The sequence below is a fragment of the Ipomoea nil genome, unplaced genomic scaffold, assembly GCF_001879475.1.
Source record: "Ipomoea nil cultivar Tokyo-kokei standard unplaced genomic scaffold, Asagao_1.1 scaffold3238, whole genome shotgun sequence".
NCBI classification, from domain to species: Eukaryota; Viridiplantae; Streptophyta; class Magnoliopsida; order Solanales; family Convolvulaceae; genus Ipomoea; species Ipomoea nil.
The window spans coordinates 641,357-704,942 of NW_017619666.1; the positions used below are offsets into that span (position 1 = coordinate 641,357).

The window sequence follows — 63,586 nt, forward strand, 5'->3', positions numbered from 1 at the left end:
TGTTTCATATGTCTAGAACTATATGGTAGGTATCCATGTATGACTTTGGTGTCTTGAATCGTGCTAAGTGTTCAACATTGTATTTCGTTGAACCGTGATGTGTCTTGTGTGTTCCTCGGAACTACCTTTGGTTTATCCGTTTGATAAACATGCTAGTTTGGTGTCTAAATGCTAGCATGTGTGTTGTTTGTACCTTCTGATTGGTTGATGATAACTTGTGTTATTCATCGTTGTTGTTGTTGGGTTGTGACCCATTCTTTGATTGAGTGTGTTTCATACCTTCATTGCAATTCGTTGATTGATTCTTGTTGAGGTGTGGTGTGTGTGGCTTTACCTGGATTGCACGATTAGTGGTATGGGACACTAGTCACCAAGGTATTGCAGCGATCCTCGTGGTGGCCGTGACGTGATTATGGAGTTGTGACCTGTGTGTCAGGTTCATGTGTTTTGGAGAGGCGTGTGTCGCCGTGTGTGTGAACGGTACCTTGTGTACTATGAAATTGGTGGTTTTGTTGGTGGTTTGTTGGTGGGGGACGACGGTCTCAGGAGGGAAAATGTTGGACTAAGAAGTACAGGGGGTCCTGGGGGTAATGGTTGGAAAGAAGAACAAGGTTGGAGGTAGCTATAAGGTTGGAACAGGGAATAAGGCAAGCATACCAACTCGTGATGGGTGATGTCACGAGGGCTATTGTAGCCGGTGTTGTGTGTTCTTCTTTTGTGACGTGTGTAGTCACAAAGGCATGTGTGGCCTTGGCATGTGTTGCCGGTTGTGTAAGTCTTATTCTTTTGCGTTGTACTTGTCGGGTTTTGATCTATTGAGTGATGATAGATCATGCCTTGACTCTTTTGTGAGTCGTGTTGTTTTTGTGATCTTGGGATGTGTTCCCGGGTTGTTTGTTGAGAGTGTTGAGTCTTATGTTTGCTTTGACTCTTGGTTTTACACTTATATTTATGTATTCCGTTTCGAAAATAGTTTTACAGTTTATACCTTACTTATGTATGTTATTTCACATGTATTGGTGGGTTACCAGCATTATTCGCTGACCGGGCGTCGTCCCATGTTTATCTTTGTGTTCTTACAGGTGATGTCTAGTCGAGCGCGATGTCTAGTGCCCAATAGTGTAGTACCTTTCCCTTGTTGTACGGCCTGTGAGCCGATTTGGTTTTTAGACTTATGAGTTTTTGGATAGATGTAAACCATGCAGATTTGGCCGTAGCGTTTATCATGTGTATAAGCGTGGCATAACACCCCGTTTGAATTTTATGTTATCCAGTTATCTTTTTTCTTCCGCTGTGCTAGTGTTTTGTTATGTTATCTGCATGCGTTAAGGCTTTTATTATAGCTTGTTGGGGGGGGGGGGCGGGGGGGGGTGTGTTAACAAAATAACCCTCACAAAAATTAAAGTTAACTTCCTATGAGATTTAAACTTCAAATTAAACATGAAACTCCAATATCTTTCAAATTAGCTAAGATCTCATCGACTTGTATAGAGCCTATAAAATGAATAGTTTCCAGACTTTGACTCTTGATTCTCTTCCTTGTCTTCCCCAAACAAAAGCTTTGCAAGAAACACAATAAGTTTCCCTTCCTTCATTCATCAGCTTCCTTCCATTTCTTAGCTTTCATCTCAGAGATTCTAGTCCTTAAGGTTGTTGTGTGGTTTATTTGAGGTGTCTAGGAGGTGAAGGAGGTTGTAGCTGACTTGGGAAGAAGGAGGAATCCCAACAAGAAGAGGAAACAACAAAGGTATAACCCCATGGACTCCCAGCTTAGTTTTGGCTCTGTGAAGTCAATGTTTTATAGCTAGAAATGAGTAGAAATGTTAGAATATTGTGTGTTTGAGCTAATAGATGACTTGTTGATGTTGTATGATGTATTGTTGATGTTTTGGAAGTGAAAAATTGCCTGGTTTTGCATTACAGGTGAAGAAGGAGCCACTGGTGCACCTCTCAGAGTGTACCAGTGGAAGTCACCGACCTACCCAACGGTCCACGAGGGGAGTCATTGGCTAGAGCCGTGGCTAGACGTATCCTATAGCATCTTATTGCATTCGAGTATAGTATTGCACGAGATTGCATAATGAGAATGTTTGCACGAGATTGCATAACGAGAATGTGTGCACGAGATTGCATAAGGAGAATTTTTGCACTAGATTGCATATTGAGAATGATTACCCGAGATTGTATTTTGAGTATGATTGCCTTAGTTGCATATTGATGTCTTATATCTCTAAGTTTGCTTGATGAGAACTTGAAAGCATGTGAATAATTTCAAATTTCTTGATAGCATGAGATAGTTATGGAGTTGTTCTATAGAGTTGAGTTTTTCTATGTTGATTATGTGTTAGTATGATTATGTTGATAAGTTGTTTATTGATGAAGCATGCCTGTTGATATTATAGGTTGCGAGCATATAGAAAGCTTGTAGTTTATCTTAAAGTTTGTCTAATTGATTGAGATTGCTTGAATTGGAATGTGAGCAAATGTTTTCCCAAAAGTATATACTGTAGTATTTTACAGGGTTGAGTGTGGTTATACTTAGCTTTGTGCTAACGGGTGTTTTCTACTTGTCTACTTGTTGTTTTGCAAAACCCCTTTCAGGTGGGCCCAGCTCTTGAGAGCGCTCGAGTTAGACTAGTGTAGTTAGTTGCTATGTAGTCTAAACTCTTTGATCTTTTATCGTTATTTTTTGAGATTATGGATGTAGACACCTTATGTTTTGTTGGTGATAGACACCGGGGTACTTTTCTCCAAATTACTTTAACGTAGTAAATTTCGGATGTTAGTTTGACTTGATGTTTAATTTTACCCTTAGCCTGTGCAATTATCGAGGGAAGGTGGTTGTGGCGGTGACATTCCCACTAAGTTTGTTGATTAAGTTTGATTTTCCGCTGCTTAGTTATCTTAATTTGGTTTTAGAACTTTAATTAAATTTAAGAAAAGTGGGGTGTTACACAAACCCACGCACGTTAAGCACAAAACTCAAGCAACTTAAGCACAAGACCCATGCACCTTAAGCACAAAACTCACGCACATTAAGCACAAAACTCATGCACATTGAAGTTTCAACAACAACTCACATTTAGTATACACTCACGCACATTAAGCACAAACCTCACGCACCTTAAGCACAAGACTCACCCACCATAAGTACAAAACTCGCGCACATTAAGCACAAAACTCAGTACACACTCACGCACATTAAGCACAAACCTCACGTACCTTAAGCACAAGACTCACGCACCTTAAGTACAAAACTCACGCACATTAATCACCCGCACAACCGCATGAGAGACACTTACCCGCACTGGAACTTTATATATATATATATATATATATATATATATATATATAAATAAGGGTTGAAGATATTTTGATATAAGGGGATGGGCTTGGGCATTCATAAGATACAATATATATATTACTAGTTGGGCTATAAATTTCAAGTCCTTAATATACATATGAAGTAAATGCAATCAGTATGAACCATATTTTGTTTATGGTAAAATAACGTACATTTAGTACAAAATAATGTACATTAAGTTTAAAAATAATGTACTTTGTATTTAGGGGATGTACATTATTTTTATTTTGAGTGTACATTATATTGTATAATGTATATTCAATACGAAAATAATATACATTTAGTATATTAAAAATGTATTTTTTGTTATGGTCCACATAACATTGTGTGGACCATTTGCCAACTAAATGTATGCCCATGCGGATACAACTCTTCTATTCATTGTGTGAGTGATAATAGTTGTCAAAATGTTTATTTGGTTGATCAAACTTTTAGATGTAATTTTAAAATAGTGAGATATATGAACGATAAACGCGGTACATGATAATCTCAATATTTAGGAAATTATCCATGCTAACCGGTGTGGCAAATTTTACTGTGGAAGAGGGTCCGCATAGCATTGTGAATCAGGGTTCACATAGTATTGTGGATCAGAGTCCAAAATGGTACCGTTTATTTTAATGAAAAGAAACACCTATTTCGCGTAATTAGTTATTTTTGTATAAAATATTGAATTTCATTTTATTTACATTGTAGTTCATTTCAACACAACTACAGTTTTATTTTGTTTTTTCATTTGACATTGTATATACAATAGTCATATACATTACAGTGAGACATGTTATTGAATTTCATTTTATACACGTTGTAGTCTTATTACAATACCACTAAATTATAATTCTAATTCAACTACGATTTGATTGGGCAATATATACCCTCAAATATGTGAAACTGTTATTCAATTTCATTTTATATACATTGTAGTTTCATTACAACACAACTACAGTATCATTTCGATATAACTACAATTTCATATTACAATATACACTCAATATGTGAGAAATGTTATTCAATTTCTTTTTATACATACTATAGTTTCATTTAAGCAAAACTAAAATACAATTTCTATTCAACTATAATTCTATTTGACAATATATATTTAATATCTGAGACATGTTATTCACTTTCTTTTTATACATACTGTAGTTTCATTTAAGCAAAACTAAAATATCATTTCTATTCAACTACAGTTCTATTTCACAATATACTATATGCTCAATACGTGAGACATGTTATTCAGTTTCATTTTATACATACTGCAGTTTCATTTCAACACAACTAAAGTATCATTTCAATTTAATTATAGTTTCATTTCATAATATAAACACAATATGCGAGACATTTCATTTTAAATACACTGTAGTTTCATTTTGTTTTGAACACACAAAAAATATGAGATTTGTTAAAATGTACGACTGTCGTTTCTTTACTTAAAGAAACGGCGCCGTTTTCAGAACATGGTCCACAAAACTCTGTGGACCATGGTCCACAAAACTCTGTGGACCATGGTCCACAGTATAACAACCGAGCAGGGGTGGAGGTACGTGGGTGGGTAGGGGTATAAGAATAAAACTTCTCTTTTGGTCCCCTCAATTTTTTTGTTTAATATTTTATTATGTATCTAATCTAAAATATAATAAGTCTCAATTCATGTTATATTTATGATTTATATCCCTTTTTTCGTTAATAATATATTTTCTTTTTTTATACATTATGCTATAAGAGTAGTAATATACAAATTTTTAGACTAAAACATTCCTACCGTTATAATTTCTGTTATCTTTTCCCATTATTATTACCATGCACATACATAATATCTTTTCTTATATTCTTTAATGATTTGATTAGTTAATATATAATTTAGTCCTTGACTATAGTAATTTTTCTCTATTGAATAAAATCATCAAAATCGAAGACCTAATTAAATACAAAAAGTCGTTCTTAGTATGCTTATATTATTATTAGTTTGCTAGTTGAAAATATTAGCTTTGAAATTAGTTTTCTAATATTTGAATTAGCAAATCTAATCTTTTGAATTAGAAAACTAATCTAAATGAAATCATACTTATTTCTTATACTAGTATTTTTTTATGCGCGATGTGTAAAAAATAAGTGTCCAATATTAGTACTTTGTATTAAAATTTTAAATGTATTTAGATTTTAGATATTTAAATTATTGTAAATAATAATAATAATAATAATTTAAAATATTTTTATAAATTTGATATTTATATTTTAGGAAATATATAATGTGTATATATTATTATTATTTAAGAAGATAAGAAAATATATGGTGGATGCATGTGCATAGTAACAATAGTGGAAAAGATAACGGAAGTTATAACAGTAGGGGTATGTTTGTCTAAAATATTGTATAGTACAACTTTTATAGCATAATATATCAAAAAAAATTTAATGGAAAAAAAGAACATAAATGAAGGGTATAACCTTTATTCACACTTATTATGTTCTTAGATTATTTCAATATGATAATTCAAAAGATTAGTTTTGAAATTGAAAAGACTAATGTTAATATTGGTTCTTTAATTCATGATTTTGAGTTTCACCGTCATCCCTACAAATTTTGGAATATTAAGTTAATTTGTAAAATGAATATCAGTTAATTATGTAAAAAAATGTTTCCAACAAATAATTGACAGCTTTTATTTGATAAAAGGGTGACAAACAATATTATTATTGTAGATATTTTGTGTTATGTGAAAAATTATAAAGTATCGATTGACATTGATGCTAATCGAGTAATCGTTACATCAAGTATCATTAAAAAATTATTATCGATAATACAAAGTGTAAATGTTAATTATATATGATCATGGTTGCAGTAGGCGCTAGGCGCTAGTCGGGCGGCCGGGCAGCGCCTAGCGCCTAGGCGGATTCTAGGCGGCGCTAGGCGGGCACCAAAAAAATTAAAAAAAAAATAGTAACAGACTTGTAGTTCGACAATTTTAATGAGGTTGTTTTCAACGTTCACTCAAATAACACATCTAAATAAATGAAATAATGATAATTTATAAGTCATAATGTCATAATAATATTAAAATCAATAATTAATGAAAGACGACATCGGTCAAAATCGAACAAAATCGGTCAAAATCGGTCGACTCGGCCGAGTTGGCCGAGTTTGGCCGCCTAGGCGGCCGGCCGAGTTTTGGCCAAAACTCCAAGGCTCGGGGCCGCCTAGCGCCTAGGCGGCCGAGTTTTGCAACCTTGTATATGATATATATAATGATATCAAGTACCAATAATGAACCAAGACTATGTGGTCTAATGGTACTTGGGTTGAATTTCTATTTAGAAGATTGTGAGTTCAAATCTCAGTGGAGGTGTTTCAGTAGATTGAGAAAGTATTGTAATAGATGTAAATTTTTACTATAATTCTGGCCTCCTCTGACATGAATTTCTTGGCTCCGCCCCTACATGCTAATGTGATTGGTAGAACAATAGCATAACTATCAAAAAAAAATTTTTTCTTGTTTTTCCCCAAAGAGCACATTTGAGGTGTCAGTATAAAATCTCGAATTATTTAATTGAATGTATATAATACCTCATCAATTATTTATTCAAGTAAAATTTAATTCTAATTTTAATGTTTTAATCTAATTGTGATTTCATCCCTGATGAAAGTTCAATGCTATTTAACTGTTAAGGTATCAAATGCTTTGCATTTAAAATATCCGACCATTTCTAATGATAAATAATAGCACACAGGTTAGGTAAGTGAAAGTACACAATGCTACTCAAAGGTGCGTTTTTGAGTAAAATTCATGTTATGATTTTAATTTGTAAAGGGTCATAAAGAAGCAAACCAATCCTAATAAACTCCTCCAATAAAAAGTCGAATTTAGAATTTTGTAATTATCACACCAACTGCTCGACCAATTCAATGCATAATTAAATGGATTTATCACTTGAGATCCTTAAGTTGCTATTTCAATGCATAATTAAAGGGGGGTGTATTCAATATGAATTTGTGAACTTTTAATTTTTTTAAGACTTTTAAATTTTAATTATGCATCGATGCATAATTAATTTTTGGAGAAAATGGTGCATGTGATGACTGAAATGGTCCCTTGACTATAGCAAAATTATTAATTTGGTCTTAAGATAATTGATGTCTAACGGTTAGGACCATTTTGGAAAAAAAAAAATAGTCGGGAACTAAATTGAGGAATTTTGAAAGTCGAGGACCAGATTGGTGAAATTCTCATAGTCGAGCGACCAAATCGATAATTAACTCTTTAATTTTTTATCCCTGAATACTGAACAAAGAAAACTTTTCATCTATTTTATTTTTATTTTTATTTTTATTTATTTTTTTTTAAAGAAGGAACTCTTATTAAAAACCAAAACAACGTCTTGCCAAGGCCCAAAAGTGACCAAGGCTACAAAGAGATAAAAGAATAAAGCAAAGAGGTCTAAGGCTAACTAATAAAGGAAAGAAACTCTAAACCACCAAGTGGGCCCAACACCCATTCTACAAACCACCTGTACCACATGCAAAGCTGGACAATTCCTGGGCGTCATGCCCTACACAAAGGGTGGGAACGGTGCTCCAAAGCCAAAGAAGGACTAGTTTCACCCTCAAGCGTCAGGTCGATCCCCCGCGGTACAGAGCTCTGCATTTTTATCCGAGGGGACCTATGTGACCATCCACAGAAGCAATGAAACCAGCCTCCCGAAACCCTACCACCCTCATGCGTTGGACAGATCCCCTTCGGTACAGATCTCTGCATTTTAATCCGGGGGGACCGTAAATAGTCCGCCACATGAGCAATGGTTCTCACCTCCACCCACCCTTGGAACCAAGGCCACCCTCGTACGTACAGAGCTCTGCTTTTTATCGCAAAGGGCTTCAACGGCCCAAGGTCCCAAGCGATGGCTCCCTAACCACTGATGCCAATATATATACCACCCTTAAGCGTTAGACCAGCTCCCTCGGTACAGCGTACTGTATTTTAGCCCGGGGAACCTATACGGCCATCCACAGAAGCAATAGTATATATGCTAAGCACCAGAAGCCCACCTCACACCCACCCAACCCTTTATATAACAACCACCCTTTTCTTCCAATCGCCATCTCAAGCAAGATAATTAAAACAGACTAAGAGAGCACTCCCACCTCAGAGTGTATGCTATGCATGAAACACAGGAATCAAATCCCGCGAAACACACAGCCACAGATAGAAGCAGGACAGGTGTAACACCCCGAAATTTTGAAACTTTTAAAACTTATATAATAAAGGTAATTCCTCATTAAATCCCAAAATCAAGCATAAGAGTATGGGGTGCTATGCCACACCTGAGCTAGAGAACTCGGGTGCATAGGCTAACTAACTAAAATCCTCAAATAATGTCAATACATAATCATGGCACGGAGGCCAAAAAAGGAAAACTATCTATCTATTCCAAGTTCTTCTAGCGCGCTCTGGGATCTACTCATCTGTGCCTGAAAGCCAAATATATCTGTTCAGCGAGAGATGCTGGTAACCCACTCCAATGCGTTGAAATACAATATAGATAGATATATATAGATATACGAAAATCATTTTGAAGCAGGAAGATATATACTTAAGAGACACTAGTTTTAAAACCGGAAATAGACTCAGCAAGTAGGGACAAGCACATCAAACAATGATAAACGGTTAAGTAGAGATAGAATTATAAGGAATATGCATCTAAGGTCACAGAACACTTTTTGATTAAAACACATCACCATTCAATCATCATTCATATCACATAATCGTTGATGGCGCCACGGGACCAATCGCATGCCCCGAACATGAGGGTTAATGATTATAGCATTAACACGGCCCCGCAGCACCCTACCTCAGTACCGTGGTATGAGGGGAGTTGATCACAACCAGCCCTTTGAGAACCGCTGACGAACTCAACGTCAGACCACGATCCGACACACCGCTGACGCGCACAGTCGGTGGACCGCGATCCCTTTTACAAGGGGGGACTTACGACCCTACACACTGTTGATGCGTACAGTCGGTGGACCGTAGCGGATCAAGCCCGACACACCACTGAGCTAGACTCAGTCGGTGGGCGAAGATCCTCGGAGACTACGACCCTACACACCGCTGTCCCATCACTCGGTGGATCGCAGCCAGCCGTAGCCCTACACACCGCCTGATTACTCAGGTCGGTGGACTACAGCCTTCATCGGCTTATTGGCCCTACACACCGCCTGGCGCGTCCAGGTCGGTGGGTCATAGCACCGAGGCCCATGTGGACCGCAGCCCAAGAAGTGAATCAATTCGGCCTTTAGCTAACTTTTGAGCCTTAGCTCAGGAACAACCCATTTGGCCTTCAGCCACTTCCGAACCTTTAGTCCGGGAACAATCCATTCGGCCTTCAGCTGACTTCCGAACCTCAGTCCGGGAATCGCCCAATTAATCTGTAACCAAAATGGGGGATCATGTAACACATAACACATAGGAGCACATACTAACATATTGGGAGGGGAAAACATATAAATAAACTTACGTGTGGTCATTCACATACTAAGAATAGTCCTAAGGGTTCATACAACTTCCGCCTAGGTCTACGGGTTACCAATTCCACTAGCATGCAATTCCTAAGACTCATTTAACCTACGAATGGTACCCAAAATATCAAACTAGACTCAAGCACGACGAACGGGGTCCGTTGGGACACCATGGGGGAGCGGGGAACATCAAACGGGGAAGCCAAAGACCCGGGGTGGGGTACGGACCAGCGGGTAGCCGGTGGGTGGGGGTCACTCGCCGGCTGCCCGCCGGAGGGCACTGTTCCGGGCAGCGGGTTGCCGGCGGGCAGGCGGCTGCCCGCTGCCGGGCAGTGTCCTTCGGGCAGCGGGTAGGTGGCGAGTTCCCCTATCCCCACCTACCCCCCACTGACTCTTTTCTCATATATTCGTCCCGGAAACCTTTGTGGAACCCGAAACCATGCTTAGACACTTTTAAACGCGAATAACGACACCACGTAGGCAATTAACGGATCAAAAGCAAGAATCACGTAGGACTCATCCTGTTACGACTTCTAAATATAAACAACACCCGAACATGCGAATTCCCACCCAATATATGTCAAGAACATCCCAACACAAATTCCCAATCCAACCTAGGGCTCTAATCCCACCCAAATCATCAAGATCATATTTTATCTTTAACATCAAGAAATATCAAGATTCGTCAAGAATTATCACATCAATATCAAGAACTTCTTTCCAACATCAAGATCATCAAGATTACCAAGAATGCACATAAATCACCTTATCAATCATCAAGAACATATCACAATTAACATAGAAGAATTTATCAAGACACAAGAATATAGAGGGAGGCCAAAGAAGGAGATTATAGCGAAGAAAATAGGTTTTGTTGAGACCTGGGTTACCTCTTAGCCTTAATTAATTTCCTTGGCTATGAAGGGTCTTTCTTTAAGATTTCTTCTTTCTTGATTTCTCCTAAGGGAATTCTTGGAACTTCTTGTGTGGTGAGAGATTATTGTGGTGTAAGATCTAGGTGCCTCCTATGTCCCTATTTATATATTTAAGAGTCCTAATTAGGGTCTAAGTGGTATGGGTTTTCTAATTCTATTTCCTATAGGACTAGGGGATTGGTTTTAGGGATAAGGGCCCATGGACCATGGTGGACCACTCTTTAGATAATTAATGGATTTTAATTCCATTTTTAGGGTGGGTGACAATTTAATTAATTTCAATTTAGGGGCCGTAACACGGGGTGTTACAACAGGCACAGAGAGCACAGAGCAGAAAGAGAAAACCCCCAGTATTGGAAAGCCCCCTACGAAAAACTTTTCATCTATCAGCATCAAATTTTACCACATATTGCATAATATTCGTATAAATACTTGTATATTTTAATTTTTTTTTTCTTTCTCCGAACTTTTTCTTCCTAAATACCTTTAAAAAGCAAAATTTTCATCTAAAATCGTCAAATTTTACTATATGTTTCATAATATTCATATGAATAGTTTTATATTTTGATTATTATTCTGTTTACGAACTTTTTATGCTAAGGCTGGTTTGAATGGTCACGATCACCTTCATGCCGTGAAGGTTATCGTGACCCTTCGCTATCTGAGAGGCACTGGGCTTGGTCATGATGGAGTTCATAGCGTGACGTCTATCGTGACCATGCATTCTGAAGGTGGTTATTTTGGCACGGTTCCCAAAGTATAAATAGTTAGAGCCGTTATTTTTAGTTTATCTTTGAATTTTCAGTTCCTCGTCTATATTTCTCTCCACAAAAACCATCCTAGAACTCATATCCATTGTAATCCATCATCTATTGGAAGATTTAGAGGAAGATTACCGTATGTAATTACAAATTCAACTTCAATTTTAGATTTACTTTGTCAAATTCAATAAAGTTAAGTTGTCTATTTCGTATTCTTGTATCTTACACATCTTGTAGTGTTGAATTCAATTTGTATTACTTCAATTGCTTTGTAGTTTGTCAATTCAATTATGAGTAGTTAAACACATCTAGGGATTTAGATTGAATTTCTTTGTCTGGATGCTAATATGAATTGATATGCCAAATCTAGGTCTTGCAATGTCTTTAGGATGAATTTGATTGCGAGATTGGTGAATTATTGTATTGACTCTTGTTTGGTTAGGACCCAACTTTGCAAGAGGTTATTAGATTTGGTGCCTCACCTATGTGAATAGCGTTTCACCATAGCCAAACCTATCATGCACATTTCTAGCTTACTTTTGAGAAAAGAGAGTTGGAATGGAATGAGTACATCAAGTGTTTGATTAATTGCCTCACCTAGTCTAGTTACTATGAGAATGGGATTAGAAATTGGGTGATAGTCCAATGTCCATGAGAATGGCGTTAGCACTTACTTAAGTCCCTCACTTTCATTATTAAGCATTGCTTGACTTAGAATCTTAGAACACTCAAAAGCATCTAAGCAAGGTTATTTGATCTAAATCTCATTTTTTAACATTTTCTTTTACTTAATCAATTGCTCTCTTTTATATTTTGTTTCTCAATGTAATCACTTATTTCTTTTCAGTTAGCTTTCAAACACTCAATGATCTTGTGTTTAACACCTCTCAACTCAAGTCCTTTCTAACCACTCCTTGAGGACGATACTCACTTTACACTGTCACTAAAAACCAACTTTCAAATGGCGCCGTTGTCGGAGAGTGGCATCGGTTTTGAGTAGTGAGCCCATTTGGGTTAACATGGGAAATCATTTAAGTTATAGAGTCTAACCACCATCATTTACTTGTTGTTTTTGAAATTTACTTTGTTCATTTTTATTTTATCTTTTTTTTTGAGTATTTAAATTGTTACTACTCTCACTAGCAACTATTTTTAGTTACAAGGAACTCTTGTTGTCTTTGTACTTGTAGGTGAATAGCTAGTTGTATGAAAACTCATTCTAAAGGTGTGCAAGGCTTGCTAGCAATTGACCACGAAATCAATGCAATAGTGAGAAGATGAAACAAGGCACCTGAGTTGCATAGTATGGCACATGGTTAACACACTTGCTTGATGATATGAGGGATTTCATCCCCTCTGTTTTCTTGCACATTCTTCTTGATTGACCATTTGATTGATTAAGTTTTCCTTGGATGTATCTTTGGCACATATTTATTCTTAATTTAGTTAAGAACTTGCTCGAGGACAAGCAAGAGTTAAAGTGTAGAAACTTGTGATAAATGCCAAAGACACTCATTTATTAGGGTCTTTATGGGGATGTTTGGTGCTTAATTGTAATCCTTTGTGGTTGATTTATGGTCAAATATGCATAAATGTGCTAATGTGTTGCAAATCTCTACTATATCTTGCACTTTAGTGTTTATAAAGAGACATGAGCTTAAAGGAAGGCATATGGGTATGAATCGGAGCAACCGGAGAAGAGAGCAAAGTGGAACACCTAAAAAGGGCATGACCACGATCGTGGATAGAAAATAGTGAGGTCCAGGACACGAACCACAATCGTGGTGAACTTGTGGTCTGAGAATAGTAGGGTCCACGAGCGGGATCCACGCTCGTGGAGAAGAGCACCCGGATGGTTTAAGTGCGCGAACCACGAACGTGGCATGCTCGTGGATTTGTCCTAGCGCGAATTTGAAGATCATTTTGGAGGCCAAAGCTATATATGGGCTAGATTTAGATATTGTAGCAACTTACTCTTAGTTCTTAGATTTTGAGTTCTTAGTTTTGAAATATTTAGGTTTTTCACCTCTCTAGCCTCTCAAGAACATTGGATTGAAGATCTTCTAGAGTGAAGGAATCTTGACACAATTCCTTGATCCTAGGAGGAACTTGTAGATTGAATCTTCATTTGGAATCAAGTTTGGTACGGTAATTCTTTTGCTTTCTTACTTTAATTGCATTTTTTATTGATCCTTGATCCTATGATGATTCATCAAGCTACAATGAGTGACTAGATCTCTTTTAGGAATTGAATTGTGATTCTATTGTATGACGCTAGTGTGAAATGTAATGCTTAATTAGATTCTGCATTGCAATTATGATTGAGTTCTTGTTACAATTGGTGGACTGATTGCATCTTCTGAGTTAAGGCCAAGCTCCCTTGATTATTCTAGGCAAGAGATTGCTAGATCAAGTGGAGCCCCAAGCCATTTGTATTTCCCTTCTTAAAGTTCCGAGAGGACTAAGATTTGAACAAGGTGAAGACAAGGTGTTCGATGAAATGTTTCTTAGGAACATAGTTATTTAAAGGTGTTTTATACCAAGAAAAGACCTAGTAGACAAAGAGGTGAAAGGCATTGGTAAATCCTTGCTCGAATCACACAAATTGCAATGTCACAACCTTGGCCTAGACACTAGAATCATCATGTGATAATTGGGCAATTCTATTCCTTGTTTTTCTCTATTGAATTCATTTACTTATTGTACTCTTTGCCTTCTACAACCTCAAACCTATGCAAACCAAGCTTTTGTGAACCATGTATGTGATGAGAATGAAGTTTATTCTCTAGCTCAAATCAATTTAGCACTTCCAATTTGTCATCCGTTGAGTACGATAAAAACTCGGGAAGTGATTCCTATCTTTTGACCTCATCTTGTCAATCCTCTGGTTCAGCAAGTGTTTAAACAATTGAGATCGACTACTAAGGGAAAGGATCCTGTTTCTGCTCCTCCTCCACCTCCCAAAGAAAATAAGCCAAAGACAGCGAGAAAGAGACGTGTCACTCCTGAGATTTCTGATGTTGTAGATACATTAGAGTATATTCCTGTAATGGTAAATGGTGAAGCCAATGAGAAATAACCATCTATGCTTAAGCGTGAGCTAATCATTCAGAGGAATGATGATGTCAATCAGATGAATTCTGTGTGTGGTATAATCCCTCTTCTTCAGGATGTACGTTTAATGAGCATGTGAATTCTACTGCTATTTGACTGACACAATCAATGATCCCACTAGTCAGAAATGCTACAAAAATTTTCATTCGAGAAAATGATACAAATTTAATCCTGAGGTGATTAATAGCTTTTATGGGTTTGATCCTAATGAGGAAGAATAGATCACAAATTGGGACTTTGTTGCCAAAACCCTTACTGGTGGAGTATCTACACAATGGCCATCGACAGAGACAGATGTTCCTTATAGTGTAGATTTGAGTTCTAAATTTGTCATTCTCCATCGCATTTCAACCTACTGCTGGCTTCCATCTGCTCACCATTACACAGTCACAAAAGACCTTGCTGCCTTTCTTTTCAGAATTGGAACGAAGAAAAATTTCAACCTTGGCCGCAACATATTTGAGCATGTCCTTACATTCATCCATCCAAGGGAACAAAAGGTGAAGCTGCCCTATCCTAATATGATTTATGGTATTTTGATAGCTCAAGGCTTGAGTTCTCTTGGACATGAGATTATTCGTTCCTCCCGGGTTTACAAAGTCAATGAAAGCCTCCAGGGAAAAAAACATGTGAAGGGTGTTAAACTAGTCAACCCATCTACTGACTCTTCTATACCTGATGTGAATGAAGAGAAGGTTACTCTGTTTGTCAGAGATTTAAGGTTTTCTAGCAGTTGAATATACAAGTGGCTGAACTTGAAACTAACAGTCGAATTGTGAACCATCAACTCGACGTTGCTCGAACTGAGCTTGCCACTATCCTACTAAGAATGAGCCTATTTGAAGCTGAAGCTGCCCCCATGACCGAGAGTGGAGGAGATACTCATGCGATATAATCTTCTTTGTTTATTAATTTGCACAAAGGGGGATTACTTGAGACTTAAGGTGAGTAAAATTTATTTTGGTTTTCTTATGTGCATGTGGTCTCTTGGGTCTGTATTATGTTTGAACATATGTCCTTTGGAAATGACTTATTATCTTTTGTTTAGTGACTGCTTATTTTACTTGGTTTTATTTGGTTATTCTGTATAATTCGTCTTTATCGAGTTGTTTTGCCAAATAATAGTCAAAGGGGGAGTTTGTTAGTGTTTTAAGTCTAAACCCCAACTTGTAATTAGCTGAATTATTATGGCAAAATTAGATAGGTTTTAGTTTAGGTGTCTGTCAGTATTCAGAATGAAGACCTATTCAAGCAGACATTACGCTAGAGCGTTTTGAATCTATCCGTTGGACTTCACTGACTTATCCACGTTGATCTAGCAGAACAGTTACTACTCTTGAGGCGTCTTTACAAGAATGCCCTTACACTTTGTTATACCTCAGAGGGTAATACAATAATCTGCTACATGGACATTCACCTTGTTTACCTAGTTGGTTAGAGTAGTATATACATATAGGAGATGATTCAAGATTAACAAGTAACACTACTTCGAAGTATTCCGGACTTGAATCACTGACATTCTCTCCCCATATTCTAAAAGATATACTCTGATTCATCTTCTTCTCGAGACACATGTTCTGAAACTTTATGAAGAAGAACTTGAGAAGAAAACACTAATGCCTAATCTGTGGACATGAAGACCATGCAGCTGTGGGACAGTGTAGAGTGAGTCAGGAAATCGGTTAGATCAATTGGTTAGGGTTCTTATGATATCAACAACGAATTGTTTAAGTTAGAAAGTCAATCAGTCAATCGAGATTATCAAAATACATAAAATCACAATAACGATTACATGGTAAGTGCAACGGCCTCCTAATAACTACAACGACTAGTCCCTGGCTCCTTAGTAATTGAGGCACTCTCCTCCATAAATGTGTTGGCCCTTAATCACTCTTGCTCATTGATGAGGCGATGCTTTTAATGAGTGCGTGGGCTCTTGCAATGTTCCACCAGCTCTGCTCCTGTTGTTACTGTTTAACTATCTTTATTGGTTTGACGGGTTAGACTAAGAGCGTCGGGTCGGGTACTTGACTAATTATCCTATCACCAACCCCCAACTCCCGAGCTGCGAGTGTAGCGGAGTCAGCTAGGGAGTAATGAAAGTGCAAACTCATCGGATATCTCTATCACTTGCCCTCCTACTTGCAAGTGTAAAGAAGTGGCTAGGAACTAAAAAAATATTATTTTTATTTTAACAATACATTATCATTTTTTAATAAACATATCTTTCTTTTTTATTATTTTATTAATTTTTTCATCGACGCGGGATCGAAATGGCCGATTGAGGCCTGATCGAAGGCTGGGGACATGGCATCGGCCATGGATATGGTTGAGGATGGTCCTTGGCCAGAGGCTAAGGACTTGGCCTCGACCATGTCCAAGGAGAGTCCTCGACAACTGTAGCCGAGGATTGATAGCTGAAGCTGGTCCTCAGCGGTTTTTTTTTTTTTTTTTTTTTTTTTTTTTTTTTTTTTATTATTAATTATTTTTTTTTGTTTTTGTGCTTTTTTTTGTCTATTTTTTGGTAGTCTAGGAAAGTCACGAAATTCTACTTCGAATTGTCGTGGTTTGAACTCGGGCATATGGCACCAAGGATACCATCGAGCAAATTACTAACTATTTTTCAATGGTATCAACTACTCGTTAGGTGCCATAGGGGTTGGACCACATAGTCTCGTTAGAATTGTGGGTCTGCAATAACGAGCCATTAGCTAACACTTTCAGTGCTTTTATAGCTAAGGAATCACTACATCCGTCTAGTGGGGATGGTCTGACCTTCACATCCTTAGGGAATGATTTTTATTTTTATTATTTGTTTTCCCAGGGACATGCCTCGATCAAATGAGGTCGAAGAAACGGCCTCAACGTCACCCTTTTTCTGATTGGCCGAGGAAAAGCCTCGATCACGGTGGCCTAGGACATGCCTCAACTATGGTGGCCGAGGATACGACCTTGGCCTCCCACTTTGTTAACACGAAGGACTCGGTGAATTAAAATTGAACCAAGTTTTTTTTTTAAAAAATCAACAAAATTGATATGGGTGGACCATAATCAGTAATTACATTAATCTTATTGTTGATCTTCTACTTCTCAACGAATAACTTGCTTTTTGCATTGCGCGTGTTCCTCCTCTGACTCTTGGTCTCTTTCCTCTGTAATCTGGTCACACACCCTCTTTTTCGTAGTGGATGGCTTGGGGCCCTCACCTTTCCGCCACACATTTTTGGGTTGATCCTGCTATCCTAAGCGCTACACAAACTGACTAAAGTATCACCTCTGAATGAGCTTCTCTATATATCTTTAGAATGTGACACTCGTTAGTATCGTGGCCAACCTATCAGTGAAACCAGCAGTATTTGGTTTGGTTTACGTTTGGTGAAACTTTCACGCATTCCTTTAGAAATTACACTATCCACATTTCTTCAGTGTGATCCAGGATCACGCTAACCGGATGGGTGAGTGGGGTTAAGTGGCGCAAGAGAACCAAACGGGGTCCTCTGAGAAGTGATCCATACCTCCCTTCTTTGATGGAGCCAAGCCCGACACCTGGTTGGTTAGACCCGTTTTCTCGAATTTTCCACCTGTCTTTCCTTCCTCATATTCACATTTCTTCTTATCCGCCTCCTCTACTTCTGGGTAATAGTTCGCTCTTCTCATCAGCCTCCTCTACTAGGATTGTTACCTTCAAATCAAAGTCATACATGCTATTGACCTCTTTCTTCCATCTGCCAATGCTATGCCACATCTGAGCTGGAGTGTAACACCCCGTGTTACGGCCTCTAACCCAAACTAATTATTTAATTACTTACCCTAAAAAGAGAATTAAATTCCATTAATTAATTAGAAAGGGTCCACCATAGACCACGGACCCTTATCCCTAAACCAATCCCTTAGTCCTATAAGAAATAGAATTAGCAAACCCATACCATTCAGACCCTAATTAGGACTCTTAGATATATAAATAGGGGGATAGAAGGCACCTAGAAGTCATACCACAATAGTTTTCACCACACAAGAATTCCCATAGGAGAAATCAAGAAGAGGAGATCTTAGAGAAAGACCCTTTATAGCCAAGGATTCTGATTAAGGCTAAGAGGTAACCCATGTCTCAGCAAAACCTATTTTCCTTGCTATAGTCTTCTTCTTTGGCTCCTTCTCTATATCCTTGCGTCTTGATAAATCTTTTATGATGATTATGATATGATCTTGATGATTGATGAGATGATCTTAGGTGTTGATCTTGATAATCTTGATGATTATAAGAGAATCTTGATAATTGTGTGATGTTCTTGATAAATCTTGATTTTAAAGATAAACTATGATTTTGATGATTTGAATATGATTAGAGCTCTAGGTTAAATTGGGGATTTCGTATTGTGATATTCTTCATATAATTGGGTGGGATTTCGCATGTTCGGGTGTTAACTATGATTAGAAGTCGTGTTAGGATGTGTTCAGTATGATTCTTGGTTTTGATCCATTATTTGACTACGTGGTGTCGTCGTTTATGTTTAAAAGTGTCTAAACATGATTTCGAGTTCCACAAAAGATCCCGGGACCAATATATTGAAAAAGAGTCAGTGGGGGGTAGGGGAACCCGCCACCTACCCGCTGCCCCAAATGGGCGTTACCGGCAGCGGGCAGCCGGCGGGCAGGCGATTGCCCGCCGGGCACCCGTTGCCCAGTACTTCGCCGCCACCGGGTGGTCCTCCACCCGCCAGCCACCCGCTAGTTTTTCCCACTTCGGGATGGTGGTTTCCCATTTTGATGTTTCCCCGACCCTCGTGGTGTCCCAACGGACTCCGTTTATCGTGCTTAACTCTAGTTTGATGGTTCGGGTGTTGTTCGTTGGATAAAAGAGTCTTGTATATTGCATGCTAATTGAATTGGTACCCCATTGGCCTAGGTGAAAGAAGTATGAACCCCTTAGGATTATTCCTAGTATGTGGATGACCACACATAGGTTTCATTATACGTTTTCTCCCATTTCAAAATGTGTTAATGTGGGTTGCATGTGCTTGCTATGTGTTATGTGTGCATGATACCCCAATTTGGTTGCGATCAAATTGGCTATACATGAGCTGCGGTTCATAAGCTGGCTGCAGTCAGAAATACACTTTTGGGCTGCGGTCCACCGTTTGGTTGCGATCAAACGTTTTACATGAGTTGCGGTTCATAAGCTGGTTGCGGTCAGAAATATACTTTTAGGTTGCGGTCAAACGTTTTGATGAGCTGCGGTTCATCGGTTGGCTGCGGTCAACCCCTTCGTGCTGCGGTACGAGGCAGGGTGCTGCGGGGCCGTGTTAGCGCTATATGCGCTGACCCTCATGTATGGGCATGCAATTGGTCCTGTGGCGCCACCAAAGTGTGCTTATATGATAAGATATTGATTGAATGATGATATGAATGATGTGAAATTAACCTATGACCTTAGGATATATGCTAGTGTCTTTATATGCTTGATTATAACTGCTGAATGTGCTTATCCCTAATTGTCGAGTATATTCCTGGTTTTAAAGCTAGAGTCTCCTAAGTATATATCTTCCTGCTTCAAAATGGTTTTCTTATATATATATATATATATATATATATATATATATATATATATATATATATATATATATATATATATATAGTATTTTAACGCGTTGGAGTGGGTTACCAACATTATTCGCTGAATACATATATTTGGCTTTTAGGCACAGATGAGTAGACTCCGGAGCGTGCTAGAGAACTGAAGCTTAGATAGATAGTTGTCCTTTCGGCCTGCGTGCCATGATGATGTATTGACATTGCTTTGAGGATATTTAGTTAGTATAGCATGTGCATCTGAGTTCTCCAGCTCAGATGTGGCATAGCACCCCAAACTCTGATTTTTAGTATGCTCTATTTCGGTATTAATAATAAGTATTACCTTTATTATATAAGTTTTAAAAGTTTCAAAAAAATCTGGGGGTGTTACATGGAGAACTCAGATGCACAGGCTAACTATCTAAACATCAGGAATCCTTAAATTAATGTCAAGTACATCATCATGGCACGCAGGCCGATAAGGAACTAAACTAGCTAAGCCTCGGGTCCTCTAGCGCGCTCCGGAGCTACTCATCTGTGCCTGAAAGCCAAATATATCTGTTCAGCGAATAATGCTGGTAACCCACTCTAACGCGTTAAAATACAATATAGGTAGATATATATATATATATATATATATATATATATATATATATATATATATATATATATATATATATATATATAAAAGGAAAACCATTTTGAAGCCGGAAGAGATATATACTTATGAAATTCTACTTTAAAATCGAGAATAGACTCAACAAGTAAGGGTAGGCACATTCAGCAGATATAATCACGCATATCAAGATACTAACATATACCCTAAGGTCACCAGATTATTTCACATCAAATATATCAGTATTCAATCATTATCTCAACACGTAAACACACTTTGGTGGTGCCGCAGGACCAATCGCATGCCCATACATGAGGGTCAGTGCATATAGCTCTGACACGGCCCCTAAGCATTTTGAAGCCGGAAGAGATATACTCTTATGAAACTCTACTTTAAAACCGAGAATAGACTCAACAAGTAAGGGTAGGCACATTTAGTAGATATAATCACGGATATCAAGATAGTAGCATATACCCTAAGGTCACCAGATTATTTCACATCAAATATATCAGTATTCAATCATTATCTCAACACGTAAACACACTTTGGTGGTGCCGCAGGACCAATCGCATGCCCATACTGAGGATCAGCGCATATAGCTCTGACACGGCCCCGAAGCATTTTGAAGCCGGAAGAGATATATACTTATGGAACTCTACTTTAAAACTGAGAATAGACTCAACAAGTAAGGGTAGGCACATTCAGCAGATATAATCACGCATATCAAGATACTAGCATATACCCTAAGGTCACCAGATTATTTCACATCAAATATATCAGTATTCAATCATTATTTCAACATGTAAACACACTTTGGTGGTGCCGCAGGACCAATCGCACGCCCATACATGAGGGTCAGCGCATATAGCTCTGACACGGCCCCGAAGTATTTTGAAGCCGGAAGAGATATATACTTATGAAACTCTACTTTAAAACCGAGAATAGACTCAACAAGTAAGGGTAGGCACATTCAGCAGATATAATCACGCATATCAAGATACTAGCATATACCCTAAGGTCACCAGATTATTTCACATCAAATATATCAGTATTCAATCATTATCTCAACACGTAAACACACTTTGGTGGTGCCGCAGGACCAATCGCATGCCCATACATGAGGGTCAGCACATATAGCTCTGACAAGGCCCTGAAGCACCCTACATTGTACCGGAGCACAAGGGGATTGATCGCAACCAATCGTTGAACCGCAGATCATATAGTAACGTTTGATCGCAACCAAACGGTGGACCACAACCCGAATAGCAAGTGTATATATATATATATATATATATATATATATATATATATATATATATATATATATATATATATATATATATATATATATATATATATATATATATTTATATTTATATACCTGACCGATCGCACCCGGCCTGGTTAACAGCCGATGGTTCTCAACCCATCCAACTACCTGTATAGCCAATTGATCGCAACCAATTGGGGTATCGTGCACACATAACACCTAGCCAAACACATGCAACCCACATTAACACATAGGGAGGGGGAAAACATATATATAAAACTTTTGCGTGGTCAACCACATTACTAGAGAAATGCCTAAGGGGTTCATACATCTTTCACGTAGGCCAACGGGATACCAATTCGACTAGCATGTAACACACAAGACTCTTTTATCCTATGAACGGTACCCGAAACATCAAACTAGACTCAGGAACGACAAACGGGGTCCAATGGGACACCACGGGACACGGGGAAAACCACCATATTCCACATTGGAATTTCCAGCGGGTGGCCGGCTGCCCGCCGGCGGCGTAACACAAGGCTGCGGGCTACCCGCTGCCGGTGGCCTATTGGGGCAGCGGGTGGGTGGCGGGTACCCCTGCCCCCACCTACCCCCCACTGAATCTTATGTAATAATTCGGTCCCGAGATCTTTCGTGGAACCCGAAACCATGTTTAGACACATTTAAACACAAACGATGACACCATGTAATCAAGTAATGGATTAAAATCAAGAATCACATTAATTACATCCTAACACGACTTCTAAACATAATCAAGACTCAATTCCCAAACATGCAAAATCCTGCACAAATATACCAGGAATATCACAATACGAAATCCACGATTTAACCCTAGGGCTCTAGCCATAATTAAAATCAAGAACATCAAGATCATCAAGATCAACATATAAATATCAAGATCACCTCATAAACATCAAGATTATCAAGATCACATAAATATCAAGATCATCTCATCAACATCAAGATTATCTCATAATCATCATAAAAGCCTTATCAAGACACAAGCATGGAATTGCATATCAAAGGAGCCAAAGAAGAAGATTATAGCAAGGAAAATAGGTTTTGTTGAGACATGGGTTATCTCTTAGCCATAATTAGAATTCTTGTCTACTAAGGTTCTTTCTCTAAGATCTCCTCTTCTTGATTTCTCCTACGTTTGGTGATAGGGGAATTCTTGGGAATTCTTGTGTGGTGGAATCTATTGTGGTGTGAATTCTAGGTGCCTCCTATGTCCTTATATATATATATATATATATATATATATATATATATATATATATATATATATATATATATATATATATATATATATATATATATATATATATATATATATATATATATATATATAAGAGTCCTAACTGGGGTCAGAATATTTACTTATTCTATTCCTTATAGGACTAAGGGTTTGGTTTAGGAATAAGGGTCCACGGTCTACGGTGGACCCTTCCTAATTAATTAAGGGAATTCAATTCTCTTTTAAGGGTAAGTAATTAAATAATTAGTTTGGGTTAGAGGCCGTAACACGGGATGTTACACATCTGCTCTATCTTACGGTGCATAGGTGAGAGAAATACTTCCTGAGTTAAATGTTATTAGAGAAATGTTCCAAGAAGTTGTTTGACAACTCGACGAAGCTTCGTATTGACCCATCTGGGATTGCATTGAACCAATCCTAGGTCGTCTCATCCAAGGTGGACAGAACGCCTTGCACATGACTGCATCGTCTGCCTCAACCATCACCATAGCCGCCTTATATTGCGCCATGTGTATCTGCAGGTCAGAGGTCCTGGTGTAAGCCTTAATAGCTAGAAGCCCATTATACTCGGGATCATTGATGCGGCCATCCTTACCTCGGGTTCCAATGACTACTCCCTTGCCTCCAATTTCTTTTCTAACTCATCTACTTTCTTCGGCAACCGCTCCACCACCAATTCGTACATGTTTGTGGTTCTCTTCTACACAATGGAATGATGGGGAGCCGACCTTCTAGATCCATCCACCCTTTCTGACCGTGGCGATCGCTCTCGCTCACCCACTACCTTGGCTCGGTCTTTGTGCGATCCTTTGGTAAATGATCCCTCGGTCCTTAGCTATGGCCCTAACCTCTATTGGATAGACACCCTCTCACCCAACATGAGGTGAATTGGATAGGCATTCCCTTGGTCATATGCAATGAAGAGGTCTTTGCGAGAATTGAAGCTATGTGATGAATTGTGGTTTATATGAGATGTTTGCTATTACCATGGCCATTTTAAGCCTTCATGGCCTCTCATGGTGTAATAGAGAACCGAAGTGTCAATGTTACACCTATGAGGCATTTTGTCAAACACTTTGCCTACATCACATTCCGGACTTTGCCTACATCACATTCCGGACTTTGCCCTCTCGGATCTAAGGAAGGAATTGCAAGTGGAAAGAGGCTAGAATATGCATCAATCTCTTGTAAGCATACTCATCCCTATGCCTCTTCCATGATGTGTACATTCCTCATAAAAGAGTCAATACAAATTCCATTTCCACCAAGATATAAACATATAGTCAATTCTACCTTGATCAATTCATACACAATCACAAGAAAATATAATCCAATTCACGAGATAATTCTAGCCAAGCTTGGTATAAATTGAAAGACAACAACAATTGAGCAAAGTAATAGAGAGGGATGATGGAATTAAAGAGAGAAAATTCAGAAATTATACTTGGCTCAAATGTAATTCGAAATCAATCTAAAAGGTTAGCCCAATCAAGCAAGAAGAAGATCAAAGATTGAAGAAGAGTTGTCAATTCCTCTTGAACCCTAGAAATATCTTCTCTCTCAATTAGAGAGAGTTTAGAACTTTGTCTCGAAGTGAGAGAAAGTAAAAATAAACTAATGGAAAGTCTCCATAAGCTAATGAACAAATGAGTCCCGACACTTACTATTTATAACTGCCAAATCTGGAGCCGCCACAAATGTTGCACGATCATGCACAAGTTCGTGCACGCCTTCATTTAATTCCACAGTCACGACGATCGTGCTCCCGTCGTGCAGGCATCGGCTTCAATTCCCTCTGTACAAAGTTGTGTATGAGTGTACAACAACTCGTACAACCCCCAAGTTTTCATGTTTTTTCTTCACATTGCTATTTGCTTGCCTCCAAATGTCTTCAAATTACTCAAATATCTTACAAGTGTTCCAATGTTAATCCTCAAATGTAACTTATATGAAAATAAAGCAATTAAGCACACAATTCAACCCAAAAGGACTTAAACAAGGCAATAAAGACCACTAAAACACCCTACAAAATATGACATATTTGACACTCATCTGTCAACAACTTTTGAAGGTTCGAGCATTGTATATTAACCTTTCACAAATACAGACTTTAAACCACACTGGTTGAAGGGTATGATAGTTTGGTTAATTTCAAATGTGATGGAGAGTTGGCCTTTGCTCACCTATCATTCGATCCATCATCTTGGATGAATTGGTAAGGTAGTTATGACCTCACGCAATTTGTGATCTCTCACTTCTCTTGCTTTATGCTCTTCATTGAGTAAGAGAACTTTTTTCTCGAACTGACCTATAATGCTTATTATTTCAGTTTTTGAGCACAACACTCTTGAAAGATTCGCATTCGGCCAAAAGTCGAGCATTCTCTTCCATCATTTTAGATTGAGTGTTTTCATGCACTTGAAGTCCTTCATCAGTTTATTAATCAAATCCATAGGATCTTCACAAGCACTAGAATTAGATTCACAATCGAATGAAGATTGGGAGTTTACCCCATCATCCTTGACTATTAAGTACATTTCTTCTTTTGATTCTTCTTTGATGAATAGGCAGATGAGTTCCTTCTCATTCTTGAGTTTTTTCTCTCTAAACTAGAGCTGGAGGAGTATGACTCTTCGTTGAGCTTCTGGTTGACTCTTCGATCACCAAAGCTTTCCTCCTTATGTCACCTTTTGAGTGGGTTTTCGAATGGTTCCTTGAAGATTTACCACTCGATCTCTAGTGTGTTCGTCAAGTCGTCCCAGTTGGCACTTCTCCATTGCTCTTGATGTTTTTGCACAATTAAGTACGGGCAGTCAGTCTTGAAGTGGCCTGGTTTCTAGCAATTGTAGCACAGACTTTGAATCTCTTTAGAGTCCTTACTATTTGAGGTGTTTGACCTCTCAGAATGTCTCCGGTTTGATGAAGATGGAGTGGATGTGCTTCCTTGAATATTGTTCTTCCTCATAAACCATTTAAATTTCGTGACAAACATAGCAAACTGCTCATCAGTTAAAAAATCAGAGGGATTAGAGTTTGACCTTGATGACGTGGATGGTTGTTGGTCAGCAACCAAGGCAGCACTCTTTGGTTCATCCTCTTCACGTCTCGGTTTCCTTTTGAACTTGTAGCCTTTTAGATCACTGAATAGTTTGTCAGTTGGTGTAGCCTTTAGATCACGATGATCCCTCATGGCTATCACCTTCATTTCCCAAGACTTGGTCAATCCACGAAGTATCTTGAGATTAATTTTTTTTTCATCAACTCCTTGTCTAAGCCAACAATCTCACCAAGCAACTTCATGAATCATGTTTCCATCTCGGAAACCGATTCTCGATTGACAATTCGAAAGCCTTCAAACTTTTTCATGGCTATAGTTAACTTATTTTCTTTGAGCTGTTTGTCGCCTTCTCCATTTCGCATAAACTCATTCCAAATGTCTTTAGCAGTTTGACATTTTCTAATCCTCAAAAAGATAGAATCATCCACAATTTTGAACAAAATATCATTGGTCTACTTTGAGAATCAATTTCTCATTCACCCATTATCCGTTTTGAGCATACAATATATCAATCTCTTCGTCTCACTACGAAGAATCCGAATCCCCATTGACCCAACTCAAACCAAAAGTGGACACATATATTTATACCATAAAATAACCACTTAAAATGTCATTTTATGCTATTTTTTCGAACACTTTCATCTTTCTATTTACCATGATATATAAGTAGTGATGGTTAGAACTTGTACTTCTTGTCTATTTTTGCTATCAGACCATATTTATAAATTTGAAAGGGATGAATTAGATTTATAATGTAAAAATTAAACTTTTAAAATTGCAATTTCTCATTAAAAGAAAGATACAATTGGGTGAAATAATGATACCAAAAAAAAAAAAAAAGGGTCTAAGTAAGCGCTCAAATTAGTAGTAATAGTTCAATCAGGTTCCCAAAGCTTCTTTTTTTTTTAAAAAAAAAAAAAGTTTAATTAGACCCTTAAAACTTGTAAACAAAGTTCAATTAGACAATTAAACTTGTTAAAAACAATTGCAATGAGCATTTTTAGCAGTTTAACCTACTCGCTAGACATGCCATGGCTTTTTTTTAGGTGATTTGACATGTTGGGGCTAACTATGTATTTTAGAATTGATGTAGTGTAACAACAACAACAACAACAACAACAACAATAACAACAACAACAACAACAATAATAATAATAATAATAATAATAATAATAATAATAATAATAATAATCTTATTTTGATACGGAGTATTAATTTTTTAAAAAATTGAAAAAAAAAAATGCTAAGTTGTCATCGTCGGCAACCTATGTCTCGCTGACATTCAATGATAGCATAAATTTATTGGAATATGAACAAAAAGATATTATTCGCCCATATCTGAATTTCCTTCTTCCGAATTGGACAAAGATGACTTCATCTTTGTCCGAACAAGGACAATGACAAAAATTCTCCTCTTTTAATGCAATGGAAGCCAAGTTGTTGTTGTTGTTGTTATTGTTGTTGTTGTTGTTGTTGTTGTTGTTGTTACACTACATCAATTCTAAAAATACACAACTCAATGCCAAATCATTTTAAAAAGTTTATGACTTGTCTAGATTATGGTAATATGTTAAATTTGCTAATTGCATTTTTTTACCCTTTCAATAATCCAATTGAAAATATGTTTAATTCAAAGACCATATTACAATATTACTATAAGTTTAAGGATTTTTTTTTCCCTAGTTGAAGGGAATCAAAATTTGCTTGACTTAAGTGGTTGTTTATTAGTCAGGAAAGTTTGAACTATTTTGAGAATTTAAAAGTTGGGAAGAATATTCTCACATTTAGTGCAATCTTTGACTTAGGAATAGGGATGGCAATGTTCCCCGTCCCCGTCGGGGATCCCCGTCCCCAGAGGGGTCGGCGACATGGACGGGGAAAAATTCAGGGGATCAGGGACGGGGACGGAGACGGGGACGGGGAAGTTTTTAAAATCCCCGTCGGGGACGGGGATACCCCTCCCCGCCTCGTCCCCGAAAATAAAATAAAATTATATATATTAGAAATTAGGAAATGTATTATTAGTTATTTAGTTTTATACTTTTATTAGATTACTGATTTACTTCACACTGTTCACAACCACAGAGCCATCGCCTTAAATCTACTTAATTTAATTTATAAAATTAAAATCTAAAACTGTAAAACATAAATAATTAGAAAGTATTATACTATTATTCAAACTCTTGACCCTCGTATTTTAAAAAATAACTCTATTAGGACTTTGGATTTTATTTTTTTTCCTTTTGTATTTTTAAAAATTAAATTAATTTGAGACTTTGACTATAGGTTGATCGGTGATGGGGATTCCTCGTCCCCCGCCAAATTCCCCGCGGGGAGTATACTCCCCGCCCCCGCCCCCGCCCCGTTGCCATCCCTACTTAGGAAAGTTCGGGTCAATGAGAATCTAATTCTATAGTATCAAAGAAATTAAATCCCGCATATGGGAGGTCGAATTTTTTTTCCTAAGTACCAAATTTATCCAATTACGTATTTATTCCTCTGGTGCCAGGTAATGAGTCTTTTGTAAATATAAGAAATTTGTCTCTTCAACCATTAAAGAAATATTGATTTTTTTTTTTGAACACAACACCATTAAGAAAGATTAAAACACTGTTTATTAAAAAAAAAAAAAAAAGTTATCCTTCTCAACACTTTTTCACATACATATTATTTTTTATTTTGAATATTCTTAGCTTGTTGCAAATTGTAATTTTTTATGTATTTTTTTATTAATTTACAAGTGATTTATTAAACTATCAATTATTTGATATGTTTTATTAAATATTTGTACATAGTGAGGATATATTAGGGATATAAAAAGTTTTCCTAGGAAAGATAATTAAGCGAACTAAACATCTTAATTAATTTTCTATTTAACTTAATTCTTATGTTTCTAGTGTAACATCAAATGTGTTAATTAATTTTCCTTGCAAAGTTATTTCTATCAAATACACTCCTTGAAAATATTTTTTCTGAAGTTTAATTGATGGGAAAATACCAAACATCTTCTAAATGTATTGTAATTTTTTTCACTTTATTACTACTCTTCTCTAAACTTCCCTTAATCATTTTAAAAATATTTAGTTATAGACTTATAGGACTATTTTTGTTTGTTAAAAAGTATTTAAATAAATTTACAAAAAAAACAAAAACAAAAACAAAAACAAAACAAAATTACTTCTTGATGTTTTGGACTTAGGGTGAAATCATTTTTCAGGTTGTTAGTGTTTTATTTTTTAAAGAAAACCCCAACATATAATTGGCAATATTATTGTGGAAAATTAAGATAGGGTTTAGCTTGGTGTCTGACCGTCCTTGAAGAATACTGATTGATCAGTGGTGTCAACAAACGCATCTCTGGATCAAGTTACCGAAGGTCTAATAAAGGAAAGTTTCTAAAAGCTGGCAGAGCGGTAATCAGATGATTATTTTGGAAAGAATATCAGTGAATCATCTCTTGAGGTATGGACCAAATCTCCTTGAAGATTCAAGATCTTTTCATTCACAAAGTCCTACCTTTTACAACTAGAATCATATTTGGAGAGTGTCCAAATTAAGAAGTATATATACACATATACTTTCAAAAGTTAGGGTTGCATTGATTGAAGCCGCAACACTCCATACTAAAAGATACACATCTCTGGTTTTATGCCTCTTCTCAAGACAATGAGTTCATGGTGATTACAAAGATGAAATTGAGAAGAATCAACACTGCTTAAACAATTGGACGCGAAGGTCACTCAGTTGTGGGAACAACGTGGGACTGCGTCATTGAAGCGGACTGCATCAGAGTTAGCTCTCCATTGAAGGGATTGCATTGGACTTCTGAATGCATGCTTCTCCAACTTCAACAATCCACTAAACCTTTGTAGACTGGGTACTGGCCTTGTGTGGAGCACTTGGGTGAGATTGTTCTTCTCTACCTTTGTACATTGGATTCCGAGTTAGTGGATTGGACGCATCGGTGATCGTCCCCCAGATGTAGATACACACTGTATCGAACTGGGTAAACAAACATATGTGTTGATTTACTTTCTGTCTTAGTCTTCCGCGTTATGCTATATCTGTTTATCTATTTGAATGATTGTCTGATCGAGGATCCGTGTTAGTCAGTCCACTATTCTGTTTGCAAGAAAGTAAATCAATAATCCTAGATTAAGAGAATATGCAAAATTACACAGGTTTCCAGTGTTTGGCAAAAGGGAAAAAAATAAAAATCAATGGAAAATGAGTGCTTGGCCAATGAAAAATTGGGGTGTTTTTCCGGAACGCCATGCCCAGTGCCACCATCGATCGCAACACCGAGATCTCACCGTCGCCGCCCCAGCCAGCCGTTGATATCCACGTTGAGCTTCCACCGTCGCCGCCCAACCATCCATTTTCTTCACCAATTGCCATTGCTGAGGGGATGGATTTGGACTTTTGGTTGTGGACGATTGTGGGGTTTTAATAATAATAATAATAATAATAATAATAATAATAATAATAATAATAATAATAATAATAATAATAATAATAATAAAAATAATAATAATAATAATAATAATAATAATTATTATTATTATTATTATTATTATTATTATTATTATTATTAATTTTTTTGGAAAATGAATCGAACACATCAAGACAGTTTTGTGGAATGCAACCAAGACAGTTTTCTTGAAAGAAAAATGTTTTCGAAAACATTTTTTAGAAGCCATTTTCTTCTTTTCCAAACATACCCTTAAGATTTTTATTTTATTTATTTATTTATTTTTATTTTTATTTTTTTTACATATTTGATGTGTGTTTTGGAAGGAAATTGATGAGTTTACATATTTACCATTCCATCACCGTTAATTTGTATAGCTATTTGAGGTGAGGGACTAAAATATGCACCAAACAAACAATTTAGGGACTAAATGAGGTCAAATGGCACTAAGTTGGTTATTCTAGTATAATTGAGGGATTAAAATGGTCAATCTCATTATTATTATTATTATTATTATTATTATTATTATTATTATTATTATTATTATTATTATTATTATTATTATTATTATTATTATGCTTATTTTTTTTGGAAAATGAATCGAACACATCAAGACAGTTTTGTGGAATGCAACCAAGACAGTTTTCTTGAAAGGAAAATGTTTTCGAAAACATTTTTTAGAAGCCATTTTCTTCTTTTCCAAACATACCCTTAAGATTTTTATTTTATTTTATTTTTTTTTAACATATTTGATGTGTGTTTTGGAAGGAAATTGATGAGTTTACATATTTACCATTCCATCACCGTTAATTTGTATAGCTATTTGAGGTGAGGGACTAAAATATGCACCAAATTAACAATTTAGGGACTAAATGAGGTCAAATGGCACTTAGTTGGTTATTCTAATATAATTGAGGGATTAAAATGGTCAATCTCATCATTATTATTATTATTATTATTATTATTATTATTATTATTATTATTATTATTATTATTATTTTGAAGAAATTATTATTATTATTATTATTATTTCGCTATATCAATTCTAAAAATACACAATCAACACCAAATTATTTTAAAATGTTATATAACTTGTCTAATAAACAGATTACTTAACGATAACGTGCTAAATGTGCTAACTGTATTTTTTTACCAGTTAAATAATCTAATTGAAAATTTATATAATTCAAAGACCATATTACAATATATTACTATTATTTTAAGGATTTTTTTTCTCTAAAAAATGACCGAACAGGTGGAAAAATATGACATTTACAGATATACTCGTATGAGATAGAGAGAAGAAAATCTAAAATTATAAGCTGAGACATAGAGAGAGAGAGTGAAAGAAACCCAAGAATAGAGGGTGGGTCGGAGCCTGACTGTCAAATCTACTTATTCTCTCTCTCTCTCTCTCTCTCTCTCTCTTTCCGGAGATTCGATTCAATCGCCGATCATTTCTTCTCCTTCAATCTCTGTCTCCCTCACGCTCACAATAATGCTCCCAGATTTTCAAGGTATGTATATAAAATCAATAATTATATACATTTATTTATGTGTGTTCATACACTGCATACACACACACATATATGCATGTAAATATATTGAATTGTGTGAAGTGGGACTGTAAAGACTTTATATCTGACAAAATATATAATTTCTGGGTTTACTTTTTGGGAGTGGGTTTGTATTTATACCTCTCAGAAAACTTTTTAAAAATTAAAAAAAAAAAGTCTATTTTTTTAACCTTTCAAAATTTCCTTTTACCTGTTGAGTCTTCGTATGTTGTGTTTTTTCCAGTACTATAATTCTTCTCCTGCTTCTCAATTTTGGTTCATTTGAGGTATAAAGTTTCCCCCCCTTCTTTTTGTCAGTTTCAAGAATCTATGCTTCAACAAGAATTATAATTTATAATTTTCTTTGCTTTTTTCAGTTGAATTTTCCAGTTTGATTTTCTTTTTCCCATTATGCAAATATCCTCCTTAAGGCTTTTTATCCTAAATTAATTATTATGATTATTTTTGTATCTGTGATAGTTATGGCTTAATCTGAGTGGGGGTGGGGAGATTCTTCTTTTGAAACTCTGAGCTTATGAGTATGGAGGGGTATATCAGAGTACAGATTGAAAAGGTTCCCTTTTATGGAAAATGGGATCTGCTTTTAACATCTCATCATACCTTAAAAAAATAGTAATTATGCCCATAATAATAATACAAAAAAATAATAATGATGGGATTAATAATTATTACATTATTCTCCATGTTTGTTCCATGATCTTGAAAAGGAGCAACCATTCTGTATCTTAGGTGTACTGGGAAGTGGGATGCTTGGGGGTGTGGGGGAAGGGAGAAGATGTTGTCTCTTGTGTAATTATATTATGTTCTACAAATTGTCCTTAAACAATTCAAAAACCTTATCATGTGTTGTCTGTGCCTTTTGTTTATTCCATATAAATAAACAAGTACAGATGAGTAGATGATAACATATAATTTTCCTGTCTAGATTAGATGATATGATGATGGGGTTTCTCTTAAACTAATACTATACTCCCTCTCTCCCAGCTTAAGTGCTCTCAAACAATCTTTTTAATATATATTTGTTCTTAACAGTCCTGTTTTACCTGCTCTTCTTTTGCAGACTGGGTTTAGCTTGATCATATCGGGGTGTTTGGCAAACAGCTGTTATCTGATAGCTGATAGCTGATAGCGAATTGACTTAGTTGATAGCTGTTAGCGGATTGAGTTAGCGGTAGCGAATTGACTTAGTTGATAGCTGTTAGTGGATTCTGAAATTGATTTGGTTTAGTTAATTCGAGCAATTTGGGAATGGAGGGGCCTGGGGATACATTTTCCGGGCTGGGAAGTGGGGTTGTTGCCGGGGGGGTGGCGATAGATGGGAAGGTGTTGCAGACATTTCAGAAGAGTTTTGTGCAGGTTCAGAACATATTGGATCAGAACAGATTGTTGATCAACGAGATTAACCAGAACCACGAGTCTAAAATACCGGATAACTTGAGCAGGAATGTGGGATTGATCAGAGAGCTAAACAACAACATCAAGAGGGTAGTCGATCTCTACGCTCATCTCTCCACCTCCTTTGGCAAATCCATGGATGCTTCCTCTGAAGGCGAATCCAGTGGGGCCCTCAAGTCGTCCGATGGGAAACCCGCCACCCACAAGAGAACTCGCCCTGCAGCCTAGCTAGGAGATCGATCAGATAAACAACCCCAAGCTCATTCTTTTTTTCGTGGCGAAAAAACAAGAATTCAGGTAGTACAAAAACCCTTAGATTGTGTAGCATAACTCTTTTTCTTTGCTAGTGCTCCTTCTATCATTGCCTCAAATTCCAAATCCCCTTAGAAAATATTAATAATAATATTAATAACAATAATGCTTCATCAGGAAAATCCAATCAGTCTTTTGTTGAGGCAAAAGCACAATTCTTACTATGTATCTACAGATCTAATTGAAACTTAAGACTGTTCCTTTTATCTTTGGTTAGTTCTTCTGCTCTTTTTTATAATTTTTTTTTTTTTTTTTCTCTTGACAGTTCAGTGTAGAAATAAAAGAAAAATTGATTAATTTGTTGATATATTAGAAATGGGATTTGCCCTTTTTTCTGTGTTGATGGGGATGATCTTTGATTTGGTGTTGAAACCACTCAAATGTATTGATTCTTCTGAAAAGGTGATGCAGTAAACTTTTCATTCTCAATTTGTCAAAAAGCCTAATCTATATGAAAATAGTCAAAATACAAGTAAAAATGGAAATCTCTTATTAGTACAAATGTATTCAAATATAATTATTTTTTAAATGATGTTGTTCAGTACCATAATTTTTTTTTGAGAGTTATATTCTTGTAGTGGAGGTAAAAGAGATGGTCAATAAATAGCATATAATTAGTGGTCTTCTTTTGTGCATATGAGAGAATATGATTTGAACTTCATGCCATAAAGTCATAGAAGCTAATGTCAATTTTGAAGTCATATATTGGTCGGTTTTTGTTATGTTTTTCCAAACATTACTCATACCCTCATCATTTTCCGGATTTTTTGTGTTTGAATGTGTCTGAAAAATTATCGTTGACTTGAAAAAATAAGACTATTTTAGAGGAAAATGACTTATGCCAAAATTTGACAAAAGCCATTTTGCACAGGTTGACAACAATCGTTTCTGGCGGAAACCATAGGCCTTGTTTCCGCCGGAAACTAGAGAGTTTTTTTTTTCTTCAATTTTTAATAAATAATATTATTTTTAATATTATTATAAATATTTTTATATTGCAAATAAAACAATTAAAATGTTAATTATATAATTCTACTCATTTTCCATAAAATAAATCAAACACCCAAAATAGTTTTCCATAATGTAATCAAACACGGTAAATGAAACTATTTTTTTTTAAAATAATTCATTTTTCAGAAGTTATTTTTCTTGTTTTCAAACGCACTATTAATTTCAATCGGGTCTTCTTCTTCTTTTATTTTTAATGGAAAATTCTCCAAATATTAAAAAAATGGAAATAATAAAGGGGTGGCAGATATTGTTTGAATTCTTTTTTCCAAGAAAGCAAGAATCTCTCTTTCTTGTTTCCATTGTTGCAAAATTGAGTTTTACACTTCAAGATTGATACTATGTAAGATATTTTCACCATTATAGAAAACTAGATTACAAGAATGAATATATCTAAATAAAATTATTATTCCATATATAAACACACATAATGTCTCGTGTCACTATATATGCCTTGTACTCCGTACTATTCAGAGTTGAATTTCTCTTATTATTTATTTATTTGTATTCTTTCTATAATATTTTAAAAGAAAAATTATAATTTATGTCCATCACAAATATATCAATTATCAATGCCACCCTTGAATTATTAATGGTGTAAATATTGCCCTCAATTTTCAAAACGTGACATATATTGCCCATCCTCTGAATTATTAATGGTGTAAATGTAAAATGTGGTTACCCATCATTTTTCCTATTCGAAGACCATGTCTTTGTTAAGAAATATTTTTTGGTTGAGTTAATTACCGAAATGGTCCGCTCTCTTAACTATAGCGAAATTATTAATTTGGTCCTTGACTATTTTTTTGACCAATTAAATCCCTCAATTTTAAAAATTTTAACCAATTTAGTCATCCGTTTGTTTTACCGTTAGATATCCGTTAACTCGGGACCAAATTGGTAATTTTTCTATAGTCAAGGGACCATTTCAGTAAATAACTTTTCGGGGGAAATGGTGCATGTGATGACCGAAATGGTCCCTTAACTATAGTAAAATTACCAATTTGGTACCGATCTAACGGATGTCTAACGGCAAAACAAACGGATGACCAAATTGGTTAAGATTTTTAAAGTTGATGGACTTAATTGGTCAAAAAAATAGTCGAGGACCAAATCAATAATTTTTACTATAGTTAAGAGACCATTTCAGTAATTAACTCTTTCAAGTTTTTATCATCGACTATTGTGGCATGGTCACACTTAATCATATTCTTTTAAGAAGAAATCAACATTTTGGTCTCTCAATTGTTTCCCAACTATCAATGTAGGTCATAGTTCTAAATTTCAACAAATTTGATCATCAAATTGTATAAAATTTCGTCAATTAAACCCTTTTAGGGACCACAATGGTGATTTCACATTTTTAATATTTTGTCAATTTGATCCCGAAAAGGTTTAATTGATAAAATTTTAAATAATTCAAGGGTCAAATTGGTCGAAATTGAAAACTAGACACTGCATTAACAGTTGGGATTTGAGAGACCAAAATATTGATTAAATCTTCTTTTAATTTTGCATCATTACATCATTGACTTTCATTTATTTGTCATAATTTGTTCACCATTTAAATTTTTCGTCATTCTCGTTAAAGATGGTTAACATTTAATTTTTTTATTGAAGCCTTTTGTTTTAATATATAATTTAAAACACTCTCCCATAAACCCTTTTAATTGAATGATCAAATTATATGTTATTATTTTTTTATTAAATGGTAGAATGACTGAAATTTAATCATATAACTATTTGTGATAAGTAAATAAAAATCAATTATGTAATAAATAAATTAAAATATAAAATTAAATTTAATAATGCCACTATATTGGATATTTAAAGTGAAATTTACTGAATTGGTTAATGTTATACATATGGTTGTCCCGGAGAGATGATTTTTTTTGTGGGGGGAAATTATAATACTGTTGGTGATTTGGATGTGGAGAATTGGGAGGACGTGAATATATAGATTTCTGCAAAGATGCTCTGAAACATTTGGGGAGAAAAAAAGCAGCTTTTTCCTACATAATCTTTCTAGTTCCCAATCACACAGCACCACAGGATCAGAATCTCAGATAAGAAATGATGGCTCTTTTGACCCTAACTTTTACTTGTATAATATTGGATGTGTTTGGTTACTACATGGGATTCAGAATCAGAATGGAAATTAAATACTTTGTAATGATATTAGATTTTGGTAAAAGTATTTGAAAAAGTCTGTGTATCTTGAAATCAATTTAACACTAAGGATTCTACTTGATTTTATATTACGAGACAATTTCGTTGTTTAATTAAATCAATTTAATCAACGTATAAATAACGAAATTGAAAGCATAAATAAAATAAAGACACAGTAGAATTGTTACGCAGTTCGGAGCTCTTTCTCCTACGTCTGCGGGGCAACCCACGTCTGCCCAATCCACTAGATGTTCACCACAGAGTATTACAAGAGGTAACTACAAATGGCTCACAGCCTTTACCGCTACAACTCTTCTAAAACACCTATTCAGGACTAAACCGTGCATGCTATAACCATCTTTGGTGTAGCGCTTCAGCTGTCACAGGTACTGACTTGTAATACAGAATTAAATCACAAATATAACATAATCAATATTAAAGCAGTAATATAGGAAGCTTGCGTATGTGTTCAGAATTTCAGAATTGACAACTTCCTCTTTCGTTTTCCCTTCCTTATATACTGTACATAATTTCCATTTCACCAAGTCTTGATTGTAGCTTTCATATGTGGCTTGAATTCTTCTCAACCACATCTTCTTTAACTTGAGATCTTCAGACTTGCTCTTTGTCCAACTTATTAACAATAAATCTCCACCACACATTTTAGCTTGGTCCAAAATTGTACACTTACAATCTCCCCCTTTGACAATTTATTTGGTAAAACAATAGTATCATTATACTTTGGGAAAAAGAACAAATATTTTATTAATATCCCATAGCTTACGTACTGAACATATAGAGAAAAATAAATATGCAATTTTAATTCTTTGAGGACCAGACCAAAGCTTAATTGTGTGGGATTTTATTTTGAACCTTGGTTGATGTTGATTCACATACTTCATCCAATTAATAAATAGTGAATCATGCACGAAATAGTGTTGTATCAAACATACCATATATGTCACGCTTTCCATACTGTAATTTGAATTACTCCCCTAACTTGGAGCTTTCCTTTCTTCATATGCATTCCAATTAAAACCAATTCATACCATGCAGTCAACATACCAAATATATACCAATACATTCATACTTAAGTCATTCATAGTCATACCAAAAATATTTAGAGTCATACCAAATTATTAATAGCATCCGAACCTAGGATTAACATCCATACCAAAGTATGCCAAAAACCAAAAACTTACCAAACATCCAAACATTTCCATACTCCCCCTTTCTCCAATACTCCCCCTTTGTTTATGCCAAATAAATGACAAACAAACCGGTGAACATCATACTAGTGGATTGGATTAACTTGCAGACCGGGTGCCCGACTCAGATTCATCGCTCTTAGATATAGAACCAGTGCCAGCGCCAGTATTAGTTCGGATCCGAGCATAGATGGCCTCCATTCTGGCTATTTCTTCCAACTGAGCACCCAACAATGGTTATTTGTTGAGAAGCAACCGATGTGCGAATTTGAGCAATTGACGCTTGAAGAGTGAGAACAATTTGACGGCGATCCATGAGCGTCTGAGGTTCCTTGAACACTGCTGTAGGACGAGGATTCGGGGTTGAAGCAGTGTCAGCAGATGATGCAGGGGCAGACACAGAGGGCGTGACAGTTGGTGCGTCGGGAGTGATCATGAGCGTAGCTCTATCATCATAGTGATCCTTATGGGTTAAACGATCATCGTATTTATAGACTGAGTCATTAGCAATCACCACCTCATCTTTGTAGGGCTTGAACCCATGTTCCTGTAGAAGCTCGAAAATTAGACTAGGAAACGGAAGATGTACCTTAGGTTCCCTATGTCGCACAAATTGAGCAAGATGGCCAAAGATGATTTCTCCAAGATTGAAAGGGAGTCGGTTCCTGATCTTGTAGAGGAGGGCAGCAAGCTGGTTAGACACAAGATGATGACGAACAACCGGCATCCAATTTGTTGAGGCAAGCCGTAAAAGAACAGAGTAGATCGTGGTGAGCTTTAGGCTTTCGAGTCCGGTGTTTGGCCAAGTGAAAACCTTGTTGTGAGTTAAAGCAGCGGCTAGGAGATTAGGACTCAGGTCAGGGGCAGCCTGATGATTTGGAGTACCCAAATAGGAATTGATCATGGCCGGACTTAAGGGATACCATTTATCCCGGATGAAAACTTGTTGAAACCGAGGTGACCCCTCCGAAAAAGTATCCAAAGTTAAATTCGTGTAGAACTCGGCAGTGAGCCATGTGGAATATGGTCCAGCATGAACAAGTGAGGCAAGCAAGCATTGATCTCGTAAGATAGGCACAATGTTGCATTTTTCTGTCAACTCGTCCACATTGATGGATTTCTCTAGAATAAAATCCTAGTAGCATGAACATTCCAATCAGACATCAAAGCCGGAGACAGTAAAATAGGGTGGTATTTCTTCATGGGTTGTTTCATCTTTGAGCCAGAAGGGACAGTAGCAGCTGCTGGTGGCCTGGTGCAGGGGCTGGACTTGGTACTGGGCCTGAAACTGATCTAGACCTTGTCATCCTGGGTGGCAATGTGGACCCTCTTTTTGATTGCTTGGAATCAGACAAGCAAACAACATCCTCCAATGCTCCAATTTTTCTTTTCTCGGTTGTACCTGAAACGGTAATTTTTTCTTTCCCTTTTCGGAAAGATTTGCCCACGGGCACAGAGATAATAGGAACAGAGTGAGGTGGGCACAGGGATGGGAACCTCTGCGGATTTTGAGACTGGAATGGTTATGGGAATAGAGAATGCAGCACAAGTCATGGAAGACACATATTGGTTAATATTACGAATGGTGAAGGGAGATGACACACCATGCACTAAATCAGAGAATGACACAAGATTTTCAGGCAATTTTTGTGAAGAAGGATCATATGGATCACCTTGTATAGGAAAGGAAGGGGCACACATATCACTAGAGGGAATGGTAGACACAAACTGATCTGGCAAAGAAAGGTTGAAATCTAACTTTCTAGAAGCTGAAACATTGTCATCTAACGTTGAGGAGATTACCGTATTTTCCAGAGATGAGGCATGCACTTTCTCCTGTTGTGATGGAGGCGGTTTGGGTAGATCCGCCTGAAGAGTCCACGGCTTGGCTGAGATGAACCGGGTAAGAGCTTTGATTTGTCGAATTTCTTTGTCCGAAAGGCCTTCAAGAAGACTTTCACATATTTTAACCGTGGCAAGCACTCGATCGGTGTCATCAGATGTGAGGGGAGAATCAGCGTCGATAATCTGTCGAATGAGCTCTAATCTTTCCGATTTCGTGGTGAAGATTGCAAAAGGATTATCTTCTTCCATTGTTGAAGAGTTTTCGAAGGAAGCTTTAAGGATGAAGATGAAAGTGACGGTGGTGATGGGTAAGAGAGCCAAAGAGATAATGAATTAATTTGTTAATGAATGATGGTGAAGAGATGGTTCTCAAAAGACGTGAAAGTAAGGAAAGGATTGACTAGGTTGCAAGACTAGAAAGTAGAGTTATAATAGAAGAGTATTGTGGATGATAGAATCAGTATCTGAGTTTAAGATTTAATATTGAGAATAAATTGAATATGAGAGGTCAAATGAGCCGTATAAGGTAACTAATTTTTAGATAGAGGTTTGGGGAAAATTTGAACTATATGGGTTGGTTTTAACTGGTATTAAATATGGGGAAAGGATAATATTATGGATTAAAAAGTCGAATGAGCCCATCAGCAACACAGTTAAACAAATAGCCATGTTAACGTAAAAAGATTAATTGGAATTTATTTGTAATACCTGGTGTGGTAGATTAAGCCGTGGGATTGCAAACTCCAAGTGCTGCTCTAAGTAGTTCAAATCTCGATTTGTCTAACGGCTTGGTGAATAAGTCTGCAAGATTTTTATCTGTTGAAGTATATTCCAAAGTAATTTCTTTCCCTTCAACAAGTTCACGAATAAAGTGGTGTCGAATGTCTATGTGTTTCGTCCTAGAGTGTTGGACTGGATTTTTAGAGATGTTGCCAGCAACATCGGTTTTGTTGCGAAAGATCCATTTGGTACCTACAACATTAACATTGTTAGGTTTAGGAATTAGAGACCATACCTTATTTCGTTCGAACTGCCCCAGTTCTTCTTGCATGGCCTTGATCCAGTGTTCGTCTGTTAGAGCTTCTTTGATATTCTTCGGTTCGATCTGCAAAGTATAACAAGAATATCCTGCTAATTGAAGATAATCACGTTTCGATTTACCTCTGGTTTTTACGTCAGAACTGGGATCTCCAATTACGTTTTGTATTGGATGAGCTTTCTAGATGCGAGTAGGGATATCAATGTTACAGTGATCAGTGTCAGATTCAGACTCAGACGCAGTTCCTTGCTCAGGTTGAGTTGATGTGGGAGATGGCATAGAGGACTCTAGATTAGGTTCAGGGGTTCTGGGATAAGAAGTTTCAGGACAACTTGTGTCAGGTTCTGTCACTGGTCCAGGCTGAGACGTTGTGATAATATCACTCGGTTGATCATCGATTACAACATTTGTGGACTCCATGATGGTTTTGGTAACTTTGTTGTATACACGATCTGCCCTGCTGTTCGTTGAATAGCCGAGGAAGATGCCTTCATCGCTTTTTAGTTCAAACTTTGCGACAGGGTTTCGATCCTTCAAGATAAAACAGCGTGATCCGAAAACATGAAAATATTTCATGCTTGGTTTCTTACCTTTCCATAATTTATACGGGGTCTGATTCATGCCTGGACGTAGATAGACCCGATTGATGATGTGACATGCAGTGTCCACAGCTTCTGCCCAAAATTTTTGAGGTAGTCCTTTGGCAGTGAGCAGAACTCGTCCCATTTCTTGAATTGTGCGGTTCTTCCGTTCAACAACTCCGTTTTGTTGAGGTGTTTTCGGTGCCGAGTATTCATGTGTGATTCCTGTTTGGTTGCAGAAGGTATCGAACAGATTGTTGTCGAATTCTCGTCCGTGATCACTTCGGATTCGAATGATGGGTTCATTTCTTTCTTTTTGAAGTTTCAATGCCAGAGTTTTGAAGGCTTCGAGGGTCTTAGACTTGTCCCTGAGAAAGGTAACCCAAGAAAAACGAGAATAATCATCTATGCAAACTAGTATGTATTTCTTACCTCCAACACTTTCTGTTTGAGTTGGACCAATGAGATCCATGTGGATCAGTTCTAAGTAGTGACTTGTGTTTATGGTGTGCTGAGCTGGATGAGAGGATTTGGTTTGCTTTCCTGCTTGACATGCACCACATATGGTTGGTTTGACTTTTAGCTTGGGTAATCCACGAACACCTTCAATCTTCACAAGCTTGTCAAGAAGTCTGTAACTTAGATGTCCTAGCTTTTGGTGCCAAAGCTCAGGTTCATCTACATTGATCTTGCAACACAAAACATTGTTAGTGAGAATATAGAAATTATCGGTTGACCTTGTACCTTCCATAACACATTGATTTGTTTTGTCTAGGACACTGCAGTTATTTTTGGTGAAGCTCACGTTCCAGTTCTGGTCACATAGTTGACTTATACTTATAAGATTTGCATGTAGTCCTTTGACTAGTAGAACTTTCTCTAGTTTTGGCAGACCAACTACGTTTAGCGTGCCTATAACAGTGACTTGTCCTTTTATACCGTCGCCAAAGGTAACTTCACCTTTGCTTGTATTTACGTTACTCAGAAATTTAGCATTTCCTGTCATGTGACGTGAATACCCGCTATCGAAGTACCATTTTTCTTCTCGACCTGTACTTTTAGAGTGGAAAGATACGAATGAGATATAACCTGTCTTTTTAACCCAGATTTGTCTTGTAAAGGGTTGGATGTTCTTGTGTTTGAACTTCTCGATTCTTTGATCCTTGTAGAAGAAGTAGCATTCAGGTCTGGTATGACCCCGTAACCTGCAATAATGACATACCGGGTTATAGGATTTATAATATGGCTTGAGTGATCTTACTGTACCACCGCGATGTGTCGCTGTGCTAGATTCTGGAATATCTCCTTGACCAGGGCCTGACGCTTTGACAAACACTGTTTTATCCTTTGAGCTGTTTCCTGTGAAACCTATACCAAATTTTGCAGAAGTCTTTCTTCCAGACTCAAGGATTTCGTCAAGTGTAGACGTGGTATCCATCATTTGGATTTGGCATTTGTAGGTGTTCAGCTCCTGCTTCAGAGTCTGTACCTCTTGTTTCAGTTTTTCTTCTCAGGCCAATGCTTCTTTAAGAAGCAGATCCCTATCCGCTATTTGAGTTTGATACACTTTCTTTGCAGTTGTTACAAACCCAATTTCACTAGTTAATCTACGATTTTCTTTCCTTAGTGCTGCCCATTTGGGATACAACTTATTAAACTCAATTTCAAAAGATGATTCGCTTGACTCTAAATCTTCTACAAAGATATACTCGCCTCCCTCTGAGTCAGCAACATCTTCGTGACACAGTCCAGCAGCCATATGTGCAGTAAAGGCAACAAAATTACCAGAAATTTCGTCTGGATCAGATCCTCCTGTTTCACCGTCCGAGCCATCATCACTCCAAGTAACTGCTGACATGGATTTCTTGCGTCGAAGATAGGTAGGGCACTCTGCTTGTACATGTCCGAAGCCTCACATTCATAGCATCTGATCCCTTTACTATTAGGTTTCTCTTTGGACTGTCCTGGACGTGAACCAAAAGGCTTGAAGGTTAATGATCCTGATTTAGAACTCGTTTTAGGTGACGCTCCCTTTTGCATATTCTTGTTTCGTGAACCTTTTGATACCTGTTTCAAAATTTTAGAAAAATGTTTAGTAAGAAATACAACTGGATCATCACCTATTTCATCTAAGTCAGGTATACAATTGTTTTCTTCAACGGTAAATGCTACTGTTTTTTGTTTTTTCGCGTGATCTGTTAAGATTTCCATCTCATAAGTTCTTAAATTCCCCATTAGTTGTGCTATGGTCTTTTTCTCCCAGTTGTCATGTTCCTGGATCGCTGTAACTTTCATCCGGAACCGAGGTGGTAGCGATCGTAGAATTTTTTTCACCAACTTTTCTTGAGTGAACGGTTCTCCGAGGACCATAGCTCGATTTGCTAGCTCTTGCACACGAGTGTGAAAGGTCACGATGGTTTCATCTTCATTCATCCGGAGCTCCTCAAAGTCTGACTGTACCAGTTGCAGTTACGATTGTTTTACCGACGTTGTGCCTTCATAGGTAGCCTCTAGTGCTTCCCATGCGCCTTTAGCTGAATCATGGCCTGCAACAATAGGAAATTGACTTTCATGAATTAGCCCATAAATAATATCTAGTGCCTTATCATTGTGTCCAGCACTTGTTTTCTCAGCTTGGGTCCATTCATTTTCAGGTTTCGTCACTCGAGTTTCATACTCACTGGTACTGGCTTTGGTTGGATGTTCCCAGCCTGTTACAATGATACACCATACTGCTTCACTTTGTGCTTTGAGATGAGTACGCGTGCGCACCTTCCAATATGCATAGTTGTCACCGACTAACTGGGGAAGAGCTTTAGTGTGCTCCATTCTGTAACACTCAATAACCCGTGAGATTGAACAATTTAACAAAATAAAAAATAATAATAATAGCCGCTGAAGAATTGAGATCAAGGGGCACGGAGTAGCCAGATCGACAGACTAATAACTTAAGTCTGGTGGCTCTGATACCAATTGAAAAAACCCGTGTATCTTGAAATCAATTTAACACTAAGGATTCTACTTGATTTTATATTACGAGTCAATTTTGTTGTTTAATTAAATCAATTTAATCAACGTATAAATAACGAAATTGAAAGCATAAATAAAATAAAGACACAGTAGAATTTTTACGCAGTTCGGAGCTCCTTCTCCTACGTCTGCGGGGCAACCCACGTCTGTCCAATCCACTAGATGTTCACCACAGAGTATTACAAGAGGTAACTACAAATGGCTCACAGCCTTTACCACTACAACTCTTCTAAAACACCTATTCAGGACTGAACCGTGCATGCCATAACCATCTTTGGTGTAGCGCTTCAGCTGTCACAGGTACTGACTTGTAGTACAGAATTAAATCACAAATATAACATAATCAATATTAAAGCAGTAATATAGGAAGCTTGCGTATGTGTTCAGAATTTCAAAATTGGCAACTTCCTCTTTCGTTTTCCCTTCCTTATATACTGTACGTAATTTCCATTTCACCAAGCATTGATTGTAGCTTTCATATGTGGCTTGAATTCTTCTCAACCATATCTTCTTTAACTTGAGATCTTCAGACTTGCTCTTTGTCTAACTTATTAACAATAAATCTCCACCAAACATTTTAGCTTGGTCCAAAATACTAATTACAACTCATACTAATTAACATTACATATTAATAAAATAAACTAATAAATTAGCCAATCTAATGTGTACTATTTTGTACACTTACAGTATTTTAAATATTTGGTAGTAGCATTAAATTGAAATAATTACTAATATTGATGTTTGAATATGTATGACCCTAGAAATAAATGCTTTAAAAATACAAAAACAAAAAATCAAGGCAATGTAGTGACCTCTTCCATGTGGGAGGTCATGAGATCGAACGTCGGTGGAGGCGTTCTTGACTCTGTGTGCTTCATTAGGTTGAGAAAGTATGTTTGAACCGTTATTACAATGTAATAGAGTCAGTAACATTCAAAAAAAAAAAATCAACGCAATTTATCCTAATATAATAATATCCAAAGCACCAATATGAACAAAAATTAAATAAATAAATAAAAATTTAAAAGCACTAATACAAACTTAAAAATTAGATTAACAATAAGATAGAATTATACTAATTTTTAATTAGGAAATGATGTTTTGAATTGTAGGGGCAATCAAATTTCATAGTTGTGTGTTAAAAAGTTGTCAACCAAACACTAACTAGGAATTTGATTCTCATTTTGTTTGTCTTGTTTAGCTAATGAAACTTAATTGAAGTTACTTTTAATTCAATTTTTCATAATATTAAGTTTAGTATTAGTATATAAAATTTATATATAAACTACATTAAAAGTACTATTAAACACAAAAAAAAATTTAAAAATAATTAAAATTACTAAAGAAAATAAGCAATACAGAAAGAGTTTATTTAATCAATGAATAGTAAACAAAACTTGCAAAATGGGACAAAGGAAGTACTTCTCTTTATTTTTTATTTATGCAGTTTTTTTTCTAACAATATGAGAATATTTGGTTGGATAGAAAACTTTTTCCTTCATAAGAAAAATTAAATTTTCTTCCGTTTGGTTCATGAAAAAACTTTCTCTGAAAATTGTTGTTCTCTAGAATGGGCTAAAAGTTTTCCGCTCCCCTTTAGTATTTTGTTTTGCCTAGAAATTAGTATGACAAATTTGTCCTCTAGAATTTTCTAAAAGGGTCAAATAAGCCCTCAAACTTTAACTATAAAATCAATTAAGCCCCTAAACATTATAAAGTTGCAATTAGACACATAAACATGTCATTTTGATGCATTAAAGCCCAGCAACCAGTTAATGACATGTTATTGTAGGTTACAAAAGTTCCGGTGACCTTCAAACCCACTCCGGCGATATTCCAATTAACTCCGGTGAATTTCCGATCAACTTCACCACATTTTGAAAAAAAAAAAAAAAAAAAAAAAAAAAAGCACTAAAAAAAGTGACCCCTTAAGCCGCTTTTCAAGTTGGCGATCGACAATTAGGAAACCACCGTCCGGGAATTCAAGCCCAATAACCAGTGAATCATGGTGAGTTTCCGCCACCCTTTCCTCCATTTTGTTTCTCCGCCGTTTGGTGGTCCGTTTTGATTGAGTCTGTTTTGTGGGTTTAGGGAGTTGGAGGGCCGGACGAGGGCGACAACCGGTGGTTGCCATGGCTGAAGCTAGCCTCTGCTGCGAGAGTGCTTCTTCGTTCAATGCAAACTCCATGCCGATTCCCACAAGAGCGAATGCAACATGTATTGCCTTGACTGCACCAATTTCACCATCTGGTCCATCTGTTTAGCCAATCACAAAGACCACCGCGCCAATCAGGTACTTTTTCCGTCAAAGATTTCGTCTTTTTTCCTCCAATTTGCGGCGTTGACCTGGTTTTGGCAATCGGTTCAGATACAGAGGTCTTCCTACCATTATCAACAACGATAAAGTTGTGTTCTTGAATGAACGGCCGCAACCCAGGTCGGGAAAGGGCATCACCAATACATGTGAGGTCTGTGAGTTGATCGGAAATTTGCCCTGGGTCACTTTTTTGATTATTATTTAAAAAAAAAAAAATTGGTGGAGTTGATCGGAAATTCACTGGAGTTAATTGGAATGTGGCTGGAGTGAGTTTGAAGGTAGCCGGAATTGTTGTGACCTGCAATAACAGGTCATTAAGTGGCAATCATTATGCCATGGAACCGTGTTCACAATCCATGGTGAACACGGTCCCAACGGTAACGGCACCGTTATATTTTTTTTTTTCCAGCGCGACTTTTCTTCTTTCACTTTCACATTTCGCGGTTTCACTTCCTCTTCACGCAAGCTTCTTGAACACTCATAAATTATGAATGTGGAGGCATAGATTTATGAATGTGCAGTTATGAAATTATGAATATTCTTTTATGAGATTATAAATTTTCTGTTATGAAATTATGAATTTTCTATTATTAGATTATGAATTTTCTATTATGAGATTATGAATTTACAGAAAATTCATAATTACATAAGTGTAAATTCATAATCTCATAACAGAAAATTCATAATTTAATAAATGTAAATTCATAATTTTATAACAGAAAATTCATAATTTAATAAATGTAAATTCATAATCTGAACATAAAAGGCAAAACGCCGTTAACAGCAAATTAACTAATTTTTTTCCCCGTAAAAACGATGCCGTTTGGGCCCATGTTCACCATTCATGGTGAACACGTTTCCAGGGCATAATTTGCCATTAAGTGGTTGTTGGGCTTCAATGCATCAAAATGACATGTTTATGGGTTTAATTGCTACTTTGTAATGTTTAGGGGCTTAATTGACTTTATAGGTAAAGTTTAAGAGCTTATTTGACCATTTTCCCTCATCATCATCATCATCATCATCAATCATCATCATCATCATCATCATCATCAATCATCATCATCCATCATCATCATCATCATCATCATCATCATCATCAATCATCATCATCATCATCATCATCATCATCAATCATCATCATCATCATCAATCATCATCATCATCATCATCATCATATCATCATCATCATCATCATATCATCATCATCATCATCATCATCATCATCATCAATCATCATCATCATCATCATCATCATCATCATCATCATCATCATCATCATCATCATCATCATCATCATCATCATCATCATCATCATCATCATCATCATCATCATCATCATCATCATCATCATCATCATCATCATCATCATCATCATCATCATCATCATCATCATCATCATCATCATCATCATCATCATCATCATCATCATCATCATCATCATCATCATCATCATCATCATCATCATCATCATCATCATCATCATCATCATCATCATCATCATCATCATTATTATTATTATTATTTTTATTGTTATTATTGTTGTTGTTGTTGTTGTTGTTGTTGTTGTTGTTGTTGTTGTTGTGTTGTTGTGTATTTTGTCTTTATACTCATTACCCAACCAAACAATAAATCAATATTCTCAGTAATTTCTTTTCCACCAACCAAAAAATGTAATTAATCCTCCTGTTATTTCTTTTTCATAGAACTTCAATTTCATTCCTCCTCAAATATTTTTTGCGAACCAAATAGATCGTATGTATTTTACAACTAAATTGTATAAATTTTTAATAAATTGTATTCTAAAAATAACTTTTTACAGAAAAATTGTAATAATAAGTATTTTACAACTAAATTTTATAACAAAATTCATCAATATTACATCTCGATTAATGATTATGATCATTTTATAATATAAAAAATATAAATATATATTAACTTAATTTGTAATGTTATATATATATATATATATATATATATATATATATATATATATATATATATATATATATATATATAACACTTGATTAGGTTCGCGAGTTGTTTGAAATAAGTATTTGATTGAGTGTTCAAATTTAACTTGACTCATTACTTTAACTTCACTCATTACTTGAACTATTAGATCTCAACTATATAATTAAATTTAACTCAAAAATTTATCCAATCAAGTTTGAATAATTTGAGCCCAATGCACCCTATCAATTCATATATCGTATTGATGGGGAAATGAATTATTTTTATTTTTTAAAGGCAGCTAGGGGTAAGTTCAAACAAAGCATAATAGTTCCAAGAGACAGACAAACAGTGACTCCCAACAACATGACAAAGGGTCCCCAACCCTCTGTTAAGATGGAACTGAACTCTACATGCTTATCCCCTTCTCTACTATGTTTTGTTTGTTTTTACTTTTTCTTTTTTCCTGATTTTCATATGTTTTTCCATCTTCATTTCATGGTTCATAAGTTATCAATGCTTTGTTATACTGGATATTATTTGATGGTTATATCATTTTTAGATAGTAAATTTAATTTCCAAGCTTAATATATTTGAGCCTTAGCCGGATATTATCATATATTGCAAGAACTTGACTAATAGAGAGTAAGATGTGCCGGTGACACATTCTCCAATAAAATAAATGTTATCAAAATCAAAAAGTGTGTAGTAATAAATATGTTTTATGTTTTGTATTTTACAATTCTTCAATTTTTTCCAAAAAAAAAAAAAAAAAAAAAACTAGAGAAATTTTTCAATTAGTAAACATACCCTAAAGTTTTAACTTTTTTTCCCCTTTCATAATGTAATGAAGTGCTTTGTAAATTTTTCTTTTTTAACTTGATTAATGCATAATTATGTATTTTAAAAAACATATTTTTATATGATATTATTTTAGTATTATTTAAATGTATAATTTTGAAATTTGCAGTTTGAAAAGTATATTAATAGCCTATCTCATTTACCCAACCTATCAAAGTGTAAGTTGAGTTTACAAATCTCGAAGCTATTTTAAAAATGGGCCAACCCATTTTTCATTGCCTCGTCATAGGCCAACCTATATGGGGAGGTTAGCTTGTATCGATAGCTTCTACTACTTAAGGATGAGAATATAACTATGATTACATTTCAATTCCTTTATAAAGATAATAAAGGAGAGTTAATTATCGATATGGTCCCTCAACTATGAGGATTTCATCAATCGAGGGCAATCTTGTCTATTCACCTCATTGGCGCCTAATACACTTGTCGGTAACCCCATACAACCGTTCGTTAGTTCACATCCTCCCCCAATTAACACCATAGTCGAACAAAAACCCTAATTTGTACAATTTCTCAAGCTTTTTGACAAAAGGAAGTGAATTAGGCAAAAAATTGGCAACAACTCATGGTGATTCGAATGTCTAGGAGTTCAAACTTTCCAATATATGGTACGCAAAATATGTTTTTACTTTGTTTATCCTAGTTTTGTATCTTCGTGTTTCGAATGTGAGTCTAAGTGTCTATGTGTATCTTTGTGTTTTGTATGTTCAGTTTGTGTCTATGTGTTCAATGTGAGTCTTTTATAGGGTTAAGTAAAGAGGGGGACCACTGTGCATAGGTAAATTCATCGTCTTTGTATAATAGGGTGTCGAGGGCACCAGTAGCATAATTGTTGAGCATTGTATAGTGAACACGAAAGTGTTTTGTGTGTTTGTAAAATAGGGTACCGGGGAGACCACTACTATTCTTTCTGTTTTTTTTTTCTTTTCTTTCTTTTCTTTCTGATGGATGTGTTTTTTGTTTGTTACTTATTTGAATCATTCCGAGGATGGTGATGACAGTAGCATTACACTTAATGTTAGGCATGGTGGGAGGATATTAATGAGTGAACTAGTGACATATGTAGAATGTTGTATAGATCATTTTGACTACATGGATGTTGATGAATGGTGGTTTATGACTCTTCAAGAGAAAGTCATAGAGTTAGGGTATAATAGTAGTGAATGTAAGCTCTATATTGTAGTAGGTGAAGGGTTGATTGAGGTAATTTCAGACAATGAAGCATGTGATTTAATTCATTTTAGTGATAAAGATAGGGAAGTAGATGTGTGGATAAACATTGGAGGCTTAAATCTTGAACAAAGTGATAATGAAGATTTTGATTATGAACATGAAGTGAAAGAAGAATTGCATAGTGTAGGGGTAGGATAAGATGATATTCAGTTTGATAAAGCAATAGATCCAAAGGTGGAATATCATGGGATAGGATCGAGTAACATTTTGTAGGAGGGTGAACCTGGCAGTGATAAAATGAATTTCCAAGTGAGTTTTTCTAATGAAGAGACACCTCATGGTAGTGATGAAGAAGTAGAGGTTGATATATGGCTAAATTTTAAGACTTGTGACATGAACAACCCTCATTTCAGTGTTGGAATGACATTTGGGCAAAAAACTGATTTTAAAGAAGCCATATCAAAGAAGGGAAAAATATAAAGTTTGAAAAGAATGACAAAGTAAGGTGTATTGCCAAGTGTAAACAAATTGGATGTCCATGGTCAATAACCCTAAGATGGATAAAGGATGTGAACTGTTGGAGGGTTACGACATTCACAGATACACATGATTGCCATGTTAGTTTTGGAACTACTATTTTGAGATTCAAAGATCAAATCCAAATACAACTTCTATTTTGAAGATGAGTGAGTATGTATAGTAGAGCTGTCAAAATGGGCCAAGGTTGGCCTGTCTTGGGTTCAACAAGAAACGGGGCACGACCTATTTTTGTTCGGGACGCGATTTTCCCAACCCAATGGGTCAGCCCATCAACCCCCCCCCCCCCCCCCTTTTTAATTTATATTATTAAATTTTTTTAATATTGTATAACATAGGAATCAAACCCCCAACCTTTAAGTTAAAAACTAAAACTATTTCCAACAACGCACATCAAACCTTTTGAACACACACACGAACGAAATTAAATTTAAATTTTTAATATATGATTATAATTTATTTAATTTATATTTAATACTATATAGTTTACATTTAATATGTTTTATTTTGTAATTATAATATTATTAAGTTATAAAGTTTATAAAATATATAGTTTATAATTTTATATCATTTATATAATAAATAAACTTTATATTAATATTTAAATAGTTTCAGTAGTGATGACTATAATGCGGGTAAGTTCTCAACTTTTTTGGATTCTCTCTCTATCCCTGCGTATTAGGGTTCCGTATTTCATCCCTGAGATCTAGGGTTCTGGCTACGTTATTCCAGCGTGTGTTTCTTCTGGTTCGTCTGTTTCTGATGGACGTCCGACAGCTTGTTGAGGGCACGGCTCAAATCACGATTCATGATGAGGAGGTGGGAGTCCAGTTTGACGAGGAGCTCGACGGCGGGGTGGTGCATGGCATCGAACGACACACATGGGCTCTTGTTGGTCAGTTCTTGACTAATCGTAATCTGAAGGTGGAGATAATGAAGAGGGTGATGGCTTCGGCATGGCGACCATTGATGGGTATTGAAATAACGGATGTCCGTCCGGGGCTTTACCTTTTTACGTTTTTTGATGAGGCCGATCGACATCGAGTTTTGGAGGAGGGGCCTTGGGCATTCGAGAACGCGTTGTTTCTTTGTCAACCACTAGAAGAGGATGATGATCCGGCTTCGTTGGTGTTGAGTACAGTTGATTTTTGGGTCCAGGTTTTTGGGCTCCCGACGGGTTATCGGACGGAGAAAGTGTTAGAGAAGGTCGGGGATTATGTTGGTGTGTACTTGCGTATGGATGAGCGGAATTTCACGAGGCTATGGTCGGAGTTTTATAGGGTTCGGGTGCGGGGCTTGATGTTACGAACCCCATTAAGCGTCGCATGAAGATGGTCATGCGTGATGGCTCGACGGCGTGGATTGATTTCAGGTATGAGCGTCTTAATGTTTTCTGTTATTATTGTGGCAAGCTGGGGCATATAGAAAAATTCTGTTTAGAGGCACGTCGGTCGTCATTGACGCTGGAACAGTACATTTATGGTCCGGGGTTGAAGGCGGGGGGAATGGGGGCAGCCAAGGTGTTGGGGGATAAATGGTTTCGGCTTGGTCAGGAGAGGAGGGGGGAGATTGGCTATGGTGGTGTTGTGGTGGGGAGGGGGTAGCAGAGGGGGATTCGGGATGGGGGTGTTGTTGAGGGAGTGGATGGCAGATTAGGGCCGGGGCAGTCGAGGGAAAGGGTCTCGGGTTTGGGGGTAGAGCAGGTTAATGTGGCTGCTGCTGTGGTTGAGGGAGAGGAGAGGGGTTTGAGGGTGGATCCAAAGCGGAGGAGGGGTCCGGAAGGTGAGGTGGTGTGTGAGGTGAGGGCTACGCAGATGGAAACGGAGAATGACGGTTTGGTGGGACCTAGGAACCAGACCCACCGGTCTCAATGAGTACTCTTTTTTGGAACTGCCGTGGCTTGGGCAATCCACGGACAGTTCAGGAGGTGGTGGACTTAGTGTCCAAGAAGAGGCCCGAGTTCGTGTTTTTGATGGAGACTATGGTGGATAGGAGTCATGCAGAGAGGCTACGAGTGAAGTTGGGTTTTGAGCGTTGCTTTGCGGTTGATAATGACGGCCAGAGGGGTGGTTTGTGTTTTCTATGGGCCAGGAATAATGGTGCACGCTTGATTAAATATTCGACTAATCATATTGATCTGGAGATTTCTTTGCCTGATAAGCCGTTGTGGAGGTTGACTTGTTATTATGGATATGCATAGAGGGATAGGAGGATGGCTGCATGGGATTTTCTACGATCTCTCAAGGGGGTTTCTGACCTTCCTTGGGTGGTCTTGGGGGATTTTAATGATTTATTGATGCAGTCGGAGAAGAGGGGGAGGTTGCCACATCCTGTTGGTTTGATTGAGGGGTTTGCTAAAGCTCTGGATGACTGTGGCTTGATGACACTGCCTATGATTGGATACCCTTACACGTGGGAGCGGGGGAAGGGGACTGCACGCTGGGTGGAGGAGCGTTTGGATAGAGTGGTGGCGAATATGGACTGGTTACAGGGCAATGATAGGGCGAGGGTCTTTAATATTTGGACTGACTCGTCAGATCATACGGCGTTGTTTCTGGATTTAGGTGGGGTGGATCATGTGTTGCGGTCCCGGGGTTTCCGGTTTGAGAATGCATGGTTACTGGATGGTGGTTGCAGGGAGGTGGTGGAAAGGGAATGGTCTAATACTCCAGGTTTGGCTTTACAGGCCAGGCTCGGTGTGTGAGGCCGGGGTTTGAGGAGGTGGGGTGGTGATCGCCATCACAAGTATGGGAAACGGGTTGAAGGAATTAAGAAGGAGATGAATATCTTACGGGGTAGACGTGATCCTGTTTCTTTGGCTCGGTTTAGACAGCTTGATGAGCAGTTGAGTGTGGTGCTAGCTCAGGAGGAGGTTTTCTGGAGGCAGCGTACTAAGCAGCACTGGCTTTAGGGAGCTGACAGGAACACTAAATTTTTTCACACGTATGCCACTTACCGGAAGAAGAAGAATGTGATTCAGAGACTGAAGGATGAGGGTGGTGTTTGGAGAGAGGGCAGTGCCTTGGACTCGGTAGTCACAGGCTATTATAAGCAAATTTTCACCTCGGGGGGGAGTCCAGGGGGTTTTAATGTGGATACCTTGCAGTCTTGTGTGACCAGAGAACAGAATGATGATTTGCTGCGTCTTTTTTAGCCGGAGGAGGTGCGAAGTGCTTTATTTTCTATGGGCAAGGACAAATCTCCAGGATCGGATGGCATGAACCCGGGCTTCTACCAGGCCTTCTGGGATGTCATCGGTAAGGATGTTTCTGATTTTGTACTTAAATGTTTATCTGAGAAGTCTTTTCCTTCAAATTTGAATGATGCTAATATTGTATTGATCCCGAAGAAATGCTCTCCTGTTTCTGTGTCTGATTTAAGGCCAATAGCTTTGTGTAATGTGCTGTATAAGATAATGGCAAAAATGATTGCTAATCGTATGAAACCATTGCTTGAGGGTTTGATTTTTGTTTCGCAAAGTGTTTTTTTACCTGGTAGGTTGATCTCAGATAATATACTTATTGCGTCTGAGGTTGGCCATTATTTGAGGAGGAAACAGTTAGGGCAGGTTGGGTGGGCGGCCTTAAAGCTTGATATAGTGAAAGCTTATGACAGGATGGAGTGGCCTTTTGTGCGACATATGTTGACTGGCTTGGGTTTTGATGATAGATGGGTCCAGCTGGTAATGTTGTGTGTGCAGACAGTACGGTACAGGGTTTTGGTCAATGGGAAGCCTACTGAGGAAATAGTGCCCACGAGGGGACTAAGACAGGGAGATCCATTGTCTCCTTACTTGTTTATAATTTGTGCTGCGGGCTTATCACTGTTGTTGCAGGACTCTCAGGCTAAAGGGCTTTTGCATGGTTGTAGAGTGGCTAGGGGGCACCAGTTATCTCGCATCTGTTTTTTGCAGATGATAGCTTACTTTTCTTTAAGGCTAATTTGCAGGAAGCTCTGGAGGTAAAGAAATGTCTGGGGATTTATGAGGCTTTCTCAGGGCAGGCGGTTAACTTTCAGAAGTCAAGCATTACGTTTAGTCGTAATACACAGGTGGAGGTAAGGAACGAGGTGGCGAGTTCATTGGGGGTGGGCCAAGCTGATGATTTTGGGAAATATCTTGGTTTGCCTTCTGTTGTAGGCCGGAATAGGAGTGCAGTATTCGCATATGTTGAGTAGAAGTTGAGACAGAGGTTCGGATCATGGAACAAGAAGTTGCTATCTAAGGTTGGGAAAGAGGTGCTTCTGAAGAGTGTAGCTCAGGCAATGCCTACCTACACGATGAGTATTTATTTACTTCCTATGACTTTGTGTAATGCTCTTGAAAGGTTGATGAACAGGTACTGGTGGGGCCAGAGTGGTTCGCAGGGCAGTATTCACTGGATGTCCTGGGACCGTATGTGCGTGCCTAAGAAGTTTGGAGGTATGGGTTTTAAACGCTTACATCAGTTTAATATTGCTCTGTTAGCCAAGCAGGGATGCGCCTCTTAACCAGTCCGGAGTCCCTAGTGGCTCGTGTATTTAAAGCCAGGTACTATCTGTCATCTTCGTTTTATGAAGCCACAATTGGTGGTAATCCGAGTTATGCGTGGAGGAGTATTTTTGCAGGTCAGACATTACTAAAGTCTGGGTGCAGGCGGAGGATTGGTCATGGAAGGACCACTAGGGTATTAAATCATCCGTGGCTACCTGATCCTATTGATCCCTATGTAGCTTCGACCCACCCGGGTCTGGGGCAAGAGCTTCTCGTTTCAAACTTGGTTGATAATGCCACAAATGGGTGGAATAATGATCTGCTGGATGAGTTGTTTGCCCCGCGAGATGTTATGTTGATTAAGCAGCTCCCTGTTAGTTTGGATTGTAATGATGATTGGTTTTGGGAGAGGGATCTCAGAGGTTGCTACTCGGTTAAAGATGGTTACAGAAGGATGGGAGAGGTAAATGGCCCATGTTTGCCAGTATGGAGAAATTTGTGGAGCTTACAGGTCCCACCTAGATGGAGAATTTTTATGTGTAGAGCTTTGTCTGACATCCTGCCCACTCTTGATAATTTGATTAATAGAAGAATTGAGTTGATTAATGTTTGCCCAGCATGTGGTTTGGAGGAGGAGAATATCATGCATGCCTTATGTTCTTGTTCTTATGCTTCACAAGTGTGGAATTTCTCTCAGTTACTAATCCCTTCTTTTGACGGCAGGAGTTTTAGGCAATGGACAGAGCTTTGGCTTAGAAACTCGATTACTTATAACTCGGAAGCTCAGGGGAGGATATGTGGCTTGTTATACGATATTTGGACTGCCAGGAATGAGGCGGTTTGGGATGGTTATTTGCCTATGCCATGTGTGGTGGTCAGGAGGTTCACAACGAAGTGAATTTCTTGGGCTGCTGCTGATCAGCAATGATGTATTACGCGCGTAGCGCAGGAACCCCCGGGTTTGGCTTCAGTGTTAGATGAAGGTGTGGTTTGTCGTGTAGATGCAGGCTTCAATGGTCCTAATCATAGGCCGGCCTATGGTTTTATAGTGCAGGAGTTGGATGGTGCCTTTGTGGCGGCAGGGAATGGCCCTATTATTTGCCCATATGACCCCCTCTTGGCGGAAGCAATGGCTTTGTGTGAGGCTTTATCATGGCTAAGGGAGAATGGTTACTCGAGGATTTCAGTGTGCTCCGATAGTCTTGTTTTAGTTTCTAGTCTTAAGCATGCAAGTTCGTTTCGTACTTATTTTGGTTATGTTTTGTTAGCTTGTAATCGTTTGTTATCTTCTATGACTAGATCAGTAGTAATTCATGTTCGTAGGGATGATGTACAGGCTTCCCATGTTATGGCTAAGCATGTAACTGCCTCTTTGGCTCGTTGTCTCTGGAGGGATTTTCCTCCTTCTTTTCTTGAGCCTGGAATGGCTAATGCAGTATAAGTTTGTTGGCTTTCAAAAAAAAGTTTCAGTAGTGATAAGTTAAGTGAAAGGTCAAGGGTTCAAGTCTTGTTAGCAACAACATTTTTAAATATTAATACAATACCCAATTAGGCAATTACACAACAAATTTGAGAGTGGTAGGTTGGGGGGTGGGGATGCGGGTTATACGGGTTGTCCTGTGGAACTCACGGGCCAACCTGTATAACTCGTATCCCACACGGTTATATGGGTCAGGTTGGAAATTCTCCAACCCATCCCATCTAAAATGCGGGTTAAACGGGCCCAACCCGTCAGGTTGGGCTCGTTTTGACAGATCTAATGTATAAGAAGGAGGGAATAGAATATTTCTAAGATGGTATATATGACGGGAAACCTGTAAGAATGGTTTCTAACATTGCAGGAAAATTTTAGGGGTTGATGGTTGCCATTTAAGATCCAAGTATGGTGGGTATTTGTTGACAGCAACTGCCATGGATCCCAATGATGGAATTTCCCCAATTGCTTATACACTGGTTGGGGGGTGAAAACAACGAAGCATGGTCATAGTTTTTAGCTTTGCTCAAGCATGATTTAGGAATTGATGTTGCGGCAGAGAATGAATTCACATTTATTTCAGATAAGCAAAAGGGGTTGATTCCTGCATTTAATGTGGTACTACCAAATGTGGTTCATAAATTCTGTGTAAGGCATTTGTATGCAAATCTGAAGGATGCAGGCTTTCATGGCAAAACAATTAAGGACACATTGTGGGTAGTAGCAAGAGCCACCAAAGTGAATTCTTTTAAGGATGCAATGAGGAAGATGAAAGACCTTGATAGCAATGCATTTGATTGGTTGGTAGACAAACACCCATCTGAACGGTCATGCTCACACTTCACATGTTTTGCGCTATGGGATATTTTAGTGAATAATGTGAGTGAGTGCTTCAATGCTATGATAGTTAAGGCTAGGGAATGTCCTTTGATAATGTGCATTGAGATGCTTCGGACAATCTTGATGACAAGATTATTTAAGAATAAACAAGAGGAATTTGAATGGATAGGACCTATTTGTCCCAACATTGTGAAGAAAATTGTAGTAGAAGAGAAATTTGAAGGTGGGTATATACCATTACAATGTGATTTGAATTTGTTTGAAGTGAAGAAATTGCATACTGAGGAGCAACACCATGTAGATTCGGGCAAGAAAACATGTTCATGCAGGAAATGGAATTTGACTAGAATCCCATGTAGACATCCAATATGTGCAATCTGGATGAAGAGACACATTGTCTTGGATTATGTAGATAGTTGCTACACAATTGAGGCATACTTGAAAGTTTATGGATGTTGCATCAAAGAAATGGTTGGTCCAAATGAGTGGCCTCACACTCATAGAGAAGTACCCTTGCCACCTGAATACAAAGCAAAACCTGGCATGCAAAGGAAACTGAGGTTGAGAGGAGCTGATGAAAAAAAAAATCAAATCACAAACGATGGGGTCAATATGTCTAGAAGGCATGTGGTATTACACTGCACTTTATGTAAACAAAGAGGCCACAATAGTAGGAAATGTCCTCTCAAAGCTATGAGTATTACCTCCTTGTTTAATTAGCTACTAGCACATGTTTTTTTACATGTAATTGATTTCATTTATTTTTTTGCAGAGTAACACTCTGCCACAAAGCAGCAGAACAGAAGAAATGGGAACACCTTTAGAGGAAATGGGAACACCTTTTGCTCACATGATTGATGTAAGTACCCTACACTTAAACTATAGTTAACTTATACCTTTGCCACTGCTCACATGACTGACCTATAGTTAACCTCTCAATTGACTCATCTTTTCTATTCATACTTCTTAATAACCTAGGAATTATCTTCTTCGCACATGGACACATTGCAAGATCAAACCATTGATTGAATCCACATCCGACACCATCCTATCAATAGATTCAAGAATTCTCACAAAGGAGGTAAAATTGAAAATTAATTAATACTAATGAAAAACCTATTACCAGGATGCTCACAATTAAGGAAAAATAATTTTTAAAAAATTCAAAAATTCAAGAATGCTCACAAAGAAGGGAATAGCTCCTTACACAAACCCAAAATCTACGACTGGGATTTTCGCTACTCCAAGAGGTTTGAATGCTCCATTCACTGCCACAATTGCATATACGCGTATGGATTGCATCTCTGTAGTGGTACATCTGTCTTGGTGAAGATGATTGAAAAAGATCATAGATCTTGAATGCAAGAGATTCCTAAATGTTCCTACTCAATTTTAACCAAATTATTTATCTAGAACTGTATCAGTGATCGGATCGTTTTTTCGCTTACGGTTCTCTTTTATATAAAGCGTCGTCAAAAGATTTTGGTGTGCGAGGGTCGTGGATAGGAAGGTAGGTAGAATAAAACGGGAAGTGAGAACCACCTCAAGTATCGTATTCAAGGAATGACAACTTGAAAGTTGAGCAAAAGGTACGGTGAGGTTGATTTGGCGTTAAGTGATTCGATTCAAGTAAGGTTGAGTAAAGAGTTGATTGATATGGAACGAAGAATGACGAGCTTTGAAGAAATAGGAAACAAATAAAGGAAAAACGGGTTAGGATTGTGCTCCAATTGCATTGTGTGATTGGTTGCTCCCTAAAATGAGAGGTTGTAGTGATTTGAATGTGAGTTACTAGTCAAGAGGAACGACTTGCTAGTGCGTAGCCAACTCGGTCTATACACCTCCCGCATGAATTCTCATTCTCTACGATGCAATTTGACGAACACCTTGCCTACGTTCATTCCCGGACCATTATCCTCTCGGATCTTAGGACGGGATATGTAGAGGGTTAAAAGGCCTACCTAGATTTAGCAATCTCTTGCCTAAATCTAGGGATCCAACATCAACCAAGGAGTTAGGCCCTACTCCAAGGAAGCTACAAAGATCTCCCTGAACAACAAGACATCCATAACATCAAAAATCAATCACCACAATATGGGAAATCAAAACAAACCCATCAACACAATAGCAATTTTCACAACAATCCCAATCCCTAGAATTTTAGCTTACCATCATTAAGATCAAGATCAAGCAATTGCAAAATAGGCAAAACAAGATATAATCAATAAAGAGTATGGGGTAGATTTTACCCAAATGCAATCTAGATCTCTTTAATAGCAAGGGGGAAATGAAGATCCAAGCCACAATTGCTCCAAATCTCCAAATCTTCTTGCAAATCCAAAGGTTTTTGGCTCAAACCCTAGAAAGAGAAAAACTAAGCTAATCTAGATCTAAAACTTCTCTCTAAAAACTCTGAAAAATCTCTCTAAAATTGTGTAATTCTTCCTCCAAGAAATATGAAATATGCCTTAAATATTTCCTTTTCCATTCGGCCTCCCATTTACGCATGGCGTCACGCCGTGACGTCGGCGTAAATGGGAAATAGTCTTCCTTTCGTGCTTAGCTTCGTCCGGCTTCCTTAATTCAGATTTACACGGGCTTTTACGCCGTGAGGCCCTCGTAATTTGGGAATAACTCTCCTTCGCTTTCGCCTTGTCCTTCTTACGCCACTCTTACGCCGTGAGGCCGGTGTAAATAGGAAATAGTTCTTCTTTTCTCTTCCTCACGTATGTGGCTTGTGCTGTGTTTGGGTCCCCGTGTGTGTTCTTTTCTTGGCCTTGATCTTTTTAGCTTCTTTTGCCACTTTTCTTGCCCAAAAACACCTATAATCATGCAAAATACAATTGGGAAGGTATCTTTGTGCTAAACCGTATTTTTAGGATAAATTACCCTCAAGAGCAAGACTTTCAGGTTAAAAACATGCAAAAATACCTATATTAGGTTCCTCAAAACTAGCATATTTTGACGCTTATCAATTAGGTACAGAATGATAAACAAATAAATAATAAGCTAAAAGAAAGAACTAGACACGCAACAATTGTTTACGCTGTTCGAAGCAACAACTCCTACGTCTGCGGGGCAACTCACGTCAGCCCAATCCACTAGATAATTACCAAAAGCTTACAGGGGTAATCACAACCATACGACACCAATACAACCTTCATCATCTACGAGATTGAGTACATGCATGCCAAACACAACACACATCTAAAGACCATGAACACGATCCATGAGAGTCTTGATATATTGTTAAACCCTTCGAAAATGCAGTGATATAAACTGTTGAGGACTTGAGGAATTAATTCATAAGTTTGATCAACTTCTTTGTTAATTTGAGAAAGCCAAACTACCCTTTATATAACCAAAATAATCCAACCACTTTGTCTAAAAGATTGCAGCTTAAAGACCTCAAAACAAGCTGCTCCAAATAATTCAAAAGCTACCTGAAAAGAGGGCCTAAATACAAGAATTTGTTAGAGAAAAAACGCCCACTCTGGAATACGTTTTTACTAAGATCCAGACTGCTCTGACGTAGATCCTGACTCAATTCTAAAACCTAATATAGACTAATAAATATAACCTAAGTTTTGACAAATAATTTAGCCAATATAAAATAATAAAATGTGTATCATTTGTACACTTACAATCTCCCCCCTTTAGCAATTATTTGACAAACTAAAGACAAATATACTTTTAGGAAAAAATAGATATTCAATCAATTTATTAAACAAAAAGCCTTTTAAGTATACGTGTTAACACAAATAGCCTACGAGAAATAATAACAATAAAAACATAAAAAACCAAGATGATCCAATGAGAACCTGACAAATAATCCGACCCATAGGCTTCAATGCTTCCAAGAACAACCTGACAAATAATCTGATTCCCATAATACCAGAAACCATTCAACAACAAGATAGATAACCATTCAACCCAAAGATAATTCAACAGCAAGAAGGATAACCAATATGATAGTCCGAAAGCCAACAATACCAATAAGAAAATCCAATAACTAGAGATTCCAAACAGAATAATCCACAGAATAAATGGTCCAATAAAACCACTACAATCATCACAATAAATATCCATAAAGCCAACCAAAATTATTCACAAGATAAAAAGATTACCAAAAAAAAGTACCAAACTATGTTCGAAAAGAGCTCCCCCCAGCTCCCCCTCAGATTATTGCTCCCCCTTTTTGTCAAAGAGATTGCCAAAGGTGATCATCAGATTCCAGGGCTTGAGGCTGACGGAGTGCCCAAAGATTCTGTATCATGGGCATGCTCATCATTTGTAGCAAAGGTCGAAGCAATAGCATCCTCCAACTTGGAAATCTTTTGTAGAGTGGCAACCAGTTTCTCTTAAGTAGTTAATGCAGTAGCTTAGTGACGAAGATCAATTAGCTCTGGAGGATTGGCTGGACCTGAGATAGGGACAGATGCAGTGGCAATGGCTGCTAGAACAGCAGAAGAAGATCCTGAGGCAGTGGGCTCTGTAGGAACTGTTGGAGCAGGTGTAGGGAAAAAATCTAGAGATGCTCGATCATCAAAATGCTTGCCTTGATGAAGTCTAGGATCCATCGTATACTTGCTTTGGATTTCATACACCGGTTCATGGGAAGGGGAAATGGATTTTGGCCTCCTTCTTCTCCGCTAAACCCATAAGATGAGAAAAGATAATTGATCCCAAGTCAAAATCAATTTTATGACGCACTTTGTAAAGCATAGCGGCCATTTCTTAGAAATAAAATGGAGAGACAGCAGCCAACTACACGAAGCCAACCGAAATAGTACTGAGTACACTGTAGTCAAGAGATTAGAGGGAATATCTCCCTTATGCCAGG

General features: G+C 37.2%; 4 protein-coding genes across 4 annotated transcripts; all 4 read left to right on the plus strand.

Annotated features, from left to right (window-relative positions):
• The first annotated feature begins 33,778 nt into the window (after positions 1–33,778).
• Positions 33,779–34,153, plus strand: LOC109168967 (protein ELF4-LIKE 3-like). The gene has a single exon (XM_019317847.1). The coding sequence runs from the start codon at positions 33,779–33,781 to the stop codon at positions 34,151–34,153; it is 375 nt and encodes a 124-aa protein (XP_019173392.1).
• A 20,017-nt stretch (positions 34,154–54,170) lies between these two features.
• On the plus strand, positions 54,171–54,662 carry LOC109168968. Its single transcript, XM_019317848.1, has one exon. The coding sequence runs from the start codon at positions 54,171–54,173 to the stop codon at positions 54,660–54,662; it is 492 nt and encodes a 163-aa protein (XP_019173393.1).
• A 480-nt stretch (positions 54,663–55,142) lies between these two features.
• Positions 55,143–57,870, plus strand: LOC109168969. The gene is made up of 5 exons (XM_019317850.1): positions 55,143–55,821; positions 55,872–56,113; positions 56,284–56,351; positions 56,424–57,277; positions 57,431–57,870. Exons 1-5 carry the CDS (start codon positions 55,143–55,145, stop codon positions 57,868–57,870), a joined length of 2,283 nt encoding a protein of 760 aa, XP_019173395.1.
• A 265-nt stretch (positions 57,871–58,135) lies between these two features.
• Positions 58,136–59,632, plus strand: LOC109168970. Its single transcript, XM_019317851.1, has 4 exons — positions 58,136–58,164; positions 58,271–58,382; positions 58,435–59,373; positions 59,516–59,632. Exons 1-4 carry the CDS (start codon positions 58,136–58,138, stop codon positions 59,630–59,632), a joined length of 1,197 nt encoding a protein of 398 aa, XP_019173396.1.
• The last annotated feature ends 3,954 nt before the right edge of the window (positions 59,633–63,586 follow it).

Excerpts from the sequence above, each read along its gene's own strand:
- LOC109168970 (XM_019317851.1), top strand. The coding sequence starts at position 58,136 with ATGCGGGTTAAACGGGCCCAACCCGTCAG. Across the intron at positions 58,383-58,434 it reads CCCCAATTGCTTATACACTG|CATGATTTAGGAATTGATGT; the intron begins GTTGGGGGGTGA and ends GCTTTGCTCAAG. Across the intron at positions 59,374-59,515 it reads ATATGTCTAGAAGGCATGTG|AGTAACACTCTGCCACAAAG; the intron begins GTATTACACTGC and ends ATTTTTTTGCAG.
- LOC109168968 (XM_019317848.1), top strand. The coding sequence starts at position 54,171 with ATGGCTGCATGGGATTTTCTACGATCTCTCAAGGGGGTTTCTGACCTT.
- LOC109168969 (XM_019317850.1), top strand. The coding sequence starts at position 55,143 with ATGGGCAAGGACAAATCTCCAGGATCGGATGGCATGAACCCGGGCTTC. Across the intron at positions 56,352-56,423 it reads TCACTGGATGTCCTGGGACC|CCAAGCAGGGATGCGCCTCT; the intron begins GTATGTGCGTGC and ends TTGCTCTGTTAG. Across the intron at positions 57,278-57,430 it reads GAATGAGGCGGTTTGGGATG|ATGCAGGCTTCAATGGTCCT; the intron begins GTTATTTGCCTA and ends TTTGTCGTGTAG.
- LOC109168967 (XM_019317847.1), top strand. The coding sequence starts at position 33,779 with ATGGAGGGGCCTGGGGATACATTTTCCGGGCTGGGAAGTGGGGTTGTT.